Source organism: Thamnophis elegans, chromosome Z (assembly GCF_009769535.1).
Source record: "Thamnophis elegans isolate rThaEle1 chromosome Z, rThaEle1.pri, whole genome shotgun sequence".
NCBI classification, from domain to species: Eukaryota; Metazoa; Chordata; class Lepidosauria; order Squamata; family Colubridae; genus Thamnophis; species Thamnophis elegans.
This window is the reverse complement of record NC_045558.1, coordinates 109113756-109184756: the sequence shown is the minus strand read 5'-3', so window position 1 is coordinate 109184756 and position 71001 is coordinate 109113756. Positions and strand designations below refer to the sequence as shown.

Below are 71001 nucleotides of genomic sequence, written 5' to 3'. Positions count from 1 at the left end.
CCTATGGCATCGTTTTAAGGAGAATCTTTAGGAAAAAGAACTTATTTAGGAAAAAATATATTTTTTCCTAAAGATATTTTAGAAAAAAGACATTCAACATATAGTGGGGCCCTGTGCCATATACATACACAGGAATTATATCATTCATAAGGCAATTCAGCGATGGAGTCAAAACTTAAAGTTTATTCTGAAGAAAGTAAAAACACTTATTATCACTAAACATATCTATAGCATAACAGCCAATGTAGTGCATAGTTAAGGTGTCAGATTAGGAGTGGGGAGTACAATCAGACATGAAAATCAGCTGGGTGCCTTGAGCTATTAACTCTCCTTGAATGGCTTTTAGTGCAGGCAATTTTTTTCTTATTTCATTGTATTTGTACTTTATCATATTTTCTTTCTCAAATTAAGACATTAAAAACCATTGATCTACCAATGGTAGAGGTTTATTGGGGATGATGATAATCATTATACCGTACACACGTAACATAGACCGCAAACATATGTAACATATGGGAAAGAGAGAGAAGGAGAGAAAAAGAAAGACAATGTTTTGCCACTATAGCAGGGATGTAAATATGCATGGAAGTTAGCTGGATGAGTTAGACCTGTCGTTTCTCTCAGCCCTATACTGAAGAAGTCAAAAACATTTCAAAACATTGTTCCAATACCTCAGGGGCTGCCACAAAGAAGAGGGACTCAAGCTATTCTCCAAGCACTCGAGGGCAAAACAAAAAGCAATGAGTGGAAACTAATCAAGGAGAGAAGCAACTTAGAACTAAGGAGAAATTTCCTGACAATTAGAATAAATTAATCAGTGGAACAACTTGCTTTCAGAAGTTGTGAATGCTCCAACACTGGAAGTTTTTAAAATAGATTGGATAACCATTTGTCAGAAGTGATGCAGGGTTTCCTGCCTAAGCAAGGGGTTACACTAGAAGATCTCCCAGGTTCCTTCCAATTCTGTTATTCTGTAAACTATTTTTCCTGCCACCCAGTATGGATCAACATGGTAGCTAATGGTCTTTTAACTTTAACGAAGAGACCACATACATATATAGACATAGAACGCACCATATAATGATGTGCATGGACTAATAGTGATTGCCATTCTAAAAGTTATTAGATTCTAGCCCAGATTGCAAAGTCAAATGTTTGATCAGATTTGTAGCCTTGAAAATTAACACCATGGCACCTTTGCTCTGACACCTAACCAAAAGAGTGCTAGTCCAACCATATCAATTTGATTCACCTTTGAACAAAATTTCCAATGATTTAAGTTTAAAGGGCAAGAGATATAAAACAGTTTACTTTACTTTTTTGAAATGTGACAATCCAAAGTGTATTTATTCATGTTCTGAAAAAATTGCTGATATTCTTCAGGCAAGATTTGTCTTTAACAATAAATGGGACAAATATTTTATTACAGGAATTATTAGCAAGAGAGTTTCTTTTCACCTTCCCATAGATACACTCTAAGGAGGTGACATAGTATAAAGTGTATCTGTCCATATATTCTTCCCACCTTGTGCACTCTAGCCCAAACAAATTTAGAAACACAACGTGGGTAATACTCTTTTTTTTTTTTTGCTTTTGCTTGGTAAGCTTGGCTGAATGAAAAAACTACCTAGAAGATATCAGCATATTGAATATGATGTTTTCTGTCTATCATTCTCAGTTTTTCAGATCTTAATTTTATTGCTCACATTGGATAGAATTCATTGTGGCTACTTTGGAAGCACACAGTAAAATTTAAACTTCCTTCAATAAATTTTTCAAGAGTGTACACTAGTTCCGGGGTGTCAACTCATATTGTCTCACGTGATGTATTGGGCTGCATCATGGGATGTATTGGGACGCATTCAACCCATGAGCCAGGAGTCTGACAGCCCAGTTTGACAGAATTTTTTATCCAAGACTTTCCTAGTGAATTATGTTTGATTGATGATTAGAGTTGTCTGTAAAAAAGATACTACTATCTGCTTGTCATGATTTTGAGGGCAAGAATTTATCTGCAATAAAATCCAAAATTTATTTATGTGCCTAATGTTATTGAATATGTAATATTTTCTATGCCCAGAATAATAGCATTGTCTATCAGACCCTGATATTTCTTTCAATCAGATATTTCTCTCAGTGCCTTAGTCCTATTCACTCAAAGGGTACCAAAAGCCACATTTGATGAGTGAAAAAACAACCAGAAACTGCTCTAGTACTTTACCAGAAATGTTGTAATTGACTATTCAGGCCCAGAATGACAAACCCTTTGGTAAGTTCTTCAAAGCTAAATTGGAGTATGTATATATTGGGATATGTTTCAGAAAAAAAAGTTCATGAAACTCCATTCTCCAGAAACCAATTTCCTCCAAATCAAAATCCTTAACATGTCTATCCTTCCAATGTCCCAACTAGGCTATAATATCTGACTGGTCAAACTAATAATATCCCAAAATTGCTTACTCCTGCATTAAGCTACATTTTTTATCTTGGTTTTAGACAACAATAACGTGTGGAAGGATTCGACACTAATTCAAATCAAACAAACTTAATGCAATCTGTGAACTCAATTATAATTTCTGAAGGCATTAGGGTGTCCCCTATTTTTTTAACTGGAAATTGTATGCAAACTTACTAAAAAGACTCAGAACTATTTACTTCGGAATAATTATGTTGCACCTTTTAACTCAGTTTCACAGTGTTGATCCACATGTCCGAAACCTCTAATGTTGAGAATCTATGGAGATTCTCGGTCATTTAGGTCATGGTTGTTCCAAAAGTGCTTTTTTCAAGAGACAATTGGACTTTCTGTTTTTTCTCCCAAGATATTTCACTTCTTATCCAAGAAGCTTCCTCAACTCTAATGTTGGGAGGCATTATTTTATTTCAAGAAAATGCCATTCAAAACATATGGATCCCATTAATTTGCTCTTTAATATAACTTTTTAGAATATTTTTGAAAGTTTCTAGTTATTGGAAGTTTTAATATATAAAGCTAATGAAGAACAATTTTGATCTTTGATCCTTCCTTCCTCTCCCTTCCTCCCTTCCTTCCTTCATTCATTCTTTCTTTCTCCTGACTTGAAAAAATAATCATAACTTAGTTTTTAGCCCTATTTTAATAACAAATCTAGAAAAAAAGCAATAGCAATAACACTTAGACTTGTATACAGCTTTACAGCCCTCTCTAAGCAGTTTACACAGTCAACATATTGCCTCCACAATCTGAGTCCTCATTTTACCCACTTTGGAAGGCTTGAAAGCTGAGTCATCTTTGAGCCTGGTGTGACTCAAACTGCTAAATCTATTTAATACAAGCAATGTACACACACATACCTAAATTTTGACACCTAAATCCATGAATCCTGGTTCATGTACTAGATATTTGATTAGTTTCATAGAGCAATGAAAGATGGACAGAAACTGCTTAACAATTTTTTTCTCTTCTAGTTTCAATTGCATGATTTTATTCAACTGTCCTTGTTTCTTTCAGGAAGTTTCATTCTATATGGTTCCAAAATCATATATCTGTAGTGAAATGCAATGTGATTAGATAATTTTAGAAATAAATTGTGCTATGAAAAGGGTGGTGTTAGATGCCTATTTCAGTTGTAAAACACAGCACTAAATTGAGAACAAGATCATATGCACAAACAAGTATATAAACTAAAGCAAAGAGTTTCAATCATATCTGCTCAATTATAGAAATAATTTTGAAAAAACAAAAGTACAAATAGGCTGCAGTGTGGCATAATCCTTCATGCATAACCATAAAAACTGAGTTCTTGTTGTGTAGTACAACAACCATTCTCCCCATCTTCTCCATTCGATATCAATTATGATATCATCCCATTATTGGACAACACTGCCGTTGGCTACTTTTAAAAAAACATTCCCCTGCCTTATATTTGTGCAACAATTTTTTTTATAATTCTGGAAAAAAAACTATTGCCTTTTCATTAAAAAGAATTTCAAATTAAGAAACAAAAGAAAGAGTTCCTTTGCTATCAATCACCTTCTCTCTGTCTGTCTGTCTGCCTTTCTCTCTCACACACAAACACACAGGCATAAATATTTTGTTTCTCATAGCTTTCTTTATGAGAAGACTAAAAGGCATTCTCATGTACCAGCTGTTCTTCTCCTTGATGCAGCTAGAAGCTCTGATAACATATTGAAACTTGCTGTCCAAAAGAAAATAAAGATGCCTGACTCCAGGAAAGGTATTTCACTATACATCTTAGAACTTTGTAGAAATGAGTTACCTGCAGGGTTCATCAGATATAAGCCTGAGCCCAAAATTTCTGGTGCTAAGCAAGAACATAGTTAAACTAGTTTTGCTCCATTTTGTGACTTTTCTTGCCACAGTTGTTAAGGAAATCATTGCAGTTCTTGAGTTAATAACACAGGTGATAAACAAATCTGACTTCCCATTGATTTTGCTTATCAGGAGGTTGCAAAAGATGGTTACATGACCTTAGGACCGTGATGGCGAACCTATGGCATATGTGCCAGAGGTGGCATGTAGTGATCTCTCTGTGGGCACATGAGCCGTTGCCCCAGTTCAGCTCTACCATGCATGCATGTGCAGCTCCCACCAGCCAGCTGGTCTTCATGCCCCTGCTATGCATGCATGGGGGATGGGGCACATGCAGGGGGGCTACATGTGCATGCATGAAGGGAAGGGGTGATAGTCAGATATTTCAACCAAAAACAATCCAATTCCTTTTCGCTGATATTGACAAGTTCTTAATCATTTTTCACGATTTCTGCTGTTATTACAAATATTTCATTTCAGTTTCCCCTTTATTTTATCCAGATCCTTTATCCAAGCTACATTTTTGCTGCATTCATATTATTTTATTTATGGATTATTACACAATTGCCCAAATGTTTAAACTGGGTTGGGCAGTTTTGTTCACCTATTGAGTCCTTCTTAAGGACCTGGAATAGGCCTGAAGGTTTAAATATATCATTGCAGGAGGTAAGCTGTTCAACTAAAGTTCCATTTTGCAATTGACTGATGCTGATTTTGCCAATGCTGATGGGTTCTAGTGGTGCTCCAATTGTTTTGATTGCATCTAGAGTAAGGTGACCAGATTTTCAGATTGGAAAAGAGGGACACCCTTGACCGGGGGGGGGGGGGGGGCTTGATTAAAAAATTTTTTTTGTCAAAAGGTCACCCCAGGACACTGAAACCAGCATAAATACGAATCTGTTGCCAAACAAATTTTGATCACGTGACCATGAGGATGCTGCAACGGTCGCTAAGTGTGAAAAATGGTCGCAACGGTCGCTAAGTGTGAAAAATGGTCATCAGTCACTTTTTTCAATGCCATTGTAACTTTGGTCACTAAATGTTTTCCCCCTCCTCGAGACTCCTCACTTCTTCCTTCATTCCTCTTGCTTATCTACCTTCACCTTATCTGTCTTCTGCTCTTTCCCTCTCTTCTTCCTTCCTCCCTCCTTCCATCCTCTTCTTTCCTCACTCACTCCCTTCCTCCTTTTTTCTCTTCCTCCTCCTTCCATTCTTTATACGATATAAAATTCAATGAGGGTGAAACACACCAAATCTGACAGCTGCCTTGCACCAACCTGGCCTGCCCATAGAATAGCAGCCACTTTGAGACACATAAACCTGGTCTGAACATATTGCATCACAAGATTTGCAAAGATCACATTTGCAAAAAGGAACATTTCTTGTAGTAAATACATTTATAAACAATTTAAAAGTAAAAATCCCCCCAAAATAATAAAAAAGGTATTCTATAAATAAAAGAAATCCTTAAAAACCATTGTTAAGTATTACACCAGCAATAATTTATACTGTCACCATTTCAAACTATCATCAGAAATACGAATCTGTTGCCAAACATCAACATTTTGATCGCGTAACCATGAGGATGCCACAACAGTCGCTAAGTGTGAAAATGGTCGCTAAGTGTGAAAAATGGTCATCAGTCACTTTTTTCAATGCCATTGTAATTTTGGTCACTAAACAGCCATGTTCCTGACTTAACAACCACCATGATTCACTTAACGTGGCAATAAAAGGTCGCAAAATGAGGCAAAAATCATTTAACAAACGTCTCCCTTAGCAACAGAAATTGGGGGATCAATCCTGGTCGTTTGTCGAGGATTACCGGTAGCCAATTGCAAAAGGCAACTTTACTTGGAACAGGTGAGATTGTGCCCGGATCCCTTTCATGCCAACATCCCATCCTGTCCATGGGGAGAACTCCACAGGCGGACAAAAGCCCCAATCCCCTCTCAACCTCCAGCTGACTCTGCCATCCGCCATAACCACACATGCCCCTCAAAGGCAAAACTCAGGGGGCTGAATTCTACAGGGGGAGGAGTAAAGGGGGGATTGAGGGGCAGCCCAAAGCACCATCTGTCTAAATTTGCATCAGGCAGGCAGTAACATTTTCATAGACCATGATCAGAGGAGAAGCTCCTATGGAGAGACTCCTCCTACATTCAGTCCAGGCCTACAAGTGGAAGTACCCTTCTTCCTTCCTCCTTTCACCTTCCTTCCTTCCTCCCTCCCTCCCTCCCTCCTCCTCTTTTCCTTCTAGCCTTCCTTCCTTTCCATTTCTCCTTCCTTCCTTCCTCTTGCCTATCTGCCTTCTGTCTTTCTGCTCTTTAGATCTCTCTTCCTCCTTCCTTCCTCTTTCCATCCTTTCACCAAAAATCAGGATGTTTATTAGCATCAGCATCATTCTGCTGAAAATGCCAGATTCTGTGGTACTTCTGGATGAGATTTAGAAAATTACAGAGACATGAGGAACCATTATTAATTTCACTTGGCAAAACTCTGATTAAAATAATAGCAACAAAATGTAAGGTTTTTTAATTTTAAAACTCTAGCAAAACATAGATTTATTTCCAGTTTAGTTAATTAATGCATTATAAACAGGAATGCAATTGATTAAATAAAAATGACTTTTCTTTTATTAAGAATACTTATTCTACACTAAACTAGAAATATTTCATAGGCCCTTCAACAAGTTTGTTACAAATTTTCAGGATTGCATGCATTCTTGAAACTGATACCATGTAATGTTAAAAAGCAGATAGCTAACTAAGTACACTAAAAACCATGTTTAATTATTTGCTACTTGAGGCCAATAGCAATGATGAAGAAATTTCTGTCATCCTCAGTGACAATATTTTTAGGCCAAAAAATAAAACTCTGTATATTGGATCTGTTGAATGGAGAAAGGCCTGCCCCCCCTCCCCCAAATGAGACACCTTCCACGATAATAGGAGAGGAGAGCTGGAGACAGCAATCACAAGGCAGAACGTAGCTAAGAGAACGGGGCGGGGGTTGGGAGAAGGCATGGGACGGCTCCCAGCAGGGCTGCTCGGATTTGCCATTTGAGAGAGGAGGGGGGGAGAACATGAGTGTGTGTATCCCTCCTTCCTTCAGCCCAAGACTCTTGCTGGCATTCTGGCCAGACGAGAGGGACTGCAGAGGGTCTAGGCAGCGAGTCATTCAATAGGAAACTTGCCTCTTGGAAGGAATGACCCGGTTTGGCTCCCACTTTCAACAATCGAACAGAGAAGCGAAGAGGCAGGAGAGACGAAGCGGGAGCCAAGCGGGCTAGAGTGTTGGGCTGAAGGAAGGAGGGATACACACTCGTGTTCTCCCCCTCCCTCCCTCCTCTCTCTCTCTCTCTCAAATGGCAAATCCGAGCAGCCGCTGCTGGGAGCCCGGTCTCATTTGGGGGAGGGGGAGGAAGCAAGCCTTTTTCCATTTCAAGGAGGTGCCACTCCTCCCCCCACCTCTTAGAAGTCCAGCCAGCTGCCCGCCAAGCTCTCCACGGAGACTCACCCAGAGTTTTCACCGCGATTTGCCTGGTGAGGGGAGGCGGCAGGTTGATGCAGACCAAATCCACAGTATAATAAATACAAGTATAATAAATACCTTCCTCCTCCTTCTCCTCGGCGATCTGGACGACGCGCCTTCCTTTCCTCCGCGTTCGGCCCTTTCGCGTGGAGCCTCAAGATTACGAGCAATGCAGGGTTGCTAAGTTAAGGGCGTCCGGTCCCAACTGGGAGCAGTGGCTGGCTCTGCTCATGGCCGCGGGCCCCTGCCCTGCTGCGTCCAGCGCGTCTTCAACAGCATGACCCGGCATCCCAAGCGAGCTCCCCCCCCCTAGCTGCGTTGCCCACACGCGCGGGGATTCAAAGTATCCAGCCGGATTTCTTGAATCCCCGCGCGTGTGGGCAACGCAGCTAGGCGGGCTCTGCTTGGGAGGACCAGGCTATGGAGGGCATAGCATGGTCATCTCAAGCGAAGCTCCCCCCCCCGCCTAGCTGCGTTGCCCACACGCGCGGGGATTCAAAGTATCCAGCCAGATTTCTTGAATCCCCGTGCGTGTGGGCAACGCAGCTATGCGGGCTCTGCTTGGGAGGACCAGGCTATGGAGGGCATAGCATGGTCATCTCAAGTGAAGCTCCCCCACCCGCTAGCTGCGTTGCCCACACGCACGGGATTCAAAGTATCCAGCCGGATTTCTTGAATCCCCGCATGTGTGGGCAACGCAGCTAGGCGGGCGGGCAACCCGCTTGCTGTTGAAGACACGCTGGACGCGGCAGGGCAGGGGCCCGCGGCCGGGAGCGGCTTCTGGCGGCTACCGGGTGGCGATCTCACACCATCCGCTCGCGGCTCTTAGTACTCACCAGTCAGCGCAGCTGCAACCTCTTTCGTCTTTTGGCGAAAGGAAATGGAGACTCGCGCAGTGCTGAAAATTTCCCATCCCAGCCAGCTCACTGATGGCTGGAGTCCAGGCCAATCCAATCAGTGAGCGGCAGGCTGGGCTGGCTTAAATTTGTAGGAGGTAAAAGGCTAAAAGCACACTTTTTTGGCGCTCGCAGATCCCGCCCATCAGCTGCTAGCTTGCTGGGCTGGCTCATCAGTAGGATAGAGAACAGAACGATGAGCCAGCCAGCAAGCTAGCAGCTGATGGGCGGAAGCTGCGAGCACCAAAAAAAGCGTGCCTTTTAAAAAGGCGGGCGGGATGGGGAAAATGCATTGAAAAGCGGGGGTGTCCGCCAAAAGCAGGACGTCTGGTCACCTTAATCTAGAGTGTCTATTACTGTTACTACTATCTTTGCTTCTCTTGCCACAGTCATTCTACTTTTATTATTTATGAAGTTTTTTTTCTTATCTCTCTTACCAATCTGTGTTGTATGATACAAATATGATTGATGCCAATATTAATCTGATATGATTGTTGACTGGCAAACAAAATATATTTTTGTTTATAAGGGAACAGAAGCCAAAAAAAATTTTCAGGAAAATAATTGATGAACATTTGTTTCAATCTGAAGAAGTATGGAAAGGATATTTATATGAATTGTAAGTCTTATCCATTTGGATGGGGTGGAAAATGAACTTCTAGGAATTCCCATCAAATATAGCCAAATTCTATATGTAGTCTTTGGGAGCTGCTTTGAGCAGATTTTAATAGGTTTCATGAGGCAACATGGGTTCTCTGTCAACCATTCAGTTGGCATGATACTATCCAAATATAGATTAATCAATCTAATTGAATGTGTGGATAACTTTGCGGGACAAAGGAAAGAATTACTGCAAATGAAATAAACAGACAAGAGTAGAGGAAGCCCCAAAGGTTAAACAGTTAGAGGAAGACTTAGAAAGGATCCACTCTAATTGCTAAAATGGTTAAAAGTGGTAACAGGAAATTTCTACTTTCAGACTTGTGAAATTGTTAATGTACCTTATAATAAAGGAGAATTCAATCATCTAGTCATGTGGTTTTCTTATAAAGGCTGACAATCAGTGATTCCAAAAGTCCATGCTACTGAAAGCTGACAGTATATGTAAATAACAACTACATTGATTCCGCTTGTCTATGAAATTGCCTTGAGGGTGAAAAGGGGATAGAAACAAAAACAGATATTTGATGGATAAGAAAAAATTTAGGGATCATCTCCAAAGACTGAAGGAAATTCTCCCAAGAATTTTCTTTTTTACTTCCATTTGCATCTTTTGTATTCATAATGATTTCCCACATAAATGTTAAGTAAGTTGAGTCCTATATAGTTTATAGTTATTTATATTAGCAAAAACCAGATGGCAGTGGCAACATCATATATTCTTATATTTTATGATATTTACCAAAAAGATCACTCATCTTGAAAGAGATTTATTTCGAATATGTGAAATATTCTTGGGTCTGTAAATTTCAAGAAAGATTCCTAATCCTTTTAAATATGGAAGCTATGCTAACATTTGTTCTCTATTTCTTTGTTTTGGGGATTCATTTTGGGAATCATGATCATGACCCTTGAAAATTTATTTCAGATTTTCTTACTGGTGTTTTTAAACTTACTTTTCTTTTGACAACTGGGGAGGATTCTGCTTATTTAGGGGTGCAAGATTCTGTTCATAGTTCATGCATGTCTTTCATACCAACTTGGTATGAAAAATTTCTCCTAATTTGAAAGATGAAGAGCAAGAGGAGGAATTCTGGGATTTGAAGTCCACAAGTTGAAGTCCACAAGTCTTAAAGCTGTCAAGTTTGAACATCCCTGGGGTTTTTTTCTAAAGGGTTAGGGGTGCAAGGATCTTGTAACTTGACAGCTTTAAGACTTGCATGTTTCAAATGCCAGAGTTTCTGAGCCCACATTTTGGGCTCAGAAGTGTTGTTAAGTGATTTTCACCACATTTACAAGTTGGCCACTCCCCCCGCCACATGGCTGGCAAGTCACTCCTACAAGCAGGCCACACCTACAGAAGAGGTTCTAAAAAAATTTGAAACCCACTACGGATAGACAGCATAACCAGTGGTGGGATTTACGCCAGTTCACACCACTTCGGGAAACCAGTTAACATTCGAGCAGTTTGGTGAACTGCTTGGAAAAAATCATTAGGGCAGAGAACTAGTTTGTTAAATTATTTGAATCCCACTACTGAGCATAACCTACAAGATAGATTTGTAACTGGCTTACAAACAGTACTCAATGAGTAGTTCTTTAATGGTACTACATCTACTGGAGGAAGTAAGCAGTGAGGTACCACAAGGTTCGCCTTAGGCCCAGTATTCTTTAATATATTTTAATTGATTTAGATGAGGGAATAGAAGGGAACTTATCAATTTGCAGATGAGTCTAGCTGACAGGAATAGAGAAAAAACCAGAAGACAACCTCAAGATTAAGACAGACTTGAACATCCTTGCCTATATAAACATAAAAATAAAATCAAAATCATATGGATTATTTGTATCACTTTATAAATTCTTAGTGAAATCACATCAGTTTTGGTCACATGTTACCAAAAATGTTGGGAAAAGTGCAAAGAAGAGCAACTAAAATGATTAAAGGCTGGAGACTAAGACATATGAAGAGTAGTTGCAGAAATTGGGTATGGTCAGTCTAGAGAAAAGAAGGACTAAGGGTGACATGAGAGCAGTATTCCAGTATGAGGGGCTGCCATAAGCAACATGAGGTCAACTTATTTTCCAAAGCACCAGAAGATAAGACAAAAAACAAATGAATGGAATCTAATCAAAGAGAGAAGCAACTTGGAATTAAAGAAAAACTTAATAACTTTGAGAACAAGCAACCAGTCTAACAGTTTGCCTTCAGAAGTTTTAAGTGCTTCACCACTGAGATTTTGAGAAAATACTGGACAATCAAATTTCTTGCTTGAACTGGGGTTGTACTAGAAGATCTCAAGGTCCCTTCCAGTTCTATTCTAATTGATTGATTGATTGATTGATTGATTGATTGATTGAAGGAATGAATGAATATGCAGATCCATGTTCTAGTCCTCCCTTAGGCACAGAAGCTGGCTAGTTGATTGTGTACAATCTTGCTCGTGCCTCAGGTGATGACTAAAATTGACAAAGTTTTAGATTTATATTACCATAAATCTACTAAACTTGCTATGTAAGTTTACGAAGAAACAAGCAAACAAACACTGATTTCTTAACATCCATTTCTTAAACAGAAACAATCCAGTAAAATTAGGTGACCTTTTGTGTATGACTGGCTTTTATAGAATTTCACAGGCAAGATTGAGACTTATTTCACCAAAAGTCAGATTTTAGATTATTACAATGATTAAATTGAGTAAAGCAGTCTTTGAAGAATATTGGAAATCAAACCGTTGCAATGTATAATAGTCAGATAGTTTTCTGGAATTTGCTTTTTTTGACTATATCACCAGGCCTTATGTCTAATGCTTGGCCAATTTCCAGGCCAATTTTCAGGTATTATCACTATAAATCCCTAAATATCACTTCATCCTATTAAAAATGAACTGGTTACATTTTCATGTCAATTTAGGAGATCCTGTAACATATCTAAACTACAATTGGGTTCTGATGTAGGAATGTGGCATGATATTTCTATGAAAAGCACTCTATAGAAAGGAGTAGTTGTTGCTACTATTTATTATATAAATGACTTTGGGAGTCACTTGCTCAGAGTGGAATTGGCCATAAAGACATTGGTATGTATTTTTAAAAAGGGAAACGTTGATCACAGACTTACTCTAAAGTTATGATGACCATTGCAGGTTTCTAAAGATTATTGAATTTTGAATAGATGTGGTAGGAAAACAAATATTGTAAAGAAAACATTGTGGGGGGAGAAAACAACTAGATCTGAAAGGGCAGGGACATGCAGTCACTAGAGGCAAGGGAGGTGGGGCCTCACCAATCTCCTGATGGAAAGGAAAGAATTTAAAGAATATTTTTTAAATAATTAAAGCCAGGATAGTTGCTACCAGTCCAAGTCACAGTGGCTTTGTGTCTGCTTAGGGTTAACCAAAGCATGAGGTGAGAGAACTCGGGGCCTCCTGTGCATAAGGAATTTTTCACCTTTTAAAAGTTAAGAAAGAGTTAAAAAGCCAAAAAATTCATATGCAAAGGAGGCACTGATTCTCCTGCCTCCTGATCTGGGAACAGCGAATCATGCCTTGTTGTTGCAGTTGAGCACGCTTACTTTGGGCGGGTTATTTCGGAGGGAGTGCTTCAGAGGAGTAAGGATTGGGGGAGAAGGAGGAGGCTCGCTCTTCACTACAACATGTATGTATTAGTTGAAACATAAATAGTTCCCTGAATCCCTGAAGAATATTTAAAGTGGTAAATATTGACTTTATTTGACTTCTTCAAATGAGGAGCCCACAGCCCATACGAGGCTGGAGCGAGAGCTGCGGAGGCGAAAGGCAAAGAGGGGTGGGGGGGTCTTCTAAGAAGCCCCCTCCCATTTTGGCACTCCGCAAGCCAGGCCCTCAGCGGCAAGAGGCTCAGCTCCGCTTCTTCCACCCCTCCGCTTATTATTTTTATTTTTCATTTTTTATATTTTATTTATTTTATTTTAAAGCCAGGCCGGCTCGGCCGCCATTCAGCGAAACATGTCCTGGTTTGTGGCTGGCAGCAAACATGCCACCCAGCTATAAATCAGGACACATTTCGGTGAATAGAGGCCGAGCCGGATTACACCCCGGAGCACCCAAGCCCCAGGGAAGGACCTATCCTCGTGGGAATGGTTCCGCCGCGGACCTGCAGCTTGCCAAGGGCTGGAAGGCTCACGTACTGCAGAGGGCGACAGAGATAAGAGCAAGGTGACAAGAAGGGGCGGGTGCGGCAGAGCAGAGTAGAAAGCGGCAAACAAAAGGCATCTCCGGAGCCTGAGACTTCCCGCCCTTCCACCTGTGGAGCCACTCCAGCCATATCGCAGGGAAATGGGTGGCTGCACCGGCGGGTGGCAGCTGCTACTTGCGGCTCTGCTGTTTCTTGGCGGTGCCCAGGTCAGCTTCGAGGTTAGCACTCCATTCCGATAGGCTACGAGGAATCCTGAAGAGTTGAGTGGTGACGGTCGAGCCCTTTACCCTGGTCACTTAATCCCATGAGGATGGGTCCGCGTCTTGAGGACCGCCAGTCCGGGAATTCCTCTCCTCTATCCCCCCTCCTAGGCCCTTAAGTCGGAGACCTGCATGCCTGGTTCGTCCGGACGTGCCAAGGCAAGGGCGCGGGGCAACCGGAGCATAAAGGGGAGGGAGGTCAGCATGCCCAGGTCAGCGGGGCATGATGCTCCAGCAGCAGAGGAGAAACGCCTTCGATTCTTCGCGTGGTTTTTTCCCCCAGCTCAGTCGGAGAAGGTGGGAAAGCTCCCTGGAGTCCTTGCTCCCATCGGTAGCAGTGGTGGGTTGCAATTGTGAATTTCCATGTGCCTTTCTCCGTAGAAGTCAGACACTGACTTTCAGTGGCCGAGTCTTTTGGAAATCCTGCGGCGGGGACGGAGGAGGTGGGGGGCAAGGCGGCAGAGCACGGCAGTGGCAAGAAGCAACACCCCCGCCGCTGTGTCCAACAGGCATCTCACATTTATGTCCGCCATAAACGGAGACACCTGTCGGACACAGCAGTGGGGACGTTGCTTCTCGCCCGCTGCTGCACCTTGCCTCACCAACGGTACCCTCACTGCACGTCACTGTGAAAGGGGTATATTGGTATTAGAAGATACAGTTTGTTTGCTACTTACTTTATAGTACATTTGCATACAAAATGGATGTAGCAAAAAGGTCTTTAAAAATCATGATCTTTGTCATTCTTTTCCATTCACATTTGCCTCTAATATGGGGAAAAAACAAAGTTGCCAATCCCATCTTCAATTGTTGTTAATATCCCTTGTCCTTCTTCAGAGTAAGAATTATTTATATATTTATCCAACTTTCTCCAGCATTATTTATATTGATTCTTCCTAGGTGTGCTCCTTGTATTTTTTTTTAACCACAAAACCATGTGTATTCTGTTTCAGGAAGGAACAATTAAATTATATATTACCAAGATTAATGAAGTTTTGAAGAATAATTGCAATAATTATAAAGAAATAGGAGCCTACTTCTTCCAAAATGAGTAAGCTTTTCTTTGAATGATAATTTGTAATTTTTGATAAGCAGAACCATTTGTAGATGCAGAATTGTCTGTATTCAAGGGAGAAAGAAATAATATTCAATCAAGTGTTTAAAATATATTGAGGTTCTCCTGCAACTGTAGAAATTTTCAGTCTTTTTTGGAAGACTTTTCAGGAAATTAATTTCTAAAAATTTTGCTACTTATGAATAAAGGAGAGGCTTCAGTTGTAACTATGAATCTATTTTTAATAGTATTAAGTGCTAAAATAAAAAAAGTTTTCTAGGTATAAAAGGATTGTAAGATTCACCAAAGGAATGAAATTCCATAAAGCTTTTGGCCACATGTATAAACCATTTAAATCAACATAAAGTTAATATTTACTCAGGTGCTTCTCTGTGTGTCCCAAGATAATGCAAAGGCTGAGATATGTTTGCATAGTCAGCATCTTTAGAGTTTGTTCAAAGGGAAAGATTGTATGGGTTTTACTAAAACCCTGTAAATCAACTCTCAGCAATTCTTTTTTTTTCCCTAGCATCCTTTAGTGCTTTTTACAAACCTGCCTCATAAACAGCATAAAACTTTTCTAATTGACTTTTCTTGCAGATATTTGATCAAATATAGTAAAAGTATGCCATAGGTTCCACCTTCTGAGCTGATTGAGCTCACCGGAAATGTGGCAAAGATTCTGAGAAATGTTGTAATTTAGATGATGCTCACCAAGTCTCATGTACTTTAGAAAAAGTGAGTACTGTTTCTTCCATATATTTCTGCTCCTTTGCTTACATTCAATTTCCATTAGTGACTCAACACAATAAAAAGTCTGTAGATGATTTAAAGTTAGACAGGCTAGTGAACTTGGGCACAGAGTCTTCCACAAACATCTCAGCCAGCAAAAATTTATGTTAAATCTATAATGTCATAAAATGAACTGAGAGCAGAAGCAAAACATTTAATCAAGTAAAACACTAAGGGATTAGTTACACATCTATATGTTTATGACAGTAATATAACCCATATGTAATCAAAACATACCAGTATCTGCACCTGTGTTGTTCATAATGTTTCTTCATTTATAGATCTGTGCATATACATACTAACATCAGTCAGGGGAGGTGGGGAGGTTGGGGAGGCAGAGCCTCACCACTGTCATCATGAAAAGAAAAAAAATGTAAAAGGAAAACAGGCAAGAGATGAGGTCAGGCTGAGCTAGTTGCTGCCAGAGTCTGCCTTAACTGTTTAAAAAAGCCTCTTAAAAAGCGCCCTCTACAGGAGGAAACTGGAGAACGACGTGCCTCATCTAGTCTGACTTTAGGAGTTTTATGATCACTCGAGCAGAGTTAAGCAAGGGTTAAAAGCCTATAAATTCCTGACATAGGTGAGGCACGTCATTCTCCTACCTCCTCCTGTAGAGGGTGCTTTTTAGAAGCTTTTTTAAACAGTTAAGCAGAGTCATCCACGGTGACTCTGGCAGCAACCTAGCTCAGCCTGACCTCAGTTCTTGCTGAGGTCCCTTTTACATTTTTTTTCTTTTCATGATGGCAGTCAAGAGCAGAGTTGAAATCCTGTCTGAAACAGTTGGAAAAGGTATGTGTGGGTCGGAGGGAGGGGGAGGAATTCAAACTTCATCCTCAAGTGTAGATCCCTTCCCAAATGTAATTTGATTGCAGGCAGAGCCACGTTGCCTTTTCAAACACACACACACACACACCTCTGTGTGCATGTGTCTGTTTGAGAAAGGGGGGAGGGAGGGAGGGAGGAATGAAGGGGAGGGAGAAGAAAAAGAATGAAGGAAACTTTCATTCATGTCGCTTTAAATCAGAACTGAGCATGCTGTGGAATTCTGGGAGTTGAAGTCCACAAGTATAAAAAAATTTGAAAACCCACCATTGTGTCAGTGCCTCACCAGCCATAAACCTCACTGCATGTCACTGACTAACATAATACTCCATACAATACATACTGATATAATATTCCATTACATGCAATATTCTGATCTATGTTTTTCAAACATAATTTCAAATTAGTTAGGTATCATCATTTTGGTGGAACTCAAAAAATCCATTTCAAAATACGTTTATGCTGTTATTTGAAGCTGTATATTCTCAGTGGAAAAATATTAGTTTTCATTGCGTTTTGTCTTTTTAATATTTTATTTCTGAGTAAAGGTTATATATTTATAAATCTGAAACCTTACAATCTCCAGCTACCAGGAGAAGAATATTGCAAAATCTCTATTCCCACCCACCCCAGGGGAAGGATATGGTAAAATCCCCATTCTCTCTCCACTCTGGGGGCCATCCAGAGATGGTATTTTCCTGTTCTCCGAACTACACAAATTTCTGCTACCAGTTCTCCAGAACCTGTCAGAACCTACTGAATTTCACCCCTGTTTCAGATCCTTTCTGGAGGCAGGATGACCTAAAAGAAAATATTATTTAGTGGCCAATCTATTTAAGAGTAATTACATTCCATGCAATTCAAAGCTGCAATACGCACATGCAAAGCTGGGATCCACATAGGAAGGCTAATCTTGGAATATTTCAAAATGGAAGCTTTGGAAAATAAATGGTAATACTACTTTTTCTAGTATCATGGCAATCATTTTTCAAACTCGTGATTTGAAACAAAAAAGATAAATATCTGGTAATTGGAGGGAAGATGAATAAAAGGAGACCTGCTTCTACTTTCCAAACAATGTTTAGGCAAAATATATGTGATATCTTTGGCATTTTAAAACAAAATTTTAAATTTTGGTAATTCCAATCTTAAATCTTTACAAATCTCTGAAGGGTTTTGCATTGACAAAAGTTGGTATGAGGGATTGTTTTTAAGCCACTATACAGAGGGGAATAGTTTTTCTGCAACTAAGTCTATATCTAGTATTCCTGGATAAGTTGAAACTAGAGATCAAAGCATCAAACAAGATGATGCTTGTCTGAGTGTGCAGTTTGTTTCTCCCTCTGTCTCTCTCTCTGTCTCTCTCTGTCTCTCTCTCTCTGTCTCTGTCTCTCTCTGTGTGTGTGTCTCTCTCTCTTTGTGTTTGTGTGCTATGTGTGTATAAAAGGGAGAAGGGGAGAAAATTTATCAGCATTTGTATTTGATACTGGATATCAAAATGAGGTTCACATTGTTTTTATAATCACAGAAAACACACATACACACACAGACGTATATATGTTTTGGTTGATTCCAATGTTCAGAGGTCTCAGGGTTATTGAGGGTAGCAATTCATCATGTACGTGCAAAGAAGCATGTGCAGGAAACTTCATTAGCATTTGGGTTACATGTAGCATGCACAAATACAAGGCAGAAATACATGATAGCTATTTTGATTTAACCTTCTCTAATAAAGGACATTGTTAATGTCAAGCTGTTACAAAGAAAAAAGTAATTGATTAGACATTAGGGATGCCTTTGAATGTACCTAAACTTTAAATTAATCCTCAGGAACTTGCTGGAAGCTTATTTGAACCTTATGCACTTGAATTGAAGAGAATAGGCCAAACTACTGGAAGAAAATAATTGGTCTTGCAATTTTCTCAAAGGAAGGAAACAATTATGGAGTTAAAGTAAGTCTGAAACTAATAATTGAATTCCTTTTCTTCTTCTTTTTTTCAAGCTTTTTCCTAATCTTTAATCTTCCTGATTTCATCCCTAAAAGTTTGAACTAGCAGCTTGTAAGTTCAACACAATTGGGTCTAGCAATGCCTTGTTGAATAAATGAATTCTTCTCTCAAATAAAAAATCACCATCTCCAGAATTTAGTTACATGTTATTTCTTGGGAGATCATCTTCATCAGGATCAATAGAATTAACCTCTTCCCAGATAGACTGAAGCTAGCCTGAGAATCAGCTCATCTTCTTTAGACCTGCTACAATGCTTGACCAGTATGCAGTCAATCTGGGTGACTTTGTACAACTACCATATTTTTGGAGTGTAAGACACATCAGGGTATAAGATGGACCAAGGTTTTGAAGAGACAGATTTTTTAAAAAGTAGGTAGGTAGATAGAGGATAGAGAGGGGGAGAGTGAGAGAGAATACAGTAGATAGGTAGGTGTTCTGCTGGCACAGCACTTGATTAATGTAATTCTCATCAATCAGTTAAAGAGCTTTCCAAAAGGGAAAAAAAAGTTTTTGCACTCTGCAAACCTCCCCAAAACAGCCCCTTTTTTTGCAAAAATGGGGTCTGTTTCCCCCCCCCAAAAAAGGCATGAATAGCCTTGGTGGGGGAACTTGCAGAGTGCTCCTGTGAGGTTGGGGGGGGGCAAAAATGAGCAAAAAAAGGCAAATTTCTTTGTGAAAATGGGCCATTTTTGTCAAAAAAAAACCCCTGCATACATAGCCTATGGAAGCTTATAGAGTGCTCCTGGTGGCCTGGGGGGCAAAAACAGCCCATTTTTGCTCATTTCTGCCCTCCCCAGCCCCCAGGAGTTTTTTGAAAGCCTTCATAAGGGTATGCACGGCCATTTGATGAAGGGGCGGGGCTTTGGGAGGCAAAAAATGCTGTATTCGGTGTATAAGACACACCCAGATTTTCATCTATTTTCTGAAGAAAAAACGTGTGTCTTATACTCTGAAAAATACGGTAATGCCTAACATATTTCTCACAATGACCTTGTTGAAGAAACCTAACGGCATTCATCAAATACTGAAAGGATGTCACAGAGAAGAATGTCATGACCTACTCTTCATCAATTGAATAATGGATTTAAATTATGTGTGTGTGTGTGTGTGGAGGTTGTGGAAAGAACCAATACAGACTGTTTCATAAAAATAATTCCATTTGGAAAGGAGGCACCTGTCAAAGACAAGGGAGCATGCCCCGCGTGGTTCTTCAAACAGCCGAAGAAGGAACAGAAGGGGAGTTACATGCCGGGTTTTTCCAACAGCCAAACTCCTCTTCTGTTCCTGCAAGGCATGCTCCCTTCTCTTCATAGTCACCTCATTTCCAATTGGGGGGATGCATGCTGAGGGAGGAAAAGGGAAAGAGAGAGAGAGAGAGAGAGAGAGACAGACAGACAGACAGACTGACTGACTGACTAATTGACTGCATCAAGCTAGACTGGGAAAGCTGACTGTGAGAGGAAGAGAAGCTGGATAAGCTGGACCCAGATGCTTCCCGGCCCCCTCACCCAAAAGCAGCAACATCACACTTCTCCCTTCCCTGCTCACTCCCTTCTTCACATGGGATTGCCCATGGCAGAGAGGGAGGAAAGGGCCAGCAGTGGCTGCTAGAATTAAGCGAAGAGTGCCACACAGAAATGGGAGCATACAGAAATGCCACCCTCTTCTCCCTCTCCATCTCTGTTGCTGGACAATCCCATATGAAGAATATAGCAGAGAGGGTAGAGTGTGAGAGGGGTAGAGTGCTGCCTCTCAGAAACTGCCGATTTTGGCCCAAAAACGTTCTCATCTTTAATGACAAATGAAGAGTCGTGTCACAGCATTCTTTTGCCTCCAGAAGGCAAAAATTTCACCAACGAGTACGTCCGTACTGGTCAATACCAGCTGAAACCCACCCCTAGTTCATACACATATACAGGGTTCATCCGGTGTCCATTAAGAAGCTATTTAGAAGTCTAAATTTAGACTTCTAAAAGAGTAGCAGACATCATTTTTTTTTTAATAAATGAAACCATTGACTAATACTTAGGCATTGTCATTTTCTATACCATCAAACTTAATTAATGCAAGTTTTAGCTTCATCAATTTTGATTGTCCTGCATAATGTGTGTCTGTGATGTTCCAATCTGTTTCTTTTACTCCCAAATACTCCCTTAACAAGTCCATGCATTTTTTTTTGCAAAGGTTTTTTGGAAGTAGTTTGCCTTTCCCTTCCTAGTGCTTAGAGAGAATGACTAGTCCAAAATAATCAGCTAGCTTTTTGTGCCTAATGTGGGGGCTAGACTCCTGGTTCCTAGTTTGATACCTTAATAACTATGTCAAACAGACTGTCTTTAATGTTCATATATATGATTTAATCTGAAACCTATCCAATGTTTTAATCCTTACTATGAGAGATGATCACCAATATTTTTTTTTAATTATCTCTAAGAGTTAGGTTTGACAAAGCTGAAGGATACATTACATGACCTCCATAAAACTCCATATTTGTGAAAATCTCTCTGCCAGCCCTGGTGGTCATCTTTTCTTTGGACCTTCAGGACTGACACACTTAGTGCTATGGTAAAGTGGGTTGGCAGTTTTATGGAGTTGGTAGAATTATTTAGCCATAACAACATTCTTTTCTCTGAGAGTCAAGGATGTTCAGACTGTACCTGGAGAGGCGTGACTGGGCAGCATCTCCAGTTGGCATAGTTGATTATTTGGACCATGTGATGGACATTTGGGTGCAGGGAAAGGGACATTGATTTTCCTTTGGTGGGGAAAACCTGGGAGCTTTCAGATTTGGGTTTTCCAGATGTGCCAATATGCCAATAATATTTATTATATCTAATAAAATGGATCTTGAGGAACTGCCTGCCCTGAAGTCTACTTGGTTGGGAGTTATTACTTGGAACCTTGAAAGCAGTAGAGGCTCCAAACTTTTTAATAACTGGTTCTCTGCCCTAATGGCTTTAGTGGGTAGGGGTGACTATGGGTGGTGGCTGGGGAGGGTCATGGGACTGAGGGGGTTATAGCCAACTCTATGTCACTTGTGTGAGTGGTACCCTATATGGAACATGCAGGATTCAGGTGGAATCCAGGGGCCTCCAGTGGGTGGGGAGGAGAAAATGAATATTCCAGTGTGTGTGTGTGTTGTGGTTGTGTGTGTGTGTGTGTGTGTTGGTGTGTGTGTGTGTGGTGGTTGTGTGAGAGAGGAGAGAGATTGAGAGAGGAGGAGGAGAGATGAGAGAGATAGAGAGAGGAGAGAGAGACCGACCGACCGACCCGACTGACTGGACTGACTGACTGACTGACTGCATCAAGCTAGACTGGGAAAGCTGACTGTTAGAGGAAGAGAAGCCCAGGCCCCCTCATCCCAAACGCAGCAATGGCACACTTCTTCCCCTCTCTGCTAGCTCCCTTCTTCACATGGATTGCACAGTGGCAGAGAGGGAGAAGGGGCCAGCAAGGCTGGCTAGAATTAAGCAAAGAGTGCCACACCAGAAATGGGAGCACACAAAAATGCCACCCCCTTTTTCCCTCTCCTCCTCTGGTGCTGGACTATCCCATATGAAGAAGGGGGATAGCAGAGAGGGTAGAGTATGAGGTTGCTGCCTCACAGGAACTGCCGATTTTGGCCCAAAAACTTCTCATCTTTAATGATAAGTGAAGATTCAGTGTCACAGCATTCTGCAAGACATGGATGACACAGAAGATGTGTTGTGAAATGCAGTAGGGAATCTGTATTTCCAAGAGGAGATGGCCATGTACTGCATAAGGATTTGAAACGATGACCAGCATCTTGAATTGCACCCAAAAAAGAACTAGCTGTGGTACAGAACTCTCTTTCAATTCTCATTTAACCAAGTCCTATGCTATGTTACACTTTGTTAAATTAAGAACTTGACAATCATGATCTACAAGCCTGTAGGAATTGATTGGAAATTAGAATGATAACAATAACATGCACACATACACATATACACACAAACATAGATATACATACAAGAGAGAGAGAGAAAATTCCATAAAATTATGTTTAATAAGACATCACCCATTTATATAGACATAGGCACACATCATATGATGATGTGCATTGCTATTCTAGTAGTTATTAGATTTTAGCCCAGAATAGCCAATGTTTGCTCAGATGTGAAACCTTGAAATTAACATCATAGACCTTTGCTCTGAACACAAACATTCTAATCCAATCACATCCATCTGATTCACCTTTGGACAAAATTTCCAATGGTTTAAGGTTATAGGGCAAGAGAGTAAACAGTTCACTTTACTTTTTTGAAATGTGATAGGCCAAAAGTCTATTTATTCATGTTCTGGAAAAAAATCACGGATATTTCTTCAGCCAAGATTTGTCTTTAACAAAGAAAATGAGCAAATATTTTATTACAGTAATTATTACAAGTGTCTTCTTTTTGATCTTTCCATATGTACAGGATAAAGTGGGTAATGATTAACCCTGTGTGATATAGTATAAAATTTCCATCTGTCCATGTGTTCTTTCTACCTTGTTCAGGTCTAGCCCCCAAACAATTTGGAAACATGAAGTGGGTAATATTTGTTTCTTTGCTTTGCTTTGTAAGCTTTGCTGAACTGAAAAACCTACCTAGACGATATCGGAATACAGGTATAGTGTTTTCTGTGCTCACTCTCAGTTTTTTCAGATTTTCATTTGGTGTTCAGATTGACATTGAATTCATAGTACTATGAATTCAATATCAATCTGAGTCCTCAGGGGAATGTATGTTCCTTCAACAGAATTTTCTAGACTATACCCTATTTTTCTTAAAATCGTATGAATCTTTTGCATTTTCAACATAATTTGTATCCAAGAATTTCCCAGTCAATTATGTTTGATTGATGATTTGAGTTGTCTATAAAAAAATAATAGAATACGCTTGTCATGGTTAGGTATATTTGGAGGGCAAGAAATATCCCACAATAAATCTAAAATAGTATTTATGTGACTATGATTTTGAATGTGCATTTTTCATGTCCCAAATTATAGCATTCTTTATTCCAGATCCTGGCATCTCTTTAATCAGGTAGAATCCTGCAAATTTACTAGATGCTTATAAAAAATATTAAGAAGTTATTTGTTCTGCAGAATTTGGTGACTTTAATTATTTCTAAATTCTAAGCTGGGTCATATCTACTTAGTAGTAATCTAGTGGACTATTAAGAAATACTAGAAGTTAGTCCTATTGAGACATCTAAACACTGTGAGGAGGGGATTATATATATATAACACACACACACACACACACACACACACACCACACACACACACACACACACACATATATATATATATATATATATATATATATATATATATATATATATATGCCAAGGAATACCATAAGATGTGTTCAAGTAGTTTCTGGGAACTACATTATAAGTATTATCGCATTTATTTCATTACAAGAGACAACAAACTTTAAAACAATTATTTTTTTAATTATTTTATTGCTAGATATGCAAAAATATTGGAGTACATCTGAGCATTGCAGTATCTTCTCTGTTTTTGCAATGTGTTAAATAAGTTTAGAAAACATCAATTTGTTCTTGCATATGGTATGATACCATCAGTTTCTGAGTTTTGCATTACATGCATTACTATCTTTTATTCATTACAAATGAAATCAAATTTTAAAACAACACTAATTTGTAATTATTTTATTTATATTATTGGGCAGACTTACAAAAGAAAAAGACAGACAGAGAGACAGAAAGACAGAAATACAGAAAGGACAGGCAGACAGGCAGGCAGACAGAGAGAGAGAGAGAAGAGAAGAGAAGAGAACATCCAGAAGATTACAAGCTCTTTTCAATAACTTTGGAATACATCAATTTGTTCTCACATAAAATAATATATCATCATACTCAATTAGAGTCGTTTACCAAAAGCACAAAGAATAATAATTCTTGCTTGGAATAATGTGTAAAACGTGTTCACTACTTTCCTTACAGATGATCATCATTGGACCATCAGACTAGCCTCTCAAATATCAGCTAATGATTTTGGTGCCATGTAAGTCTGCCAATAAATTGTGTCATCAATTATAATAATAAATAATAAAAGATACACTATACACAGAGTGAGAATAATAATATAGTTAAGGTTTACAATAAAAATGGTCTAAAACCACAAATAAAATTGCAATTCTTCTCCCCTGAGGAAAAAAAAAAGGTCTCTGTAATTCAGCATTTTTGATATATCTATAGTACCATGACCTTGAAAATCTCATGGTCAAGGGGAAAAAAAGACCTTTGAATCCGGGCATTTTTCAGGGCTTTTCTGCACCCACTACAACAGAAGAAAATAAATAATGTTCAAGTTGAACTGTGGAATCCATGGTGCTTTGATACAGTGATGTGCGGTGAGGTTTATGGCTGGTGAGGCACTGATGTCATCACAATCTTTTATTAAAATGCCTTTGTAACACAGGGGGTTTTAATAAAGGATCCATGCCGTTTTGTCCCATCCTTGCACATTCAAGGGGTGGCAGGCAAATGCGTATCGCCGAGGACCTTGTATGGTGACCACCAGTGGCCAACAACAACAAAAAAGAGATGTGGGGAGAGCAAGGAGCGAGGAGTTCCTTGTTGTGTTTTCCACACGGGATGACTGTTCCTCTGAGGGGGGGGAGAGAGGGAGAGGAAAAAGAAGAAGAAGAAGAAGAAGAAGAGAAGAAGAAGAAGAAGAAGAAGAAGAAGAAGAAGAAGAAGAAGAAGAAGAAGAAGAAGAAGAAGATGACAATTAAGTATCTAAAACCTTTTGAGGTTGACAATATAATACGTTATCCAAATTATAAATAGTCTTATTTTCAGATGCATTCTTTGCCACCTCTGTTATTTCTTTTTAAAAAATCAGACTTGCTTCCAATTGTGCCTTCTGGCAAACTACAGTTTTCTTGGCAAGAGATCTAGCTTGCCATTGCTTTCACCAAAGGTCTGAGAAAGTGTCTTTCCTTCCTTCCTTCCTTCCTTCCTTCCTTCCTTCCTTCCTTCCTTCCTTCTTTCTTTCTTTCTTTCTTTCTTTCTTTCTTTCTTTCTTCTTTTCTTTCCTTTCTTTCCCCCTGATTTGTTTCCCTCTCTGTCTCTCTCATTCTCTCCCTTCAGCTCTCTTTCATTTCTCTCTCCCTCTCCCCCTTCTCTCTCTAATTTATTTCCCTCTCTTTTCCCTCTCTCCCATTCTCTCCTTCCAGCTCTCTTTCATTGAGCTCTCTCTCTCTCTCTCTCTCTTTCTCCCCTTTTCTTTTCATCTCTTCCTTGCGTGTGCAAGCAAAATACTTTTTCTGGGCCAGGATCATGGCGGCAGGATCAGTGGAGGCGCTGCCACCACTGAGAAGTGAATACCTGGCTGTGCTGTGGAGAAGAGCCACGCTGTGCAGGAGACTCCTTAGAGCTACACTCAGGTCAGCATGAGCTGCCATCCCATTCTCCTCCTTCCTGAGCCAACATGAAGGGGACCGCAGCTCATGCTGCCTGAGTCTAGCACTGAGGAGTCTCCTGCACAACGTGGCTCTTCTCTGCAGCACAGCGGAAGGAGTTGCTGTCCCTGCCACCATGATCCTGGTGTATTTTGCTTGCACATGCAAGAAAGAGATGAAAGAGGAAAAGGGGAGAAAGAGAGAGAGAGAGAAAGAGAGACAGAGAGAGAGAGAGAGAGAAATGAAAGAGAGCTGGAAGGAGAGACTGGGAGAAAGGGAAAAGAGAGGGAAACAAATCAGTGCTAAAGCCACCCCCCGTCTTCCCTCCCTTCCTCTCCACAATCTTCCCCCGAAAGCTTTTTCCCAAATAATACCAGCAGCCGTTTCATCTCCACCAAGTAGTCCATACACACATACATGCGTGACACACAAACACACATACACACACGCACACCAAACAATAAAATAAAATAAAATAAAAAATGGCTAATGGAGAAAGAAGTGAGACCTCCAGAAAATAAAAGAAGCAGGAAGCTGGCTCATCCCGTAAAAAGGGAAATCAATGAAGAGATGAAGGTACATCTCTGTACTCCCCTTTTATTGTCACTGTATTGCAAGCGAGAAGGGAAGAAAAAGGAAAGAGGGGTAGCATTGAGTCACATGAAGAACGAGTGCCCTCTACTATGAGGCAGAAGAACTGCGTGCCTCACCTACCTTGGGACCTTTTTAGGCTTTTAACACTCACTTAACTCTGCTCGAGCGATCATAAAATGCCTTAGAAGTCAGACTAGACTAAATGAGGCACACAATTATCCTGCCTCATAGTAGAGGCACTTTTTAGAGGCTTTTTTAAACAGTTAGGCAGTTATTCAGGGTAAGGCAGCAGCTTGCTAGCCTCATTTCAGCACTCACATTTTTCCTTTTACATTTTTTTCCCTTTTCATGATGACTGTGGCCTCCCCTGCTTCCCCTGACTGTGCGTCACTGCTCTGATGATATTATCTAGTTGGGCAATAAATGTCTGCAAGTGAACAATCAAGCTCAGAGACCAAGGACTCTATGTTGAATATACTGCTATTCACAGATTGTATTTTTAATAATCTGTACTTTTGTCCAGTGTTTTAGTCTTATTTGCTCAAGCTTTACCAAATACCACACTTGAGGAGCTGAAAACATTGTCAGCAAATGTTAAAACTATTCACCAGAAATGTGTTGATAATCAATATTCAAGCCCAGAATGTACAAAGCCTTTGGTAAGTATTTGGAAGCTAAATTGGATATACAGACATATTGATTAACTAAATACTTAAAATTCTGTTTAGCTCCTTGTTGTCTACACACTTTTAAGAGTAAAATTGTTGTCTACATACTTTTAAGAGTAAAATTAGTGCATTAACCCTATCCATCTTCTATCCATCCTAAGAAAACAATTTCTCTACGAATCAAAATAATTAACTTTTTTTGTAAAAAGATTTTTTTTACTTTTCCTTTCACATTCATTCTTAGATATACATTCTTATAATTGTATTTAACATATGTCAATTCATATTATTTTTCTGCTTGTATATTTACATTTTGATATTTTCTTATTTCCCCTCCCCCTATTTAAGTCATGTGTCATCTGAGATTCTTATTTCATGTTTGTTCCTTATTCTTTCTATTTATATCTTTTTCAAGTCACTCATAAAATCATCCCTATGTCCTGAAGTACACTGATTCCTCCTTTTACTTTATTCTCAATGACAGCTTATTCATTTCTGCACAGACACAGTCTTAATATCTTCGTTATTACCTCCCCTTCTGATCGGATTTTGTCTGCTTTCCAATTTGGTGCAAATACAATTCTAGCTGCTGTTATTATTTGTGCAATGAAATATGAATCTTCCTTATTGTATTTCTCTGGTAGAATACCCAATAAAAATATCTCTGGCTTAAACTCCATTGGTTTATTTATCATTTTCTCTAACCATGTTTGTATTTTAACCCAATAACTTTTTTGCATCCCTACACATCCACCAAATATAATAATACATTCCTGGCAATTGGTGACATTTCAAACTTTTAACTGATTTATCCTTAAACATTTTTGCTAATTTTTCAGGTGTCATGTGCTATCTATAAAACATTTTATATAAATTCTCTTTATATGTCATTGCCATTGTTACATTAGAATTCCTTTTCCATAGTTGTTGCCATTTTTCTAGTTCTATTGTGTATCCAAAGTTTTTTTTCCAAATGTTATCATTGTTTCTTTAACTGCTTCTTCTAGGTATATTCTAAGTAGATAACTATACAATTTTTTAATCATTTCTTTCATCTATTCCATGAGTATCCTAATTCTGAGTTTTCCATATTAAAAACCACACTCTTTAACACCTTTCTCATATCTTGTTTGTATTTGCACTTGTTTACACCTTCCTATATCAATTCCTTGTTCTTCTAATTCTTTCTTCTGTTTTAGTTCTCCCTGAACTGTTAATATATCTTTGAATCTAATACCTTTTCATACTAGTAGTATTCCCATGTGTCAAAGCCTCTACCAAGGAGAGCCACATTGGTACTTCCATATAGTGCTTTTCTTTTATTTTTTTCCCATACTGCGTATAAACCATTTCTTACATAGTGTCTCTGAAAATAACCATGTATTCTATTTTTCCCATACCACAAAAATGTGTGCCAAAAATGTATATTGTGTCCCTCCAAGGATAGTAACCTTGCATTTCTTAGTAATAGCCATTATTTTATCCACATAAGAGTTGCTGCTTGATAGTATAATTCCCAATTTGGTTCACCATATCCACCTCTAATCCAAGAATCTGTTGTAGCATTCTTCTATTTATTCTCCCTTTCTTTCCTTGCCAAATATATTTTCCTATTGTTTTATTTAGTTCTTTGAAGTACTTTTTTCCGGTTTTATTGGTATTGTTGAAATAAAAATAATATTCTTGGTAATATATTAATCTTAATTACCACTATTCTACCATTATTGATAGTTGTAAGTTTTTCCATTTCTCTATATTTCATTTCAATTGATTTCTTAGTTTATAATAATTATCTTCCTTAATAGTTACACATTTCGAGGTCAAATTCCCAAATATTTCACTTTTTTTACCATTTGAATATCTAATTTGTCCATTATTTCTCTTTTCTGTTTTTCTGTTATATTTTTCACTAAAATTTTTGTTTTATCCTTATTAATTTTTAATCCTGCCACTCCTCCATACTCTTCTATTTGTTCTAGTAGTTTTGGACCTGTTTCTATTGGATCTTCAATAATATGTACTAAGTATCTGCAAATGCTTGCAATTTATATTTTTCCTTTTTAACTTTCATTCCTTGTCTTATCGTTCTGTTCAAAACTTCTAGTGTCAATATGAATAATAGTGGAGATAGCGGGCACCCTTGCCTGGTCCCTTTTCTAATCAGCACTTTTTCTGCCATATCTCCATTTACCATCACTTTAGTTCTTTGTAAATAGTTTTAACCATATTTATAAATCCCTCCCCAAAATCCATCATTTGCAGTTGCATTATCATGAATTGCCAATTTATATTATCAAAAGTTTTCTGTGCATCCAAAAATAACAATGCCTTTTGTTTCCGAGGGTTGTACTTCATAATATTCTAATACGTTCAATATAATTCACATATTATCTCTAATTTTATCTCTTGGTTAAAAAACCATTTTGATCTAAGTGTAACAATGTTTTAAGTCTTTCGGCTATTATCAATGCAAAGATTTTATAATCTACTTTTAATAAAGAAATTGGTCTATAATTCTTTATTTGCTGCAAGTCATTCTTCTTTTGGGATAAGAGTTATATAGGTCTCCAACCAAGAATCCAGTATTTTTGCCTCCATTGAATACTTCTAGCATGATGTTACTTAGCACATATTGTAATGTTTTATAAAATTCCACTGCTAAACCATCGGGACCTGGTCCCCCCCCCTCTTTTTTTAATCAGGAAAGTGGAAAAACAAAAGCGCCCAAGATAAATTCACAGCTAGTGTTTTGTCTTATGTAGCAGTTCTTATCATTAGTCTATTTATCAAACCATGTGTTCAATGTTATTTTTTCTTTCTGTTGCCACTAGATGGCACTGTTGATTCTTAAAGGACTAGTTAGGAAAGAAGAAAATTTCAGAGCTCAATTTCTCCAAATATCAATATCAAAATTTAAAAACTTTACTGACAATCAACTCTATCCAGACTGCTCTCTATTTCTTCAGACCATCCTCCCAAAATCTCACCCAGATGTTTTCAAGCCACTTTCTTTCTCTCTTTTTGTGAAGCCGCCTTGACTTTTGACAACTCGCAATGGCTGTCTTCCTTCCCATCTGGGTTGAAAGCTATTGCAGATGTTCAAAGTGATTTGTGGTGCCCCCCTTCACTTCTGCCCGTGCTCTCATTCCTCATTGTCCCTCCAAGACAGTTTCAAGCTCGAATGAGCCCCCCAGAGTGTTAGGATATTGTAGCTCCTCCGGAGCCCTGAAGTTCGTTTGCATACTGTTGAGACACTGGCCCTTCTCCGAATCATTAACATTTCTGTCCTTCAAACTTTGAAACAAGTTTCACTATCTGCCTTGTCTTGCTGTGATACCCCCAACACTACTCATGAGTGCATTAAGCTACATTTTATTAAATTGGGTTATCAGACAAATTACAGATGGCGAGGTCATATGGTATTCCAAAATAAAACAAACATAACACAATGTGAGGACTCGGTTATTATATCCAAAATTCATGACTTTGCCTCTTTTTACTGGAAGTCCTATGCAAATGTAATCAATAAAGACAGAGCTACTTACTTTTTGGTAAGTATTTGTACCTTTTAACTTTGAGACCCCCCCAATTTGGAAACTCTGAGATCTATACAAATTCAGCTTTCAAAATTTACCAGATAGCATGGCCATTGCTGTCAATTCAAAGTATTCAAATGATCCGCATACCTGGAGATTTCAATGTTAGAAATATTGCTTTATTTCAAGAAAATAGCAATAAATAGGTAAAAATAATGTTCATAGTATGAAATTCATTAATTTGGTTTGTTAGAATCTTTTTGAAAGATTCTAGTTTTGGGAAATTTTTGAGATACAAAGGTAATGAAGGATTCTTTATTGAAAAGAGAACTATAAGTTAGCACCTAGTTCTCTAGTAAAAGCTAGTTTAGCAAAATAGTTTAAAATGAAAGATGTATTTAAACAGAAAGAAATTTACAATAATAACTTTGACAATTTGAAGTATCATGCATTTGTGTACATACAACTATATACATTATATATGAATCAGGGGTGGGTTTCAACCGGTATGGCCCAGTATGGCCATACCGGATGGTGAAATTTAGCATGCCTTCCTGTACCCATTGGTCAGGAGGCCCCATACCAGAATGCTCATTTGCTCTTTCTCTCGCCCCGCCCATCCTCACCATGCTGCCGAAATGTTCTCTGAGGAAGAACCAGAAGAAGAAAAAACTGTTGAGTGGCTGGGGTGGGGGGGGGGAGGATGTTGGGGAAGAGGGAAAAAGCAGAGGTGCTGCTAGAAGAGTGTGTGCATGTGCACAGGTTGTGGGTTTTAAAAAAAATCTGAGTGAATCCAGGAAGAGGGAAGAGGCAGAGGGGCTTTAAGGTACTATAGGAACACACACTTCTAGCCCCTCTGCCTCTTCCCTTTTTCTGGATTCACTCAGATGTTTTTAAAACTCACAGCATGTGAACAGCACACACACTTCCAGCCCTTCTGCCTCTTCCATCTTCCTGGATTCACTCGGACATTTTTAAAACGATGGGTAGAAAAACACTGCTTAACAAGGTTTTTTTTTTTTTTTAAATAAAACATTTCTTATCTTTTAATGTGTTCTTTGAAGGAAAAGTGTGTACAGATAAGCAAGCAGAAAACATCTGATCTCCCATATATGGATCTAGATTCTAATCTTATATGACCTGGTTTAAACAAGATTTAATGGAATATGGATATTATATTATGTTTTATTGTGAGCCGCCCGGAGTCTTTCGGGAGTGGGGCGGCATACAAAACCAATAAATCTAAACCTTATCTTAATTAACCATATATATATAGGGCAGGGCAGTTAGATAATTTGGGAAATATTAACGATGGTAAGAAAGATGTGATGCTATTTTGTTATATATATATATTATAAATTACTGCTAAATAATGCTTATTTAGGCAGCATATTTTTCTGTTCTCTAGGGTATAGTTTTCCTGGACCTGCTTTGCCATGATGAAGAGTTTTCCAAGAAATATGGAATTAATGACTGTTGTGCTAAGTCTGATCCAGAAAGGCATGAATGTGTTTTGTCCCATAAAATTCAGCAATCGGAAGTGTTTCTCCCTTTGTTCGTCCTACTGCAGAAGAAGCTTGCCAAGCATATCACAATGACAGAAATGATGTTCTAGCCCAGTAAGTCAATTGGCTAAAGGTTGCAGCTTAAAATCAGTAGATCTTGTTTAAGTGAATGACACATACTGATTCTTAATTTCATTTATCAAACACAAACAATATATGAACTTTATTGACTATTTCCAACAGGGTATTCTTGCTTACAGTTTCATTCAACTATCCCTTGCTTCTTCCAGGAAGGTTCATTCTATAACATTCCAACAGCACATATCTGTTGATGCAGTGCAGGGCAGTTAGATAATTTTGGAAATATTAACGATGGTAAGAAAGATGTGATGCTATTTGTTATGTCTATTATTTCAATAAAAGTGAGTATAAGAACATGTGCACAGACATATATACTAACTAAAATGAGAAGATTTAATCTTCATTTGCCCCATAGTAGCAGCAATTTAAAAGTACAAGGATGTTGCAGTGCAAACAAAATTCCGTCACCATATTATTTTAGGTTTATTGTTGTGTACGTCTACTATCCATTAGATAGCAAATCTGAATTTTTTCCTCATTAGGTTATTGGAGAACAGCACTGTTGACTAACTTAAAAAAAACTTTCATCTGTCTATTTTTTTATAATATAAACACACAGACACATGTTTATTTTTTATAGCCATCTTTATGAGATCTCCAGAAGAAATGCAAGAGCACCAGTTACTGTACTCTCTGCAGCAACTAAAAGCTTTGATAAAATATTGGAAACTTGCTGTAAAGAAGTTGAAAAGATACCTGCATCGAAGGAAAGGTATTTTACTTTGCAACTTGAAATTTTATAGAAAACAATTGCAGTATTTACTCCTTCAAGATTCATCATAAGTTGTTTTATATCAAGTGAGGCCATTGCAACTCTAATAATTCTGTACAAATATAAACAATATAAATTATATTAAAATAGCATAAAGATATAAAATGTAACTGTAAAATGCCTTTTGCAATTGGGAATTCACCCAAGATGCAATTATTATTATTAATCTCTTTTCTTATATATGTTTTCCCAATTTACTGGACAATAATGCAAAATATTTTATTTTCTCTTTTGGTTTTGTAATAGGCAACAGTGGTCAGAAACAAAGCCAGGGAAATTATTGATGAACAGGAGAACACTTGTTTCAATCTGGAAAATTATGGAAAGGAAACTTTATATGAATTGTAAGTCCAATTTATTTGAGATTGGAGTGAGGAATGAAATCCTAGGAACATGCATCAAATATAACAATATTCTTAAAATAGGCTTTGGGACTGTCTTGAGCAGATTTTAATAGGTTTTAACTATTCTGTATCCAAAACAAATTTATTAGTCCCTTGGGGAAAGTCCAGTATTACTGCATAGCAAATAATTAAACAGAAAAGATAGAAATCCAGGGCTTAACAGGCAGAGGAAAATGCTTAGAAAAGACCCACTCTAAACTAACTGAAGGTTAAAAGGGGTGTGGTACTTTGAATTCAGATTTGTGAAATATTGTTGATGTAGCTATAAAATAAAGGAGAATTAATTCATCTTGTCATCTGTCCTATCTGGTTTATCTGGAAGAGTAGCAACCAGGCATATTCAGAAGAGACTCTGGAAGTGAAAACTGATAATAAGCAGACAATATCTTTTTTGATATTATTGACAAAATGTTCATTGATTCTGCCCTTGTCTATGAAATACCTCAAGAGGGAAAGCGGGTAGAAACAAATTAAGCTATTTGATTGATAAGAGAAAGTTCCAGGGATCATCTCCAAAGACTGACGGGAATAAAGAGGCTTTTTATAATTCTTCAAGTTTTATTTATTCAAAGACACAAGACATTTCAAAATAGTGTGAATAATGACAAGGTTTGGCCTCAACAATTTTCTATTTTGACAATCTGGGAAAGACCTGTAAAGGTTTATAAATTAATATGTTGCTATAACCAATTGTTTTAGATAGTGCAGATGAAAAGCACAAACTTACAAATACTATCTTTAAATAACAGAATCTTACAAATCTGAAAGTACTTCTCCCATCCTTTATTTATATTTTCATGGAAAGTACAGGGGATCCCTTCTGAAGTGATTCACACTCCCCTTTTTATTTATGTGGGCTGAGATGGTTGACTAGACTATTGTCTTCCAAATCCATTCCCATATACCATTTTATCCATATACTTTTTGAAACAAACAAAAGATCTCATATGGGGAGCTTAAATTACAAGGAAGGAAGGAAGGAAGGAAGGGTGAGCCACCATTAGGAATTTTTATGTATAATTCATATATACTTTTATACTACAATAGAAATGAAGATCAGATCAGAAGCATAGTTATGGTTTCATTTAGAAAGGACTTCACTTAACAACCAATTGTTGGTCTCAATTATGGTTGCTAAACAATACCTATAGAGCAATATGCTTAGTATTAAAATAGCAAGTTGAATAACTAGAGATGTTAAGCAGTTTTTCAAAATTCTTGAAAACTGATGTTATATGTGTGTGTGTGTGTGTGTGTGTGTGTGTGTGTGTGTGTGTATGTGTTGGCTGGTAAAAAGTGATGTGGAAATATTTTGAAAGATATGATTAATACTTGGAATATTCATAAACATCAAAGCTACAGTGTTATCACCTGTGTTATCTTGTGGTCAAAAGTCAGGTGCTGGCAATTGGCATGTATATATGCTGGTTGCACTGTCCCAGAGCAACCAGCATATATACCTTTTGTGTCTTTCTGACAAGCAAAGTCGATGTAGAAGCCAGATTCACTTTACAATCATATTGCTAAGCTAATAACAGCAGAGATTCACTTTACAATCATATTGCTAAGCTAATAACAGCAGAGATTCACTTTACAAGGAAGTTTGCGAAATAGGGCAAACTGACTTATCAACTGTCTCGCTTAGGCAACAGAAATTTGAGTTCAATTGTGGTCATAAGTTGAGGACTAGCTGTATATGATATTGTGGAAATAATGTACATTGTAGACATTTAATCTTTGCTCTGAAATAACCCTAATCCTTTTTTTTTGCTTTTATTTCTAGAAAATTTATCCAGATAGCAGAAAAGTTCATAAATGCTAATCTAGAAATTTTAACCCATATTGCTAAAGAAGTTGTACACATCCATGAAGCAACTTGTAAGGGGGATTCATTGGGGACTTTACTTGACAGAGTAAGATGTATTTCTTTTATTTCTGCTGTTTCAAGCCTATGATATATGGATATGAAAGTGCTAAGGAGGCTCTTTTGTGGTCAATTGTTTGATTTTATGGAGCTGGGTTTTTTTAAAAATTCAAAACATTCAAATGCTTTTAAACGGATAAGGCACTCATTCAATGAATATACCCAATATAATGTACAAAGTTAAGTGATGGCTTCTTAAACACACTATCTCAACCTCAATATTTTTGTTTTGTTTTAGTTTGGTTTTGACTGGTCTTTTCTTCTAGTACCATCTTTTGAATTTTTCACATTTCCCTGGTGATGTTTCAAAGTTCTTATCTTCCAATGTCCTAAATTCTTAACATTGTACTTACACACACACACAAACACACACACACACGTGTGTGTGTGTGTGTGTGTGTGTTTGTGTGTGTGTGTGTGTGTAGGTATGTTTTTATTCTGTTTAAACAATTGAGGATTGCTACTATATAATATATGATTATAGATAGGAGACTTCTTTAATTTCTTGGTATAAGAATAGAGAGACCCAGGTTCTGGTTCTCCTTGAGGCACATAAGCTGGCTATCTGATCTTCAACAAGTCACATTTTCCTAAGCTCAAATCATCAGGATATAACAAAAAGCAGATCCTGCAATCAAGCAGATAGAAAAAAGGTGGAAGAAAAGAAGGAGATAGCTGTGATATCATAAATAACAAAGTTCTTTAACTAAAGAAGTGGAATTGAAACAAAAAATAACAGCTTCTAGAACAGCACAAAAACATCAGAAAAATGCTGTCTGTATTAAAGCTTGTTCCAAAGAAATAGCCAGACAAGCATTAAAGGATGCCAATACTATGATATCAAACATGAGCACCAGCTCACTACAAGAAACAACCAATGTATATACAGCTGCAGTTATAACTTAATATCTGGGGTGCAAAATCAATAAATAAGAAGAAAACCAAATGGCACAGCACCAAAATAGAAGATCACACTGGAAAATAAAATTGGTAAGCTGTAAGATCAGATGTAAGGAAGCTAGAAGAGATGAAAGAAAACAGCTGAAGAACAAGTAGACCAAAGAGTACCTAGTCAAGAAATGCCACTTTCATCATCACTAGAAGATGAAAGAAGCACTTGAAATAATAAAGCAGCAATAACATCTATAGCTAAAAGATCAGCAAATACGAGAGTTGAATTGCAAACTATAGGCAGAATCTCGAGTTTCGATCCAATCAGAAACATTTCTACCAATTCTTCAATGAAGAAATGGAAGTAAATCAGTCAGTAACTACAAGGAAGAAACAGTACAACTCTGGGCAGAAAAACAAAGAACAACTTCTAATTCACAAGATGATTCTGGAAAACTGCAGAACAGAGACCAATTTCAATGAAGCATGGATTGATTACAGGAAAGCATTTGATTTCTTGCCACATGACTAGATAATCAAGTGCCTAGAAATATCAGGAGTCAGTAGAAACATCAGAAGGTTTGTGCAAAGATTGATGGAAGGCACAGGTGCTGATCAATGGTGCTAGAATGGGAGAGGAATAGAAATAGGAAGATTAAAAAAATAATGACAAATGAATCATACCCTTCATCTACACAGTGACATTGACAGAACTTCAAGAAAATGGGTGACCATGGAATGTTGCAAGTACATCAGATGGTTGAAGAATAAAAAAGGGTATTGCATTGGAAAATATCTGAAGGATAGTGAAAAACATGTACTGAAGCTAGTGTACTAGGAAAGCATACAGAGTACAAGAAAGATCAAATGCAAATCTTTCATGAGAAGACAAGCATAGCATTGTCAGTATATACTTCCTCACTGACCCGAGGTGTACAGTGGTTAGAGTGCACCACTGCAGGCTACTTCAGCTAACTGCTAGCTGCAGTTTTGGCAGTTCACATCTCACCAGTTCAAGGTTGACTCAGCCTTCCATCCTTCCAAGGTAGTTAAAATGAGGACCCAGATTGTTGGGGGAAATATGATGACTCTGGAAACCACTTAGAGAGGGCCGTAAAAGTAATATGAAGTGGTATATAAGTCTAAGTGCTATTGCTATTTTTTAAAAAAAAAATAGCAGGGAAAGTAGATAATAACAGGACCTGGAAATGGCTAAGATCAGGAAAATTGAAGAAAGGGGCTAACTCTGGCTGCACAAGACCAAGCCTTAAGGACAAATGCATACAAAGCCAGAATGTGAAGATAATACGGATAGCAAATTCCATCTCTGCAAAGAAGCTTAAGAACAATAGACCACCTACTTAGCTGCTGTAAGAAGATTGTCCAAATTAACTACAAGCAACAGCATGATGAAGTATGCTGATAAAGCATGACAAAGTAACAACAATAGTACCCTGGAAGATCTGCAAGAAATACCATTTTCCTGCAAGCAAGACTGGTGGGACCATAAAATAGAGAAAGTCAAAGAAAATGAAGATGCTAAATTGCTCCTGTAGTTACAGGTGCCTATCACATATATAAAATAGAATGATTGTAGCAAAAGCAACCAAAGGTAATACCAATAATATTGTAATAATGTAGTAATAGGCACCTTGGATACATATCCCAGGTCCTTGGAAAGGACTCAGTAGGTAGACAAAATTCCAAATCCAGTCTACCTATTTGGCTGACTAGTCAAATCAACAACAACAATAACAGCAATAATAATATAAAATTAATTAATTAATTAATAAGTTAAAAGCTGAATATAAGAAAGAAGTAATTGAGAAGCGAGCTGAAAATTGGAAAAACAACAGCCATGCATGGCCAATACTTGAAAAGTATTGAAGGCAAAGCTGACCACAAACTAACTTGGAACTGGTTAATATCAGGAGCACTGAAAAAGAAACAGAAGACTTTATTTTGGCAGCTCAAGAACAAGCCTTAGCCACAAACTGCATGAAGGCAAAATTCGACATGTTACCACCAACAGCAAATGTCGCCTCTGTAATGAGAAAGATAAGACAGTCAACCACTTGATCAGTGGATGCAGCAAAATTTCACAAATTGACTACCTACAACGCCATGACCCGGGTTGCTAAGATCATTCACTGGAAATTGTGCCAAAAGTTTGGATTTGAGTACAGCAAAAACCACTGGGAGGCATCAGGTCAGAAGGTTTTAGAGAATGAGAAAGTCAAGATCTTGTGGGGACTTCAGAATTCAGACTGACAGGCACTTGGCCTAAACACACCTGAATATCAATAGTTGAAAAGAAAAAAAAAGTATGGTTCATTGACCTGGAGATGCATAAATTGAAGATAAAACAGCAAGAAAAAATCACAAAGTACGGGACTTGGTGAGGACTCGAGCTGTTGAGCTACCAACCAGCCCCCAAAGGCTGTGAATCTCACCAAAGATGATGATGATGATGATGATGGATGATGATGATGATGATGATGATGATAATTATTATTGTAGAATTGTATCACAGCGGCCAGTTGTTTTGCCAGATTTGGCACTGATTACTAGTCGGGCCCCACCCAGGGGCCTAGGACGTTGTAACGTATTTTGTAATATGCGTGCAGATCCAAGCAGTGCAGCTTTTTGCATTTGACTGATGGTGATTTTGTCAATTTTAACTGTTTTAAATGTAATTCCAGTGCTTTGGAATAGCACCCAGTGTGCCAATTACCACTGGAATTACCACTGCTGGTTTGTGCCATAGACATTGAATTTCAATTTTAAGTCCTGGTATTTTGTGATTTTTTCATGTTCCTTCTCAGCAACCCTGCTATCACCTGGTATTGCGATGTCTATGATTGTGACCCCACAAGATCTTGACCATCTATTTTTCGGTGACTTTTTTCAGGCTGATGTTCCCACCAGTTGTTGCTGTTTTAATATTATAATTTTTGCACAAATTCCAATGGATCATTTGTGTTACTGAATTGTGCCGCAATTTATAAGTGCACGATTTTTTTTACAGCAGCTGAGTATGTGATCAACAGTTTCATCAGCTTCTTTGCAAAGTCTGCATTTGGCATCATCAGAGGATTTTTCAATTTTGGCCTTAATGGCATTTGTGTGGATAGCTTGTTCTTGCGCAGCCAGGATTAGTGACTCTGTTTCTTTCTTTAATGTACCTGTTGTTAACCATAACCAAGTTTGTTCACTGTCCACTTTATCTTTTATTTTTCCAGAAATTGACCATGCAGTGCTTTGTTCTGCCAACTCTCCATTCTTGATTTTATCACGTTTTCTGTATTCTATTATTATTATTATTATTATTATTATATTATTATTATTATTATTATTATTATTTCTATTCAATTGCTGTATATTTGTAATGGTTAAACACTTTCCTTCCAGTAGTCTGCACCTGCTAGCCCTGGTTACTCAGCAAAGGTCCTGAGTACTGTAGCCCATTTTTCACCAGCTGTCCAGGAATTCCAACATCTAGCCCAGTCCCTCTTGACTTGGGAAATGACCAAACATGTAATGGGTTTTTGTAATTGACATCTCAGTATATTTTTATGGAATAAAAAAATGTTGGACTCCTTTGATGAGACCTTGCTAGTATAATTAACCTCCAACTTAGCTCTCATCTTCTTTAGAGCACAGAAGCCCGACACCCATGTCAAGGTAATTCGCTATACCTCAAATTAAATTTATTGTTATTAATTACATTTATTATAATATGACACTATATCACCATTAATAAATAGTACTATGAGATAGATCCATAAAATATTTATTTATAATAAATAAATAAATTTATTTAATATATTTATGTCAGAGCAAGATCTTTTTGAAGAGTTAATTGTTCAGAGTTATTAATTTTCTCTGGAAAAAGCCTCAAAGGGGTTTTGCAATAATCCATAGTTCCACACATTATAACCCACCCATCTTTCTTTAAAGGACCAATTTCTCTCTTTTCTTACAGGCAGACCTGTCAGAATATGTCTGTAAGCACAAAAATGATATATCTCATAACCTTGATCATTGCTGTGAAAAGGGCCTGGTGGAAGATCACAATGCATTGTTACTATGGAAAATGACCCCACTATCTCCTGATCTTCCCACACCATCTGGAGAAACCTTTAAGGAGACAGCATGTCAATATTATGTTGAACATGGAAGTATAAACAAGGAAAGGTACGGTTTATAGAATTCCACACTATTCCACACTAACTGGTGGAACTAGACTCTATGGAAAAACATATAGTCCTTGTTCTCTGAATGAATAGAAAAAGCTATACTGAATCAGATATAATAAGGCAATGGCTACTGGAAGAAGAACATTGGCTATTTCCCTCTAAGCAGTGATAGGCTCCAACTAATTTAACAACTGGTTTGTCCTAAAGACCGGGTCAGCATGGCTGGAGGAGTCATGTGACTGAGTGGACATGGCCAACTTGGAGTCTCTTCCAGCAAGGTGGGCAGCACACTAAGGCCAAAGAGGCATAGACTGGAGCCTTAGACTTACCTTTGTTCAGTAACAGCAATGGTGATTCTCCAATGTCTCATCTCTTGCTGGGTCTTGCTGTCTGACAGCCAGGATGTTTTAAAAAAAGGTTTTGCAGCAGGAAATGGCAAAAGGCTACTTCCAGCCACTGGATCTGCTCCAAGACACTGGCTGTTAAATATTCACGCAGATGAGAGAGAATAAGTAGGCTAATCTAGAGATAAGAAACTGGAATTAAAAAACTGAGGAATATTTTAATTCAAACAAATATAAGAAGCAAAAGGGGTGGGGGAGAAAAATTAATAGTTAAGAAGCTAAGTGATCCTGGCAAACTCAATCTGATATAAAGAAGAATTGATCTTGGAAAAGATATATATTTGGGCAATATTGTTTCCAGTTGGTGATAAAGCATGATGGGGAGCTGAAGGACATTCACATACTTTCAGTTCATATCATAATTTCAAATGGCTGATTAGAAGGACTTCTTCGAAACTAGAATAGCAAAATGACATTTTTTTTTACAGATTACTAAAACAATACATTTCAGAATATGGAATATATTGTCTCCTTTTTGTTCCTAAAAGTATTTTCTGATCCCATTTTTCACCTGTTTTAGCTTCCTCTTAGCATTAATAAGAACCCACCCTGAACTTTCTCAGCTGTTTGATCTGGAAATTTTGCATAGATATGGAGACACGTTGGAAAAATGCTGCAAACGAGAAGACAAAGTACAGTGTTTGAATGATGGGGTGAGTTCCTTTGTCCAGGGGAGTTCCTGTTGATTCCCTGCTCACCCCTTGCCAGCCCTACCCACCCCTCTTGTAGCATTATTAATAATTATAGAAACTGGAAGACAAATTATTGTCAGAAAAATAATTTGGGGTTGCAATTTAAGACTGGGTTGTGCAAGAATAAATAAAACTGAGATCAAACAGTGGTGAGGTAAGAAGAAATATTATTCCTAAAAAGAAAATGTTTGCCTTTAGGGGCAGAATAGAGAAATGAGATAAATAACATAGATAAATAGGGGCGGCCTTGTCTTGGGTGTGGAAGGGTCTATGTGCTGATTCTATGGTGATGTTTGAGGAACACGTGTGTGTGTGGGGGGGTGCTATGTTTACAGTGTTTATTCTTATTTGTTTGCAGACCTTATCTTTTGATATGTGGGATTAGGTCTGTTAATGTATTTGGAGGGTTTGGGGAAACTTGGGTAAAATATTTTCCCACTTTGCTAGTTTACTTGATTAATTACTTTCAGCTTGACTATCAATTATCTAGTGGAGACACTGATTCTCAGACCATTGTGGATTTTGTCAATGTTTTAAGAGAAGACGGAAATAGTATAAAGAACAAAATATATTTTGATATAAAACTTCTCACGTTAAGGATTCAAGACAAGATCTTTATTAAAAGTCATGCTAGAAAGGAACATTTTAGCCCTAGGCCATGTGCGAAGCTGTTTATTGGTTTGTTCCCAGTTTTGTTTTGCAATGTTTTATATTGCTTGAAAAGATGGAAGATTTATTACACCAAAGTCAGTTTTTTAGATTCTACAATGATACTGACTGAGTGGACCAGCCCTCGAAAATATTTGGAAATCATAACTGTAAAATATAATAGCCAAGATAGTTTAAGGTATTTGTTTTTCTGACTATATTACACAGGCTTTATATATAATGTCTGCATTGGTTGCATTTTCAAGCCAAATTTTGGTTTTTAGTTATTATAAATCCCTACATATCACTATCCTCCTATTTAAAATTATCTGGTTATATCTTCATGTCAGTTTTAGAGATCCTAAAATAATCTACGAAATAGTAGGTTCAGATGGTATAAATGTGGTATAGTATTTTCTATGGTAGCACTCTATAGAAAGGAGGTATGGTTAGTGATATTATGTACTTAATATAAATGACTTTATATTTGTTCAGAATGGAATAGGCATAAAGGCATTGGTATGATATTTTTAAAAAGGGAAACATTGATCACAGATTTACTCTAAAATTATGATGACCATTGCAGGTTTCTAAAGATTTCTGAATTTTGAATATAGGTGGCAAGAAAACAAATCTGGAAAGAAAATATGTGGGGGGAAACACCTAGATCTGAAAGGGATATATGGTACTGGCCAGATTATAAGATATATTTTGTTTGCCCCTTTCTTTATAGTCATAATGTTGCATACTTAATGATTACAGCAAAATGTTTTTAACAAATTATGATCTTTATCATCCTTTACCATTCATATTTCCTTTAACATGGGGGAAAACCAAAGTTGCCAAGTCCATCTTCAACTGTCTTTAATATCTCTTGACCAGAATAAGAATTATTTATAATTTCTCCAATTTTCTCCCAGCATTATTTATATTGATTCTTCCTAGATGTGCCTATTGTTATTGCAAATGTTTTAAAAGTTGCATTCTCTTTCAGGAAGAACAAAACAGATTATACGTTAAGAAGATTAGTGATTTTGTGAAGAATAATTGTAACAATTATAAAGAAATAGGAGAATACTTCTTCCAAAATGAGTAAGTTTTCCTTGAATGATAAATTTGCAAATGTTAGAATTCTTTATTGGCCCATATGATTGGACACACAAGGAATTTGTCTTTGGTGCCTATGCTGTCAGTGTACATAAAAAGACAAGATACATTCATCAAGAATCATAAGGTACAACACTTAATTATAGTCATAGGTTACAAATAAGCAATCAGGAAACAATCAATATCCATATAAATGATAAGGATACAATAAGCAGAACCATTTGTGGATGCAGAATTGTCTATTTTCAGGAAGATTAAAGAAAATAATTACCAGAATATGTTTAAAATGACTTGAGGTTTTCCTGTACCTGTAGAGATTTTCAGTTTTTTCAAATGAATATTCAGAAAATTAATTTCTAAAAGTTTTGCTGCCTATTAATAAAGGAGAGGATTCAGTTGTAACTATGAACTTACTTTTAGTAGTAGTAAAATGCTAAATAGTAAAGTTTTCAAGATATAAAGGATTTTAAAATGCATCAAATGAATAAAGTATCATAAAACTTGTGGTCACATGTAGAAACCATTTAAATAACATAAAAGTTAATATTTACTAGGTGCTTCTCTGGTGTCCCAAAGAAATGCAATGGCTGAGATGTGTTGCATAGACAGGATCTTTAGATTTTGTACAAATGAAGATTGTATGGATTTAATAAAACCCTGTAAATTAATTTCAGCCATTCTTTTTTTTCCTAGCAACTTATAGTGCTTTTACAAACTTGCTTTAATCATCAGCATAACAACATTCTAATTAATACGTATATTCAATATCTACCTTTTCTTTCAGATATTTGATCAAGTATAGCAAAATTATACCACAGCTCCAACTTCAAATCTGATTGAGCTCGCCAAAAAGTGGCAAAGCTTGGTGAGAAATGCTGTAATTTAGATGGTGATCAACAAGTCTCATGTGCTTTAGACAATGTGAGTATTGTTTCCTGCATATATTCTGCTCCTTTGCTTCTAATTCATTTCCATTAGTGTCACATCACAATAAAAAGTCCTGCACATGGATTAGTGTAAGGCATGCTATCTTCAAGTGAACTCAGGTACAGAGCTTCCACAAACATCTCAGCAAGCAACAAATTTATAATGACAGAAAACTATAATGACAGAAAACTGAAATGAGAGCAGAAACAAAACAGTTACCGGTAATCAAATATAAACTACTAAGGAATAAGTTACACATCTTCATAAATGCTTATGACAGTAATCTAATCCACATGTAATCAAAACTTATCTGCACCTGTGTTCATCATTTTTCTCATTTATAGATCTATATGAGTTTCCCTGATGCACAGAACTCGGTAATTCCAGGAAATCTTATTTTTCACGTGCAAATAATTTTAATATTGTCATTTGCAATGCATCTAAAATAAGGTTTTACATCCATGCTTTCCAATGTATCTTTTTCAACATGTATTTCAAATTAGTTAATTCAGTGTTGCTGACTAACAGGGTACCATCCATTTGGTGGAACACAAAAATCCATTTTCAAAATATATTTATATCTTTATTGGAGGCTGTGTATTTATAAGAATTAAAAATAACTTCATTAAATTCCACACCCACATTTGAACCATTATGATAATCAATTGTATCTTTAATTTGAAGATAGGTAATTGGCTCTTTAGATTTCCTATTACTAATAGGCCATATTCATAAGTGTTCCTGGTAGCGCTATAACGAATATAATCACAATCACATTTTTCATACATATCTCTTTCAATTACTTAACTTCCAGTTGCTGACAAACAGTGTATCATCCATTTAGTTTTAACTCAAAAATCCATTTTCAAAATATTGTATACCATTATCTGAAGCCATATTATCAGTGGAGAAATATTGGTTTTCATTGTCAAAATTCTGATTATGTCTTTTAATATTCATTTATGAATAAAAGTATCTTTATAAATCTGAAACTTAACATCTCCTGCTACTGAAAAAGCAGGCAGATAAAACATTTTTGTAAGCAAGTTACGAAGTCAATTCAGTACATGTAATTTTATTTCTTGTTATACCTTGGGATGAATGGGAATAGATTAACAAACAGACAAGTAGATAGACAGAATCAGCAGTTATTTAGGGCACATCTTAATGAAGGAATGTGTGTGATTTTGAACATTCAGACAGAAAAAGCTATTAATTTAGCCAGACTTGCTTTGACCTTTCATGCAACTCCTATAGCATCAAATAAAGGCTTATGCTTGAAATGTTATCTGCCTAGCTTAGATCTTATAATAGTGTCATATCCTGTAACTGAAGTAGTTCTTTGGATTATTTCTCCCCACCCCCTCTCTCCTCTCAGACGGATAAAGTGATAGGATCTATTTGCAAATGTCACAAAGGACATTACCTAAACAAACAAATTGATGATTGCTGTCATTCCTCCTTTCAACCGTTGGCAATGTATCAGTAACTTAGGACCAGATCCATCCTATAATCCTCCTCCATTCCAACCTAAAGCACTGGATGCCCCCGAGAAATTGTGCTCATCTAATGAAGCGACTGTTCAGGAAAGTAAGCAAGGGTAAGGAAATAGTCATTTTAATCTAATTATTGTTACAGGTTTTACATCAAACATGATACTTTACACATCTGTAGTTCCTGGATGCATTTTATTGTATGCTAGGCATGAGTTTATTTAGATACCTCCCATATCTTAGGATAGCTGTCTCCTCAAATATCTTTGGTGTTTTATTTAGTTATTTATTATATTTTATTTGTTTGTCAAACATGTCCAAGATAACAAGCATAAGTATGAACATAAAAATGAACAAAGTAAATACAGATAAATGGGACAATAAGACAGTGACAGTGAGCATGCTGGTGTGCTTATGCATGCCCCCTTTATGGTTCTCTTAAGAATGGGGTAGAGATTGAAGCTATAAGGGTTTGAGGCTGTAACAATGGAGTTGGGTAGAGCATTCCAGGCATTGACAACTCTGTTCCTAAAGTTGTATTTTGTGCAATCGAGTTTGAAGCGGTTTACCTTAAGTTTGTATCAATTGTTTGCCCATGTATTATTGTGGTATTTATCTGACAGTATTTGTTTTCATCTCTTTTCTTCTTTTCTTCTGTTAAAACTTCTAATTTCATCACTGAGAGTTTACACTAAAAAGTATATTGAAAAAATAATTCTGTACATATGCATGAACTTATTACTCAATTTTGGATCTAGAAAGAGTGAATTGTGAAGGTCTTAGTTTCAACAAAGGATTTAATAGTTATTGTTTGTCTTGCAGTTTGCTAAGTGACTTGATAAATCCAAACCTAATATCTCAGATGAAGAGCTTGCCGTTGGAATCCTAGCTTTCCGTGAACTTCAGACAGATTGCTGTGCAGCTGCAAACCAAAAGGAATGCTTTGACACAAAGGTATACCTTAAACAGGAGAATGGATGGGGAAAGTTTAATAAAGTGTTCTGGCTTATTGCTGCCTCCAAATGTACATTTCCTATCATCAAATAAGTTCCAGTTTGGTGCAATAAGCTATTACTCCAGGGATGTCAAGCTCAATTTCATTGAGGCCCACATCAGGTTGTGTTTGACCTTGGGGGGGGGCATGGTGGGTGTAGCTGGGATGGGCATGGCCAGGGTTGGAGCACGTGTGGTGGCCAAATGCAAAGGATTCCCACAGACCCTCCCTCACTCTCATTATAATCTCCCTCCCTTCTTCCCTCCCTTCCTTCCTCCCTCCCTCTCTTCTTTCCTTCTTTCCTTCCTTTTCTTCTTTTTTTCCTTTCTCTTCATTCTCCTTTCTTCTTCCTTCCTCTTTCCTTAGTTTTCCTTCCATGCTCTCTTCCCATCTTACCTTTCTTTTCTTTGTCTTTTCTCTTTCTTTTTCTCCTTTCCCATCCCTTCTTGCATGTTCTAATGCAAAAGGGGAAATATTTCTCCTTTTATTTTATTTATGTTTTTGCTTTGCTAGCCCTCTGCCAGGGAAAACGGAGCTCCGGGAGACCCCTGAGCCATGTTTCTGGCTGCAACAGCCTCCTGCAGCCCTCTGCAGTGAAAATGGAACCAATCACTGCAGGTGGCCATTGTGGCCAGAAACAGGGCCCACAAGGGCTGCATGAGACCCTCCCAAGCTCAATTTTTATTGGCAGAAGCACCATGGGGCAGTCCTTTGCTGTTTCCAAGGTGGCCCCATGTGGTACATCAAAGCACCCCATCAGCCAGATCTTGTCCACAGGCCTTGAGTTTGACACCCCTATATTACTTTACCTTTTCAGTTGGCATATGTAAAAGAAAGGAAAGAGATATAAGGATTCCGGCCCTGATTTCCTCCCCTTTTGTTATGCAGACCAATGTTTGATCTTGTATTTTAAATATGTTCTCCGAGAATTCAGTCAACCATACATTTATTATTAAAGACACTGTGACATCCGTATTGTGAAAAAGAGTAGCATATATTATGTTGGTTTATGAGATACCTCATCTCCATGCCATCCATCTTAGTATTGATTTTTTTTTGTCATTTTAAATTGATAATTAGTACAGTTTTAATATATTAACTATTAGTAACATTTGCAATTAGTAAGGATATACTGTCATAATATAAACAGATATGAATCTCACTGTAAAAGACAAATCAAATTTAATTTGTGTACAAGCTGCATGCATTTGGATGGAATGTAGCTATCAGAAATCTAGCCTACAGTCTTCAGAGTCATCTAAAACTTGATAATAAAATGAAATTTATGTATTAGAAGATAATTCTGCAGATTTGCAGCAAAAAAAAAAAAAAATGAAATTTTGTCCCTGTATTATGCAATGCAAATAGATAACAGTCATAAAAAGTTCCCAACAGCTTCAAAATAGAAAGATTGCATATGCGCATTACCACAGAAATGTTGCAGACCAAAAGTCCACATCGTGCCAGCTTTATCTTTTTCTATCTACCTTGTAGTAAGCCAGTTTGCACCCATGAAATTGTAAGTTCTAATTCTGCCTTAGGCATGAAACCAACTGGGTGACTGGACCATAGGGTTGTTGTTGTAGGAAAATATACTACATAGACACCCACACTGAGAGAGAGGGAGGAGGGAGGGAGGGAGAAAACAATGAAATATGTGTATGGCTATATATGTATGTGAAGCAAGGTGTATGACTATAGTACCGATACACACAATGTGTGTATGTAACTGTACATAGATAGCCATACACCTTTATCTTCTTGTGGAATGAGAAACTGACAAATATAAGAAGCATGTCTCCATGAATATAGGCATGACAGATTTTAGGCACACAAGCAGAATTCTATTCATAACACTGACTGTTAGAAAGAAAACAATTACTTTATTCAACCAGGTGAAGATATGTGTGATTTAGTTTATTCAACAAAATTTCAGATTATGTTTTTTTTTTTTTTTTCAGGGTCAAAAACTGGTTGAACGGATTCAAAGTGGTCATATAATCGAGTAACTACTTTAGGTGAGCTAAGATGGAGATATAGTTTGTACCTTGACGTTTTTGTGATTTTATGCTGACGATGCTTGAATGGGATAGATGCAGGGGTGAAATCCTCCTGGTTCAGCCTGGTTCGGTTGAACCGGTAGGAAAAATTGTCCCTGGTTCTGCAAACTGGTAGTAAAAAAAAAGTTTCCTAGAATCATGCAGCTCAGCTGTGAGCCATGTGATTGTGGGAAGTTTTTTTTTTTTTTTTTTTTTTTGCTTTTAAAGCATTTTTTCCTGCCAGTACAAGTGAATTGGCAGGAAAAATGCTTTTAAAGTGGAAAAAAAAGTTTCTGACGATTGTCCGGCTCACAACTGATCCACACAATTGTCAGAAGCTTTTTAAAAAACTTTTGAAACCATTTTTTCTTGCCTCTTTCCCTGAACCGGCAGGAAAAAATGATTTAAAAAGTGAAAAATGCCCACCTAGTCACATGACCCCCTACCAGCAAGCCAGTGGGCAAAAAAAAAAAAAAGATTTCACCACTGGATAGGTGCCATCCTTGTGCATCAAAGATACAAATGTATAATAAACATATATTCAGTAATGATATTCCTTAGCTTAATATAACATGACTCTTCTTTCTCTTCAAACAATTCCTTCCTTATTTTGTAAAATCTATGGTGAATTAATTTATTTTCTATATTCTCAAAATCTTTTAGTTTAAGATAGTATTTTCTCTTTGAATTTATAATAGACCATAACAAATAGCCATGTTGGATTATCTATTTATCCAGCTGCTACGAAGTATGTTGATAATTTCTGCTTTGCAACACATAGATTCTAATGCAATGTCACTGTTGTTTTTTTTAGCTTCGTTTCTTTTTGCATTATTGTCCAAAATATATGATTCATGTAAAAATAAGCAATGGCATTGTCACTAAAATATTTTTTTCCCATAATATATCTCTCAAAATTCATTTTCTCCCCTTAATTCTATGATAACTGAGTTTAAATTTCTATTTGTATATCTTTGGCACTAGAAATAACAGAGTGATCCTATTCTTTTTTGTAGCTTCCTCACTGGAAGAATGCTGAGATAAAGTATCCACACGTTCTCAAACATCCTTGGTTGGTACGTGTCAGCCATCTAATGCCAAGGACAAAAATTAATTCTTATGAAAATGTCACGATCTTTAAAATGAAAATGATAAAGTCTTCAAAAAGAGACATTGACTACCAATTAATGCTAAAAAGATATTGTATCAGCGTGCATCTGATTATTTGTTTCCATGTATGGATCTGTGCCCCTTCAGGATCAACTGCCTTGTCGTGGCAAAGGGCTTGCAAAGCTCAAGAAGTTATGAGCTACGCCGTGCAGGGCCACCCAAGGTAGACAGGTCATAGCAGAGAGCCTGACAAAATGTGATCTACTGGAGAAGGATATGGAACCCACTCCCGTATCTTTGCCATGAAAACTCCATGGGCAGTATACTACTGTAGGCAAAAATCCCTCAGGAAAAATGGAGTAGCCTTCATAGTAATAACAGAGTAGGAAAAAACATTACTGGGATACAATCCCCAAAATAAAAGAATGATTTCAGTTCAAATCCAAGGCAAACCATTCAACATCACAGTAGTCCAGGTCTATGCCCCAACCACTGGTGCTGAAGAGGGATGAAGTTGACAGCTTCTATAAAGCCCTACACTACCTTCTATAATTAACACCAAAAAAAACCCCATGTCCTTATTGATGGATTGGAATGCTAAAGTAGGAAGCCAAAAGATAAACTGGAAAAAACAGGAAAGTTTGGCCTTGAAGTACAAAATGAAACAGGGCACAGACTGGTAGAATTTCGTCAGGACAATATAATGGTCATAGCAAACATTCTTTTACAACACCTAAGAGATGACTCTACAGATGGACATCATCAGGCAGTCAACACAAAAATTAGATTGACTGTGCTCTGCAGCCAAAGATGGAGAAGCTCTATACAGTCAGAAAAAAACAAGAGCAGGAGCTGACTGTGGCTCAGATCATGAGCTTCTCATTGCAAATTTTATCAAGTAGGGAAAAGCTACTCAGGTATAAACTAATCATATCCATGGTGAATATACAATAGAGGTGACAAATAGATTTAAGGAATTAGCTCTGATAGACAGAGTGCCTGAAGAACTATGAATGGAGGTTTGTAAAGTTGTACAAGTGGTAGTAACTAAAACCAATCCAAAGAAAAAGAAATGAAAGAAAGCAAAATGGCTGTCCCAGAAAGCTTTAAAACTAGCTGAGGAAAGAAGGGAAGCAAAAGGCAAGGGAGAAAGAGAAAAATACACCCAATTGACTGCAGAATTCTAGAGAATAGCAAGAAGAGATAAGAATGCTTTTTTAATGAAGAGTGCAAAGAAATAGAAGAAAACAATAGAATAGGGAGGACCAGAGATATCTTCAAGAAAATTGGAGATATGAAGGGGACATGTTATACAAAGGTGGGCATGATAAAGGACCAAATGGCGGGGACCAACAGAGGCAGAACAGATTAAAAAAGATGGCAAAATTACACAGAAAAACTATACAAGAATGAGCTTAACATCCCTGATAACCAAGATGGGATGGTCACTGACCTCATGCCAGACATCTTGGAATGTGAAGTCAAATGGGCCTTAGGAAGTCTGGGCAACAACAAAACTGGTGGAGGTGACACTATTCCAGCTGAGCTATTCAAAATCTTAAAAGACGGTGCAGTAAAAGTGCTATGCTCAAGAAAATTTGGAAAATTCAACAGTGGCCACAGGATTGGAAAAAGTCAGCTTACATTCCAATTCCATAAAGGGCAATGCCAAAGAATGTTCAAAGTATCCCACCATTGCATGTATACTAGCAAAGTAATGCTCTAAATCTGCAAGCTAAGCTCTAGCAGTTTGTGGCCTGAGAACTACCAGAAGTATAGGTAGGATTGGAAGAGGTAGAGGAAGTAGAGATCAAATTGCCAACATATGCTGCAGTGGTGGGTTTCAAAATTTTTTAGAACCTATTATGTAGGTGCAACTGTTTTGTGGGAGTGGCTTGGCAGTCATGTGATGGGTGGGAGTGGCTTAGTGGTCATGTGACCAGGTGGTCATGACCACCTTAGAAAATGTGGTGAAACTCACTTATCAACGCTCTTGCTTAGCAACTAAAATTTTGGGGCTCAATTGTGATCATAAGTTTCCTTCCTTCCTTCCTTCCTTCCTTCCTTCCTTCCTTCCATCCCATCCATCCATCCATCCATATTTCCTTCCTTCTTTCTTGTATCCCTCTCTACCTCTTTCTTTCCTTCCTTTCTTTTTCTTCCTCCTTCCTTCCTTCCTTCCTTCATCCATCCATCCATATTTCCTTCCTTCTTTCTTGTATCCCTCTCTCCCTCTTTCTTTCCTTCCTTTCTATTTCTTCCTCCTTCCTTCCTTCCTTCCTTCCTTCCTTTTTTGTGTCTCTATCTCCCTCTTTCTTCCTTCCTTTCTTTCCTTTCCTCTTCCTCTTTTTTCTTTCTTTCTTCCTTCTTTCTGTGTCTCTCTTTACCCCACTTACTTCCTTTCTTTTTCTTCCTCCTTCCTTCCTTCCTTCCTTCCTTCCTTCCTTCCTTCCTTCCTTCCTTTTTGTTTCTCTATCTCCCTCTTTCCTTCTTCCTTCCTTCCTTTCCTTTCTCTTCCTCTTTTTTCTTTCTTTCCTTCTTCTTTCTTGTGTCTCTCCCTACCCCACTTTACTTACTTTCTTTTTCGCCTTCCTTCTTCCTTCCTTCCTTCCTTCCTTCCTTCCTTCCTTCCTTTCTTCTTGTCTCTCTCTACCAACTTTCTTTCTGTCCTACTTTTCGTTTTCTTCCTTCCTTCCTTTCTTCCTTCTTTCTTGTGTCCTCTGTCTCCAACTTTCTTCTCTTTCCTTCTTTCTCTTTCCTCTTCTCTCTCTCTCTCTTTCTCTCTCTCTCTCTCTCTCTCTCGTCTCTCACACACACACACACACACACACACAACCATTTCCCTCATGTCTACCACTGTCAGCTGTAAAGAAGAAGGAAGTGTAAGAACTCCTGCCTTGGGAAGGGATTAGACTCGATTACCTCCACGTTCCCTTGTATCCCTCTATGTCCCATTTAGTCACAAATGGGACATAGAGCCACATTCACTTTGAAGTTGGTTGCAAACTCCATTCATCTCATGTGCCCTCTGGTCCCACCCAAGGAGGCAAGCTGTGGGGCAGGGGAAAGTGGGGAGTCTGTGGGTCCATGTCTCTCTATCTTTCCCACCTCGGTGCTGTGCATCTGGCACAACTCACTGCCCCACTTCTCCTGCGGCTTTGAATTTCTCTAGCAGGTGAGCAGAGGCTGTGCCGGGGCGGTGGCCGTCATCTGCCCTGGAGCTGGAGGGAAAGGAGAGGCTGGTGCTTGGGCCAACTGAGGACAGTGGAACTTGGCTCCCCCCATGCCCCAACTCTGGGTGCCAAAACTTCAGTCCTGTCCCTGTGGGCTTCAGGCACCAAAGTTGCCAGGCAAGATTGTGCAGATACCCACTGCCCTGCCTGGCTTCCACAACAGAGGGCAAGAGAGAAACAGCAGTCAGAATGAGGTCCAGTGCAGTCCCCAGCCCTTCCCCAGATGACTCCAGGACAGGGAGGGACCCTCCTTCAACTCCACTGTTTCTGGGGGGTGTAGACCCTGGGGGAGCCTGGCAGTGTAGGCGAGTCCTCCTCTCCTGTTCCTTCCTCAGCTGTGGAAGAAGTCCGTGCTTCCTTCTTTTTGTCACATGCCTCATTTCCAAGGGAGGGGGATGGAATCCATGTAGAGGAAGGAAAAGCAAGGGTTCACCCCACTCCATTGGAAACTAGGTGGCTGTCAAAGAAAAGGAAGCGCATGCCATGTGGGCTTGTCCAACAGCTGAATCCTTGCCTCCTGTTCCTTCTTTGGCTGTTGGACAAGGCAATGCGTGCATGTTGCTCCCTTCTCTTTGACAGTCACTTCGTTTCCAATGGGTGGGGAATCCATGCAAAGGGAGGAAAAATGCATGGATTTCTTGCCCCCTATTGGAAACAATGGGGCTGTCAAAGAGAAGGGAGCGCACACCATGTGGGCTTCTTCCAATCCTCTGCTCCAGCAAAGGAAGTTGGTGGGCGGTGCAAGCCTGGTATGGACAGGTGGGACGAGTGAGCGAGCAATGACTAGGCAGGCAGGCAGGGAGAGTGAGTGGGGGGTAGGCCAGGGAAGAGAGCATTCCGGTAGAGGGTCTCTGAAAGATCAGGTATGGAAAGGCATGCTAAATTTCACCATCCCGTACGCCCATGTCAGTGTGTTCCAAACCCACCCATGGTATGCTGGATTATGGAGAAAGCCAGAGAGTTCCAGAAAAACATCTACTTCTGCTTCATTGACTATGCAAAAGCATTTGACTGTGTCGACCACAGCAAACTATGGCAAGTTCTTAAAGAAATGGGAGTGCCGGATCACCTCATTTGCCTCCTGAGAAATCTCTATGTGGGACAAGAAGCTACAGTTAGAACTGGATATGGAACAACTGATTGGTTCAAAATTGGGAAAGGAGTCTGGAAAGGCTGAATCCTGTTACCCTGCCTATTTAACTTATACATAGAGCATATTGTAAGAAAGGTGAGGATAGATGAATCAAAAGTTGGTTGCCAGGAGAAGTATCAACAACCTCAGATATGCAGATACCACTCTAATGGCAGTAAGTGAAGAGGAACTAAAGAACCTCTTAATGCAGGTGAAGGACGAGAGTGCAAAAGAAACTCAACATTAATAAAAATAAGATTGTGGCATATGGCCCTCTCAATTCCTGGAAAATAGGTGTGGAAGGACTGGAGGTAGTACAGATTTTATTTTCCTGGGCTCCAAGATCACCTCAGATAGGGACTACAGCCAAGAAATTAAATTATGCTTGCTTCTGGGAAGGAAAGCTATGGTGAATCTAGAAAGCATACTAAAAAGCAGGGACATCAAGACTACTGTTTTCCAAGTTGCAATGTATGGGTGAGAAATTTGAACCATAGGGAAAGCTAAACGCCAAAGAATTGAACCCTTTGAACTAGGGTGCTGGAGAAGACTCCCGTGAGCCCGTTGGACTGCAAGGTGATCAAACCAGTCAGTCCTAGAGAAGATCAACCCTGACTGCTCTTTAGAAGGGCCAGATCCTGAAGATGAAACTCAAATACTTTGGGCCGCCTGATGAGAAGGAAAGACTCACTGGAGAAGAGCCTAATGCTGGGAAAGACTGAGAACAAAAGAAGAAGGGGTGACAGAGATGAGGTGTTCTGGATGGAGTCACTGAAACAGTCAATGTGAGCTTAACTGGATTCGGGGTATGGTAGAGGACAGGAAGGCCTGGAGGAACATTGCCATGAAGTCACAATGGTCAGACATGACTTTGCGACTAACAATAGCAGCAATGGACCTGCATGACTTTGCGTCTGTTTGTGTATGTGTTTATGTGCAAGAGATAGTTTGAAAAAGAGAAAATGAACAGAATCAAATTCTGGGTATAGTGAGAGGATTCAATAACCAAAGAAACAAAAATAAAGTAATAGTTTCTTCTCATTGTTTCATAATGTTTATTGTGATCATTTAGTATCTCCTTTTTCCTAAAATAGGCAGATAGATAGATAGATAGATAGATAGATAGATAGATAGATAGATAGATAGATAGATAGATAGATGATAGACAGACAGACAGACAGACAGACAGACAGACAGACAGACAGACAGATAGATAGGGATGGATGGATGGATGGATGGATGGATGGATGGATGGATGGACGGACGGTAAGTATAAAATCAGCTAAGAATAGATGTTTCAGTAACAGTAATTGGAAGCATGAGAAATACATCTGTCTCTTCATAAATTAAAAAAATATATCATTTTTTACAAAATACATTTTTTACAAAAATATTGTAAAAAAAGTAAAGTTTGCCCATGCTTAAGCTTTCTGCTTCTGTAAAGCAGATCCTGATAAATTTATAGCAAACTGAATAGGTTTCTTGGTCAGAATGTCTATTTGGTGAAAATCCTTTTAAGTGAACAATTCCAATGCCTAATTTAAAAATGGCAGTTAATATATTTTGCAAAATGTCACCCATGGCCCCAAATAATACACATACGATAAAGTTTCAACCACTATGATTCATGCTTTGATATCCAGAGTTAACTAGAATGGTCATTTGATATGGAGGACAACAAATCTGTATTTGAGTGAAGGTGTATTATAAAATAGTATTAAAAAGCAATAATTAAATTCTGGGAACATTGAAAGGATTAAATAACCAACACAATAAGCAATACCTACTAGCCATAGTTTCATACTGTTTATTCTGATTGTTTACTCTCTCCTTCCTCCTAAAAGAGGCTTATATGTTTTCTTCCTGAATGTTAATAACTTTCTTCAGGTAGAGGTAGAGACAAAAATAATTTATAGGTAATAAAGATCTTTTTTTTTAAAGAACCCACTTCTCCAAATAACAGACACACCACAACAAAAGTCTCTTCCACTATGATTCATGCTGTCATACCTATGATTAACTTGGACTGTCTTTTTGATTTAGAGGAAACAAAAGGGAAAAAACCCTTACTTTCCATGTAATTTTAAAGTAAATGAAAGCTACAAATGTGATACATATGTCAACTCTGAAGCTGACTTGACTGAGGCCATGTTGGAGACTTCACTGCCGGCTACAATGGTGCTGAGGGAGAGGGAGGAGGAGGAATAGAGATGGCTGATGTTTTGTAGCCAAAACAAAATAGTTTTGTGAATGAAGGACATTCCCACAGGTGGCTGAAGAGAGGAGGAGTGAAGTTTGCAAGCAATCGGACAGCACCTTGATTGGACCATGTGATTGATTGTTTGGGAAAGGGAGAAAAACTTTTACTTTTAATTAGGTGAAAACAACGGGAACCTCTAGTTTTCACAGCCTGTACCAATATGATATAATCCAATAAACTTGTTCTTTGAGGAAACTGCTTGCCTTGGAGTTCTGCTTGTTATGGGTATATTACTTGGAACCCTGACAACATACCTAGTATTATATGTTGTACCAAAGCTATATGCTCTTCTTTCCCATAGTTTATATCTTTACTAACTAGCCTCATGTTATATTCCATGTCACCACTTCATATGTAACCTCTTATCTTACATATCTCATATTATTATACAATTGTATCACAGCGGCCAGTTGTTTCGCCGGATTTGGCATTGGTTACTAGTCGGGCCCCACCCAGGGGCCTAGGACGTTGTAACGTATTTTCGTAATATGCGTGCAGATCCAAGCAGTGCGGCTTTTTGCATTTGACTGATGGTGATTTTGTCAATTTTTAACTGTTTTAAATGTAATTCCAGTGGCCAATTACCACTGGAATTATCATTGCTGGTTTGTGCCATAGTCGTTGAATTTTGATTTTAAGTCCTGGTATCTTGCGATTTTTTTCATATTCCTTCTCGGCGACCCTGCTATCACCTGGTATTGCGATGTCTATGATTGTGACCTTATTTTTCTCAACCAGTGTGATGTCTAGTGTATTATGCGCCAGTATTTTGTCGGTTTGTATACGGAAATCCCACAAGATCTTGACCATCTGATTTTCGGTGACTTTTCAGGCTGATGTTCCACCAGTTTGTTGCTGTTTTAATATTATAATTTTTGCACAAATTCCAATGGATCATTTGTACTACTGAATTGTGCCGCAATTTATAATCAGTCTGCGCGATTTTTTTACAGCAGCTGAGTATGTGATCAACAGTTTCATCAGCTTCTTTGCAAAGTCTGCATTTGGCATCATCAGAGGATTTTTCGATTTTGGCCTTAATGGCATTTGTGCGGATAGCTTGTTCTTGCGCAGCCAGGATTAGTGACTCTGTTTCTTTCTTAATGTACCTGTTGTTAACCATAACCAAGTTTGTTCACTGTCCACTTTATCTTTTATTTTTTCCAGAAATTGGCCATGCAGTGCTTTGTTCTGCCAACTCTTCATTCTTGATTTTATCACATCTTTTCTGTATTCTTGTTTCGTCTGTTGGGCCTTCAGTAGATTTTTGTTCTTCACTTCGATTAATAGATCTTCTTGACTTTCTTTTAAATAATCAGCCAGTGCACGTTTTTCTTCTTCAACTGTTTGCTTCACTTGTAATAATCCTCTGCCACCTGATTTTCGGGGCAGGTAGAGTCTATCAGTAGCACCACGTGAATGTAAACTGTAGTGCATTGTCATTAGTTTCCTGGTTTTTCAGTCCAAAAGGTCCAAATCAGCTTGTGTCCAGTTAACTATACCAGCTGTGTATCTTATAACTGGTATTGCCCAGGTATTTATGGCCTTGATTGTATTTCCACCATTCAATTTAGATTTCAAAATTTTCCTAACTCTGTTGGTGTACTCTCGCCTAACAATAGTTTTTACTTCTCCATGCTTGATGTTATCCAACTGCAGAATGCCTAAGTATTCATAGGCTTCATTTTCTTTGCATTTAATTAATTGGCCATTGGGCATTTCAATTCCCTCACATGCAGTGATTTTGCCCCTTTTTATGGATACAGTGGCACATTTTCCATGCCAAACTGCATTGAAATATCAGTGCTGAATACTCGGACTGTGTTTGTCAATGATTGGATTTCTATTTCTGACTTTCCATAGAGTTTCATATCATCCATATATAGTAAATGCGAAATTTTTTCAGCTTCTTGGCTGTTTGGTAGCCTAATTTCATTTTTTTTTAAGATTACTGATAATGGGATCATTGCGATGATGAAGAGAAGAGGTGAAAGTGAATCACCCTGGAAAATTCCTCCCTGATATTAACCATTCCGTAGATCTCATTCCCTACTGCCAACTCAGTTCTCCATTGTTTCATCACCTTTTCAGTAAAGGATGTAATATTTTGCTAATGCCAGTTGTTTCTAAGCATTTTATGATCCAACTATGTGGCAGTGAGTCAAATGCCTTTTTGTAATCAATCCAGACCATATTCAGGTTCGTTTTTCTGTTCTTACAATTTTCTAATATCATTTTATCAATTAGAAGCTGATCTTTTGTGCCCCTGCTCCTTCTTTTGTTGCCTTTTTGCTCTACTGGCAAGATGTTGTTTGTTTCCAAATAATCCATCATGTTATCTGCAATAATGCCTGTGAGTAATTTGAAGGTTGTTGGCAAGCATGTTATTGGTCTGTAGTTTTCAGGTGTTGTTCCTTTAGTTGCATCTTTCTGAATCAAGTATGTTTTTCCAGTTGTCAACCATTCATCAATTTGGCCCTTTTGTAAAATTTCATTCAGTTGCCTGGCCAATATTGCATGTAAACTGCTCAGATATTTGAGCCAGAAACCATGTAATTGGTCCTTTCCAGGTGATGTCCAATTCTTTACCTTTTTAACTCAATTTTTGACCCATCTCAGTTGTTATTTCTAATACTTGCATTTGTTTGTTGCCAATGCTTTTCTCAAAGTCATGTATCTACTTTGCTTCCTTGTTGTAGTCCTTTGCATTTTCCCACAATTCTTTCCAGAATTCAACCGTGGCCTGTTTTTCTGGTTTTTCACTTTGTGTCACCATTCACATTAAGACTTTGATAAAAACGCCGTGCCTCATATCTTTCAATTTTTCTAGCTGTTGCTGTTATCTGCTGTTTACAATCTCTACAGCTTCATTGATGTTTCTTGGTATCCAATCTATATCTTCTGATTTGCCGATCTATGATTTGTTGTTTTAAGCCGTTGCTCATGCATGTTCTTAAGTTACTAGCATCTGCCCTTAATTTTTGATTTTTTGGTTCTAAACGGATTTTCCACTTTGGCTTTGATGCTTTTTGTGTGTGTGACTAGGTACTTTATTTAATGCCTAGTTCATTAGTGACTATTACAGCTGCGCTGTACATTAACTGGTTTGTTTCCAAGATGGATCCCGGTTCAATGTGAAAGCACTGCATTAACCATTTTCATTGATAGGGGCCAAAATTTTCTTAGGCACAGTTTTAGTGATGGTAAACATTGCCTTTCCTCATTAAGCAAAAAATGCTCCATGATCTTATCCTTCAATTCTTTTTGTTTTTGAGTTAGTTCATCAGTTGGTTCAGTGATAACTGGTTCTAGTGGTGGTGATGTTATTTCCTCCCTGAGAGCTTCTTCTGGGAGTTCTACTATAATGTCTTTAGTTGCGTCTTGAATATCAGTTATTTCCGCTTGTGATATTGTTTTTGGGGTTTGCAATTTGCCTGAATTTCCTCATGTTCAACTTCACTAAACACTTTGTTCCGTATAATAAATCGCCTTTGATCTGCTAGTCTTTGTTCACTAACATTTGAATCTGGATTGTTGTTTCCATAATTCATACATTCGCTTTAAATAGCCTCTTTTTTCTGGCTCTGAGTTGTAGTAACAGGCCATTATGGCACGGTTTTCATCTGCACTATATTTTGTCATTTTGTTGGCTGGTCCACTTGTAGCCCACTTGTCGACGGATGTCCAGGAACCCCAACATCCGCCGCAGCCCTTGTTAACCCGCGCGACGACCGATGTGGTATGGAATTCTTATTTGTTTTTTCACCATATTGTATGGGTTGGTGGGGGTTTTTTTACGGGACCAGATGCCAACCTGACCCCAACCCTCCTCCTTTCTCATCCGGGCTTGGGACCGGCAACGGCGGAGTTAATCATCATCATCATCATCATCATCATCATCATCATCATCATCATCATCATCATCATTATCGTGATTGTGATTGTGATTGTGATTATTATTATTATTATTATTATTATTATTATTATTATTATTTAGACTTATATACCGCTTCATAGGGCTTTCAGCCCTCTCTAAGCGGTTTACATTTTTTTTAGCAAATTGAGTCAGCAACTTGCCCCCACAGTCCGGGTCCTCATTTCACCACCTCGGAAGGATGGAAGGCTGAGTCGACCTTGAGCCGGTGAGATTTGAACCACTGAACTGCAGATCACAGTCAGCTAAAGTGGCCTGCAGTACTGCACCCTAACCACTGCGCCACCTCGGCTCTCTGCATCCTAACCATTGCGCCACCTCATATCTCATTTTGAGATTTTGTTAAGTAGTAAATACCTGGAATGCTCCACCCGACTCCATTGTTACAGTTTCAAACCCTCACAGCTTCAACCTCAAACTATCTATCATGGACTTCACCCATTCCTGAGAGGTCTGTACAGGAGGTGTGCACACCAGCGTGCCTACCATCCTTGTCTTACTGTTCCCATTGATCTGTACTTACTTACTTTCTTTTTTATGTTTATGTTTATATCTGTACCCTATTATCTTGTACATCTTTGACAAACAAACAAACAACAAATAATCCACCACCTTCTCTATATTTCCCTATCCTTTCCTTTCTGTATTTCTTCTGGAATTTGATTAGGTTTTTAAAAATATGTTAGCCCTAGCATATAGACTGAATGAGAAACCAATGTCATATAGATTAGAACTACTTTTATTATAAGAGCTATAATAACATAAGTCTAAATGGAGTTTCTCTCTCCGACTTTATCTTCTTGTGAAACAGGTAGCAGCTTATCTGAAATGGTTTCTCAGCTAAGATTCTTGGAATGGTCTAAAGCCCCCTTGTCTGATTTCTTTTACCTTGGTATGGTTTTCCTCCCTTTTTTCAAGGCCATTTCATATTCCTTCTGCACTAGGTGACCAAATTATCTTAAAATGTGTATATATTGTACTAATCCATTTGCCCAAGCTCCTTACCTGTCCTTTAAGCCTTTGGCACTTCCCCACCCACATACGGCACCTGCACGATGCTCCGCTGAGCAGCTGGATTTTTATTGTGTTGGTTATTCAATACTTTCAATGTTCCCAGAATTTTATTATTGCTTTTTAATACTATTTCTTACATATACCTTCATGCAAATACAGACAGTGAATATACATGTACACAAAAATAATCAAAAGCTTGTTGACGCCATATCTTTTAACCTTAATTGGTAAGTCAATCTTTATTTTAAATACTTTATTATTTTCATTTTGAAAAGAGTTATATCATGAGAAGTAATGTTTAGGCAAGAATTACATAGATTTTCTTGGAATTAGAAGTCTAATTCCAAGAAAATCTATTTAAAAGTCTAAATATGAAAGTAAAGAAGAAACCAAGATCCTTGAGAATATTTGGATACTTTATCTCCAGCATTCTTCCATTATGAAACCTAAAAAAAATCAGACCAATCTGTTATTTCAGGTATCAAAGATATAGACAAGCTAAATCACATCAGGAAAACTACTTGCTAGTAAAGCTCTGTTAAGCAATTCCCACAGTTATAAACTGAAAGGAAAATTCATAAGATGTTATGGAAGAAATGTATCATTGCTATTTTTTACTATACAAATCATATTTTGGGAACAACAATACAAATGGCAATGAAGCCAAAGAAAACCCCAACATTATATAAGATCCTGTGTATTGCAAAACAAAGATCATCATTATTCATTATGGCAGCTTCATAAATAGATAATTCAACATGGCTATTGTCATGGACTGCTATAGGTTCAATGGCATCTAAAAATATTAGGTTCAACTAAAGGATTTTGAGAATAAAGAACATGAATTAATTCATTCTGAATTTTTCAAAATAAAAATGAAATATTTCAAGGGGCTGAGGAGTCATGTTATACTAGATACACATTTATTCACACATTTTTATCTTTGACGAGGGAGTGGGGTTTCCTATCCCATTCAACAATCATCAACAAAAATCACTGAAAAATTGGTGTAAAGTTTATTTTCTGAATTGACTCACCTGAGATTATTGCTACTTTCTGGTTAGGATATGATCCAATATTTTTTTAGCCTGAAATTGAAAATATATCTATTCTGAGAGTTTGCCAGACAAAATAAATGTCCACCCACTTAAATAATTTAATTGTGCTTTTCCTCGCTGTCTTATTATGAACCGAAAGGCTGCTTATGTGCCTGAAATTCTCTTTCTTCATATTCATTGCTGTAGTGATTACAAAACATGTGTGACAATATACATACATACATACATACATACATATATGTATGTATGTATGTACGTACGTATGTACGTACGTATGTATGTATGTTATATTTGTGCTGATAAATAAATAAAGGGAGACTAGTATAGATCTATTTCAAGCTATTAGCTCTCATCAGCTAGCCATACCCTTACTGGGAATCGAGCTTGTGCTGTATTGCCTCTAAGGCAGATGTGTTAACCATTGAGCCACAGAGTTCGACTCCTTATCAGCCAACCAGGGTGAACGGTATCTATTTAGATTTTACAACCCCCGGTATGCCCAAATATGGGAGGAAGATCACTACTTCCATTCTCTGTCCTTTGGCTCGTCACAAGAGACCATCCAGACAGAACCCAATATTTTTTATTTTTTTTACTGTTGCCTTTTTGTTACATTTGTTATATTTGTGCTGATAAATAAATAAAGACTTGAAAAAAATAGTCCAGAGTCACCCAGTCAGCTTTTATGAGAAACACAGACCCCAGGTTTCTAGTCAGGTGCCTCAACCACTGGACCAAACCACTTTCACAGAAAGTATAAAGGATAAAACTAGTATGATGTGGACTTTTGATCTGCACCCTTCTTTTCAATAATACACAAACACACAATGCTTTTACTCTGAAGTTTCAGTTTTATATTGTTTATTGCTAAAAGCTATCCTGGTTAATGAAAAAGTAGAAGACAACCAATAAAGAACCGTTAATGTTGACTGCTATCCGTAATTATATCTGCTTCACCTTTTGAAACTACTTCAGCTTCAACCGCAATAATACACAGGCAAACAATAGATACAAACTAACGGTAAACTGCTCCAAACTTGATTGCACAAAATATGATTTCAGCAACAGAATGGTCAATGCCTGGAATGCACAACCCGAATATATTGTTATCCTCAAACTCCTGTAATTTTAACCTTAAACTGTCTAGTTTGGACCTCACCCCTTTCCTAAGAGGTCTGTAAGGGGACATGAATAAGTGCACCAGTGTGCCTACCATCCCTGTCCTATTGTCCCCATTCATTCGTACCCATTTCCTGTGTTCATGCCCATGTTTATAGTTATACCTGTTATCTCATAATGTTTGACAAACTAAATAAATAAAATAAAATAAAAAATATGAATGTTTCAGAATCTTGATAATAGATGGTTGGATAGTTGATAGAATTCTAGAGGAGCATATGTAAAATACCAGATCAACCATTCTGCAGCATATAATAAGATAGAGGTCTGGAATGATTATATCTATTCCCATTTCTTTTACATAGGAACATGCCAATTGGGAGCTGTAAGAGTATTAGCTGACTGAACCAAGTTGATGCCTTCTTTATAAAGGAAAAAAATAAATTTGGAGGCATGAGCAAGCTAGAACACTTTATTAAACTTTCCCCATCAACTCTCCTTTTAAAGATATACCTCTGATTCAAAGCATTCCTTTTGTTTTTGGCTTTACAGCAAAAATTAAATTTAAAAAAATAAATAAAAAAACATGGAGGCATGAGCAAGCCAGAACACTTATTAAACTTTCCCCATCAATTCTCCTTTTAAAGATATACCTCTGATTCAAAACATTCAGTTTTGTTTTTGGCTTCACAGCAAAAATTCTCGAGCTCACTGTAACTTAGGATTGCAAATAAGCTCCATGTTTGAGATGCTGGGCATGGCTTTTATCAAGTAGATTAAGAAACTGAAAGAAAAAAACAATAATTATTAAAAACTCTGTTGAAGCTAAAGAACCCCAATTTCATCCTCTTGTAGATCCCAAGAACTGAGGAATTCATAATTTAATACATATACAGAATTATTATTTTTTTCATATGGACTTTTGTAATATAAACTCCCAATGGTGAAATCAGAAAGTTTTATGGAAGAAATATGAAAAGAAAATGGAAAAAAATCTTTAAGACATTTTAAGAGGTCTTGGATAGTTGATGGATCTAAGTTGCTATCTGATTTTATACTCAAGAGAAAACAATTGGACATAAGATAGAAGCAAATACTCCAGGAAAATAAAAAAAATGGAAGGGCAAGTGAAATGGCTTATAAAAGAGCCTGATATAGGAGGTAACTTAACAAAACCATATACAAAAATAATAGAATGCACTGAGGAACTGAGGAGGTGTGGTGTATTATGTCATGTTTGATGTAAAACCTGTAACAAAATATTGAACATTTTCTTACCTTTCCTTATAATTCATCTTAGCCCCTTCATTAGATGAAGAACAAATATTTTCAAGGACAATCAGAGGAGATCTGAAATTAAGATAACTTAAATAAGAATCAAAGATCTTCTCAGTTTGTTAAAATTATAGATATATCAACAAGAATGGTAAATGAAAAAGTGAACATTATTGATAGGGAAGACGAATAGCCATTTTATGGAGGTTTTATACAAGTTTTTAAACCATCATTATATTATTAAAAACTCTATTGAAGCTAAAGAATCCCACAATTTCATCCACTTGTAGATCCCAAGAATTGAGGAATACATAATTGGGGTGGGGGGGAGACCCTGATTTATACTATAACTCTCAATCTCTGTATATGGATATCTTTAAATTTAGTTTTAAATAATAAAACATATAGAACAATTTTCTGAAATACTTGCCTGACACCAGTCTTGTTAGTTGAAACTTGAGAAGCAAGACCATTGGTCCAACGATGGTCTTCTGTATAAATTGAAGAAAGACTAGGGTGTACTCTGGAAAATTCAATTGAAAGAACACACGGTCTCCTGGGGATTAAGCCTTTATACTGTGCTTCCAAAGTAGCACTATGAATTCAATACAAATCTGCATAATTAAATGAAGATCCGGAGGGGGGGGGGACCCTGACTTTTCAAAAGAGAAAATGAGAAACAAAAATATCATACCAGTATCCTGATACATTTTGGGTAGGTTTTTCAATTCAACAATTGCTACCAAGCAAAGCAAAGAAATGAATATTGCCCACTTCATGTTTCAAATTGTTACAGGGGACAAGGTAGGAGTGAACTTTTATACTATCTCATCCTGGATCTCAGGGTAGTTACCGCCCACCTCATGCTATTACCAATTGTAAGTGAAAGCAAAGACTCTTGTTAATAATTACTGTAATAAAATTTGTGCTCACTTTATTTTGAAAGACAAGTCTTGCCTTGATAAATGTCTGCATTTTAATTTTAAAAATGGTAAATAGACTAAACTTATTACACTTCAAAAAAATTCTTGTTGCCCTATAACCTTTGGTCCTTCCAAATATTGTCCAAAAGTGAATTAAATTTATGTGGTGGAATTAGCAATTTTGTATCTGTTTCAAAGCAAAAACCCATAATGTTAATTTTCAAGACTATATATATGAGGAAACATTTGACTTTTGCCATCCTGGGCTACAATCTAATAACTAGTAGAATGGCAATCACTACTACTTCTTGCAATCATCACATGAAATGTGCTTATGTTTGTGCCATCCCTTCATTGAAATGTAAAGATCATTAAATATCATTCTGATTCAGTACTGGGTGATAAGAAATATCTTATGGCTAAGAATGAGATAAAATGACAGATTTAAGTCATCTAGTTCGCTTCCATGCATAAAGGAGGAATAGAACTTGCATCTCCTTGCCTAGTATGGAATTCACTGTGTTTGTGTTTGTGTGTTTGTGTGTCTGTGTGTGTGTGTGTGTGTTGTTATTGTGTATGAATAAGATTATCATCATCATCCAGGCATTCCCTTATAATTGATAGATCAATTATTTTCAAGTTCTTGATTTCAAAGAAAGTATAATAATGTACATATTTAATTAAATGTTTTACTCTCTTGGACTGAAAGTCACTGAAAGAGAGTGGTTGGCCCAAAATCATCCAGCTGGCTTCCATTGTGTAAAATATTAATTTCAGACTGACTCTAATTCTATTGCTTCTCCTCCATTGAGAAGATTATACAACATTTGTTTACTTCCAGGTATTTGGCCTTTTCTCTTTAATTTGTCAGAAAAAGTACATAAGGTTCAATCAAACTTTCAACAACTTCCTCTGGATTCACTTGAACCAGCTCTGGAAATCATGACTATCTTTCTACTGGTGTCTAAACTTCGATCATTTTGTTCTTCATAACAGCTTGGTGGAACAAATGCTCTTTTATGAGTATGTTAAATCAAACATGTTAAAGTCAGGTAGTTCTGCTTTGTATATAACATGTTAGTATGACCCATGTCCTATTGTGGATGCAAGAAGATATTGTGAAACACATAAAGGTTAAGACTATTTTCTTCTTCATAACTGCTTGGTAGAACAAATGCTCTTTATCTGAGAATGTTAAACCAAGCAGGTTAAAGTGTGGTAGTTCTATTTTATGTGGATAACATGCTAGTACGACCCATGCACTATTTGAAATACATATAGGTTCAGATTATTTTTAAAAAAACACAGTGCAATCTTGTATTCAATTATCTTGGATGATTGGACTTTTGGCTGCTGCAGTCAATTTGATAATTTCTTTTTTGATTATACAACATTACATATTTTCAGGTAATCCCATTGAGCAGACCAAAATGGTAATATTTGTCTTGGGTTCTGCATGCACATTATCACATCTACCTATCACCTCTATATAGTTCCTGTGTGACCTATCATCTATCTACAATAAAAAAGCATTGACAGGTAAACCAATAGCAAAGTTAAACTTCAAAACTCTCTGTTAACAACCTACATTTTCTTTTCAGGGCAAGCCAATGTTTATTGCAGTCAAAGACCAGAGAAAATTAACTCAAGGAATATCCAGCTAAAAATTTCAAGGGGAAAAAACTACTAACAGTTGAACATGAACAAAACACAGCAGTCATGGATTCATATTATTATAGTTAAGTCATATTGTGTTTTGTTTCTGTGTAACTGACAGATTGGATGCCAAATTAAGATATTATTTTATATTTATTTTTTATTCTGGAACTTTTAGCTGGGTATTCAATAAACATTGAATAAACATTGGTTTGACTTGACAAATTTTCTTTTAAACTTTTCTAACTCACTTTAGATGTGTTAGACTCTGAAGACACATTCAAAAACACGCTCCCTCAAAGCAGCAGCAGTGCATATGGATGAGTGTGTTAGGGAAAACTCATCTCTCTTTTTTTTTAAAAAAAAAAACTAAAGTAGCAACTTTCAAAGAAGGAAAATACCATTTCAGATCTTTGCTTTTAAGTAAGAAATATCAGTTCATTGAACAATCTGTTTAAGACATTAACAAAGAATTACTAATTGTGTCTAATTCAAAGTTGTGCTCACACCTTGGGACACAAAATTCTTTCAGTCTCCCTCAATCAGTAAAGATCAATCAACTTTCTTTGGTAGATGGTGTTCTTTTCTTATTTTATGCTCTGCACAAAGTGTTATGAAAGATACGGTGTACCAAGCTACAAAAATTTGGTAGGAGCATGATGAAAACTTTTTCAGGAGGATTCATCAAACACATCCTGTATAATAAAGAGGTATAAATATACATGGATTGTTTCAAGATTTTATATTTGCCCGACAAAGACTTCACAAGTGAGGTAGGTGAATCAGCAACATCATTAGAATGGAATTATTATAACCAGGCAGGGTGGCTCTCCTTCTTCGTGAAAATTCAAATTAGTACTTTAATTAGTGCTCACAAGCTAATTCATACACATTGAGTCCACATGCTATGCCACACCATAGCATGATTAACTATGATTTATTCAATAATCTGCTGCAACACTGGAAGTCTTTAAGAAGATGTTGGATAGGATTTCCTGCCTAGGCAGGGGGGTGAAGTAGAAGACCTCCAAGGTCCCTTCCAACTCTGCTATTGTATTCTGTTCTGTTTGGCTGTTGTTTGTGAAAAAGCAAGGAGGGGGGTCAGAACATACCCACTCAAGTGTTATTGATTCTTCATAGAAACCAAAGAGTTTAAAGTCAGATAGTTCTATTTTGTGTTTATAATATGTTAGTATGACCCATATTGTGAATGCAAGAAATATATTGTGAAATAGATTCAAGCTATTTTTTAACACAGTGCAATCTGTATTCAATATCTTGGATGATTGGACTTGTGGCTACCACAGTCACCACCTTCTTCACTTTTCCACCTTTCTATGGTGTCAACAAAATTGATCATTTCTGGAAGATTACATCTTGCTGATCTTGGGGATATCCCAAAATCTCCGAAAGAAGCAGGTTTAAAGTCTTTGTCTGGCAGTAAAAATTTCAGTCTTTTAAGGCTGACAAAGTCAGGGCAATTTGAAGCAAAAGTTTTTTAGCTGATAAGAAAATTTTATTGTTTAAAGACAAATGGACTGCCTAATTTTTTTTAAAACTAATTTAAATTAAAGAACAGACAAACTTAGCAGCAATTTTGATCTTTCTAATGGTTTTGGACAGTGGTTATCTTACTTTTTAAATGTTATTCACATGGATTGATTCTAAGTAAACCTTTTCAAATGGATAGATTACTCCAACATTTCTTCTGACTTTCTGTAAACTGGCTGTAAGCTAATTGACTACAATTACACTGTTTACATCTTGACACTTTTATTGCTTGGCTGTTCTGGCTTAAGATCTGATAAGATTGTACAGCTGTTTCCTTTGTAGTCTGCTTTCACTTGCGAATGTTTCAGAGCTTTTAAGAAAAAATACAACTGCATATAAACATGGCGTCTCTTCAAGCATCTCTCCAAGCGATACTTTCAGCTTTGAAGAGGGTGTTTGATACAGAGGACAGAATTCAGAGAAAATTGGATTATTTGGTATTTTTGGCAACAAATTGTGAGGATCACATAATAAGATGGAAGTTCAAAAATTGAAATGGAAAACGGAGATAAAGAATTTGAGCTTGTTGATATTCGTGACAATTGGTTTATTTCTGAGAGGAGAAAATGGAATATTTGAAGAGGAGTTAAATGGTGAGAAAATTTACTTCAAAGGACAGGGCATAGAAGGAGAAGAAAATATCAAAGAATTTAGGGACTATGAAATACTATTTGTAAAACATTTGATACCACTGCTGAGAATTAAAGACAAGCTGATAAAGGAAACAAAAAGAGGGCGGGATGACGGTGGAAGAGATGCACAAAAGCTTTTGTAACCAGCTGATATACTTTTTACAATATATGTTTGTTTTGAAAATTACCTCCACTAGACCGATTAGATCCCACAGATTAGGCCTCCTCCGAATTCCATCTGCCGGCCAGTGTCGACTGGCGACTACCCGGAGGAGAGCCTTCTCTGTGGCTGCTCCGACCTCTGGAATGAACTCCCCGTGGAGATTTGAACCCTCACCACCCTCCAGGCTTTCCGCAAAGCCCTTAAAACCTGGCTGTTCCGACAGGCCTGGGGCTAAAGAACTGTTGCCCCCGTCTCGAATGGTATGACTGTTGTGTGTTTTAAATTATGTATTGTTTTGTGTCGTTTTTAATTTTGTTTGGTATCCCCCTTCCCTGGTTTGAGTTGTGAGCTGCCCTGAGTCCCCCTCGGGGAATAGGGCAGCATATAAATAAAATAAACATTCAAACATTCAACATTCAAAATAAATAAATAAAAATTTATTTTAAAAAATAGATCATTTCTTTTTCGATTACCACATTTATCTTTCATCCTCTATATTCCTCCGATATGACCTATTAGCTATCTACTATATAAAAATAGATAGTTACACAGCAGTTGGACTGAACATTCCTTGAGCATTTTTAACTTGCTCTGGTCTTTGACTCTAATAAACAATGTTTACATTTGACAAGTTTTCTTTTAAAATCTTTTAACTCACTGTAGATTTGTTAGACTCTGAAGACACATACAAACACACTCCCCCAAATGATAGGGAAAACTTCCCCCCCTCTCTCTTTCTTTTTTAAACTAAACTAGCAGCTTTCAAGGAAGGAAGTATAATTTCAGATCTTTGCCTGTGAGCAGGATGACTTGAAAATATCAAAAAATATCAGTTCATTGGCCAATCTGTTTAAGACATTAACAAAGAATTAGACATTGTGTCTAATTCAAAGTTGTGTTCACACTTTAGGACACAAAATTATTTCAGTCTCCCTCAATCAGTAAAGATCAATCATTTTTCTTTGGTAGATGATGTTCTTTTCTTATTTATGCTCTGTACCAAGTGTTATGAGAGATACAATGTACCAAGCTACAAAAATATGGTAGGAAC

General features: G+C 37.5%; 1 protein-coding gene and 1 long non-coding RNA gene across 2 annotated transcripts; both read left to right on the top strand.

Moving 5' to 3' along the window:
• Nucleotides 1-14805: 14805 nt before the first annotated feature.
• LOC116520684 lies at nucleotides 14806-18447 on the top strand. Its single transcript, XR_004256823.1, has 3 exons — nucleotides 14806-14889; nucleotides 15493-15630; nucleotides 18337-18447. It is a non-coding gene; the product is annotated as an uncharacterized LOC116520684 (long non-coding RNA).
• Nucleotides 18448-23009: 4562 nt separating this feature from the next.
• Nucleotides 23010-50061, top strand: LOC116520721 (serum albumin-like). Its single transcript, XM_032235047.1, is given in 21 exon segments — nucleotides 23010-23143; nucleotides 24490-24550; nucleotides 27070-27205; nucleotides 32159-32273; nucleotides 32276-32369; nucleotides 32977-33080; nucleotides 33083-33108; nucleotides 33415-33512; nucleotides 35356-35485; nucleotides 40373-40584; nucleotides 41511-41643; nucleotides 43325-43422; nucleotides 44222-44253; nucleotides 44256-44285; nucleotides 44288-44358; nucleotides 45743-45828; nucleotides 45830-45964; nucleotides 46680-46693; nucleotides 46696-46811; nucleotides 48813-48869; nucleotides 49907-50061. Coding segments are annotated over 20 exon segments (1824 nt in total). The 5' UTR covers nucleotides 23010-23058; the 3' UTR covers nucleotides 48861-48869; nucleotides 49907-50061.
• The last annotated feature ends 20940 nt before the right edge of the window (nucleotides 50062-71001 follow it).